This window comes from Carya illinoinensis, chromosome 13 (genome assembly GCF_018687715.1).
Source record: "Carya illinoinensis cultivar Pawnee chromosome 13, C.illinoinensisPawnee_v1, whole genome shotgun sequence".
NCBI lineage: Eukaryota > Viridiplantae > Streptophyta > Magnoliopsida > Fagales > Juglandaceae > Carya > Carya illinoinensis.
In genome coordinates this window covers 16701588-16773676 of record NC_056764.1, presented here as the reverse complement: position 1 = coordinate 16773676, position 72089 = coordinate 16701588, and the positions used below count along the sequence as shown (strand labels likewise).

At 37.8% G+C, this 72089-nt stretch overlaps 2 protein-coding genes across 12 annotated transcripts; both read right to left on the bottom strand.

The window, feature by feature from the left end:
• Positions 1-34272: 34272 nt before the first annotated feature.
• On the bottom strand, positions 34273-36509 carry LOC122292840 (high affinity nitrate transporter 2.4-like). The gene is made up of 3 exons (XM_043101384.1): positions 35423-36509; positions 35205-35320; positions 34273-35109 (listed from the first exon to the last, which is right to left on the bottom strand). Exons 1-3 carry the CDS (start codon positions 36230-36232, stop codon positions 34434-34436), a joined length of 1602 nt encoding a protein of 533 aa, XP_042957318.1. The 5' UTR covers positions 36233-36509; the 3' UTR covers positions 34273-34433.
• Positions 36510-38847: 2338 nt separating this feature from the next.
• LOC122291508 (SNF1-related protein kinase regulatory subunit beta-3) lies at positions 38848-49490 on the bottom strand. Of its 11 annotated transcripts, none has more exons than XM_043099246.1 (4): positions 49350-49490; positions 48936-48958; positions 39478-39579; positions 38848-39401 (listed from the first exon to the last, which is right to left on the bottom strand). In XM_043099246.1, exons 3-4 carry the CDS (start codon positions 39502-39504, stop codon positions 39063-39065), a joined length of 366 nt encoding a protein of 121 aa, XP_042955180.1. In that variant the 5' UTR covers positions 39505-39579; positions 48936-48958; positions 49350-49490; the 3' UTR covers positions 38848-39062. The 11 variants fall into 11 exon arrangements, with proteins under 11 accessions (XP_042955180.1, XP_042955177.1, XP_042955178.1 ...); XM_043099243.1 differs by having other exon boundaries at positions 48936-49085; positions 49350-49478; XM_043099244.1 differs by having other exon boundaries at positions 48936-49150; positions 49350-49448.
• Positions 49491-72089: the final 22599 nt, after the last annotated feature.

The following is a 72089-nucleotide window of genomic DNA, read 5'->3' as shown; positions in this document are numbered from 1 at the left end:
TTTTTTGATAGAGAACCTGCTTTCATTGATTAACTTGCAATAGCAATAGATACATCACTCAAAACAGAGTTCATAACCTCCAAGGGTCCACTCTCAGCCCACACTCTCTTGTTGGACTCCCTAATAGCTAACCTTGCAGCATTGTGAGCTGCACCATTTGCTGACCTGTGAACAAAAGACAGCTTCCAACCCGGATGAAGCCTCATCTCTTGCTGCAAATCATCTGTATCTTGGCCACCCCACGAAAAATCCTCATTTCTTGAATCTACAGCCTCTATGATTGCCTTTGCATCTCCTTCGAAGACAACATGGGTCAAGTCCATGTCTATACACATATCCAATGCCCTCTGCAATGCAGCTTTTTCTGCTTGGGCAGCCGAGAAAACCTTGTTCCTTGATGTAGTTAGGCATGCTTTTAACTTTCCTTCACTATCTCTAACTACTATGCCTATTCCACCTCTATTCAAAGACTTATCAAAAGCAGCATCGAAATTCACCTTTACAGCAGGCCACTCAGGAACTTGCCATTGCCTACTGACCACTGCAGTCGATTCCCCTCCCTCCAGCCTGCTACTAACCTTGGAATTAACCTCCCTCAGCACTGAAACTTCAGCCTGAGCCATTGTTGTAATGGACTAGGACTCATGAACTGATTCTTGAAGACAAAAGCATTTCTCCTGCTCCATAGGAGGTGACACAGCACTGCTGCCATTTGTAGCTCCTCACTGTCTAGTCTTGTTGACATTTCTTTCCATAGCTGTTGAAAGTCACAGAAGGAACTGTTCCACTTTTTGAGCTTGCTTCTGTCAACTCCCCACAGATCTCGAGTAGCTGGACAGGACCATAGGGTATGTATTACAGTTTCAGGCTCTCTGATACAGATAGGACAAAGGTTATTTTCCACAATGCTCTTCCTGCACAGCATATCTTTGGTTGGAAGTACATTGGATAGGCTCCTCCATACAAACATTCTGATTTTCCCTGGGGCTTCTAACTTCCATAGGTCCTTCCACATCCTTGCACAATCCCCTCCTGAAGAGGGTTCTCCCCTACTTCTTTTTGAAAAACAAGTATCCATGTAATAAGGGCTTTTGACTGTGAAAGTTCCTTTTGTAGACCCTGCCCATATCCTTTTGTCATTGGCCCCTCTCTTGCTAATGGGGATTGAAAGAATCAAATTTGCTTCCTCTTTACAGAAAATGGCCTTGACTAAATCCTCCTTCCATGACTTTGTGCTTACATTGATTAAAGCACTCACCTTACAGTTTGAATCCAAAGTGTTGGGGGGGGGGGGGGGGGGTCTGTACTTGGTATGTTACTGGACGAGGCAGCCACTTTTCCTTCCATATTGATATGTCTCTTCCATTACCCACTCTCCATACTAACCCTTCTCTCACCAGATTCCTACTAGACCAGATGCTTCTCCATATATACGATGGAGAACCCTTCAACTCAGCCTCCATCACCTCACAGTTCAAGAAATACTTCTCTTTGAAAACTCTTGAGACTAAAGATTGTGGCTCTTTAATCATTCTCCACAGTTGTTTTGCTAATAGAGCCCTATTGAAGCTATTAAAATCCCTAAAACCCAACCCACCTTGGTTTTTGACTGTTCCCATGCTGCTCCAAGATTTCCAGTGGATACCCCTTCCTGCCTCTGTTTGACACCACCAAAACTTGGCTATGATAGCTTCTATATCTTTTAAAAGCTTTCCAGGCACCTTGAAAACACTCATGGCATAGGTTGGGATAGCTTGCAACACACTTTTAATTAGAATTTCCTTTCCAGCAGTGGAAAGGAACCAATGCTTCCAGCTATTGACCCTCCTCCACACCTTTTCCTTAAGACTTTGGAAGGTGTTATATTTCGATCTGCCCACAATTGTTGGAAGTCCGAGATACTTGTTGTAGTTGTTACACCTTGAGCCATTTATCTGCTGCAAAATAAAATTCTTTGTTTCAACCCTTGTATTGGAGCTAAAAAACACACTTGTCTTCTCTTTATTCAGTGTTTGGCCCGATGCTTCCTCGTATACTGTCAGAAGGCCCTTGATCTGGTACCATTCCACCAGTTGAGCTCTGCAAAAAATAGCACAGTCATCTGCAAAAAGCAGGTGGTTAATCCTAGTTCCCTTCCTTGATACTGCTACCCCCTTGATGAGACCTCTCTGTTCAACACCATTCAAGAGAGAACTGAGAGCTTCAGCACATAAAAGAAATAGATAAGGTGACAAAGGGTCACCTTGTCTCAAGCCTCTTGTGGGTGTGATTACCTCTCCTGGTATGCCATTCAAAATTGTAGAATAAGTGACTGTTCTGACACAGTTCATTAGAAGGTTAGTCCACTTCAAGCCGAAACCCAACTTAATCAGGATAGCCTCTAAAAAATCCCACTCCACCCTATCATAGGCTTTTGACATGTCTAGCTTAATTGCCATAGAGCCCTCCCTTCCTTTCTTTTTTGAGTTCATGGTATGTAACATCTCAAAAGCCACCATTATATTGTCTGTGATGAGCCTATTGGGAAGAAATGCACTTTGGTTCCACGATATAACCTTATCCAAGACCCCTATCATTCTATTTGCTAACACTTTGGAAATTAGCTTGTAGGCAACATTACAAAGGGATATAGGTCTGAAGTCTTGGACTGAAATAGGCTGGTTTACCTTAGGAATAAGGACTAGATGGGTATGGTTCAATCTCCATGGCATTATTCCTGAACTTAGAAACTCCAAAACGGCACTGGACACATCCTTCCCCACAGTCTTCCAATGTTCTTGATAGAAGCCTGCACTATACCCATCGGGTCCAGGTGACTTGAAGGGAGACATATGCTATAGAGCCACTTCTATTTCTTTTGCAGTGAAATTCCTTTCCAGCTTAGATCTCATTTCATCAAAAACCTTAAGATCTATTCCCTACAAACACTTGTTGATGCATGTTGAATCCGGTTGAGTAGACTGATAAACTGAATTGAAAAAGGTCTTAAAACCTTCTACTATAGCTTCTTTCTCTACTAGTTCAATCCCATTCAAGTCCTTCACTCTCCTGATGGCATTTTTCTTTCTTCTCTGGTTCACGCAGGCATGATAGAATTTGGTGTTTCTGTCTCCTTCTACCAACCAGTGTCTTTTAGCCCTTTGTTTCCACTTTATGTCTTCTTGGTTTAAAAGGAGATTAAGGTCCACTTGAAGCTTTTTCTGTTCTCTTGAGTTCTCTGACCCTGCATTCCTTTGCAAGGCATCTAGTTGGTTAGTCTTTTCTTTAATAGCCTCCAGCCTTTCTCTACTCAAATTCATGCTCCACTGACTGAGCTTCCTTTGGGTTGTTTCTAGCTTCCCCATCAAAACTTCCATCCTGCTCCTCTCTCCCATCTGTTTATTCCATGCTTGTGCTACTACCTCACTACAACCCTCCCCATAGTTCCAGCTGGCCTCATACTTGAAGAAATGATGCCATCTTCGAAATGAGAACCTCTCAACACTGAAATCTAACAATATTGGGCTGTGATCAGAACAGATGGCTGGGAGAGTCTCAACTGTGTGCCCCGGATATAGAGATTTCCACTCAACATTAGCTATGGCTCTATCCAATCTCTCTTTCATAAAGGATTCATCTTCATGGCAATTGCTCCAGGTGAATTTGTTTCCAACCCACCCCAGGTCGCATAAACTGCCTTCCTCCATCACCTCTCTGAATTGTCTCATCAGATACTCACTCCTAGGATTTCCTCCTACCTTCTCATCTTTGTACAGAACCTCATTGAAATCACCTATGACGCCCCATCCCCCATCTGCAGGCTTAAAAGATGATAATAAACTCCAAGTCTTATTTCTTAAGCTTGTAACAGGGTGGCCATAGAAACAAGATAGCAGCCAACTGTTACTGCCTGATTCATCACTCATACGCACATTAATATGATGCTGAGAGTAATTGATGAGCTCTACCATACTCTCTTCCTTCCACATGAGCATAAGTCCCCCCCCCCCTCTTCCCACTGCCTCTACCACTACACAACCTTGAAACCTGAACCTCTTAGAGATCCTGCAGGCTTTTGTATACGATAACTTGGTCTCCATTAGAAAGACCAGCTCGGGCTTCTTTTCCTTGATCAACATACCAAGGTACTGAACTGTATGGGGGTTCCCAAGCCCCCTACAGTTCCAACTTAGGATTTTCATAACCCCTGGTGGGGCTGCCTTGCAGCCTCCACCATGTCCACTGAGAGTGTTTCCTTTCCCAGTATGCCATTAACAGCAAATGACTTATGTTTTTTCAAGGGGCTATAGTTTGCTAGACTCACCATAGATGTGCGTTTTTCCCCTTGGGATCGGGTAACCATGGTTGAGGAGGATGGTTGCTTCATATTTCTTGCTAGCCTCTTCCACCTTCGATCAGTTCTTTTACTCTGTGTCTCCTGTACAGTACAGGCAACTCTGTCTATCTCATTGGCCAGAGAGCTAGCCGTTGAGGGTGTAAGCCTCTGGTTAATGGGCTTTTGGGTCGATTGGACTAGGTCTCCTTCAGGCCCGACAATGAGACCCGGCCTGCTTTCTTGTTCTTCTGCAAGCTTTTCTTCCCGCCCTTTTCTTTCCTTCTGCTGACCTGCTGTCACTGTATCACCCATACCGGGTTGTTGCACATCGACCCAGGTTGCCATACCTTCCTCTAACACTGCTGAGGTTCGTACTAGCTCCTTTTCCACTGTTCTTCTTCTAGCTTCGACCGTCACTGGTCCCTGTGTGTTGGAGAAGGTTGAGCTAGAGTGCATGTTTCTTCCATTGGCTTGCCGGTCTCCTTCCTCATTTCCACCACCACCCTCCACCTCTGCCTACCCATTGGCCTCTCTTCCCTTGTTGTTTCGGTAAGAGAATAAGTTGCACTTTGAGAAACTCTCTGCCCTTAGCCAGGATCCAAATTGAGCCTCCGACCCTCCCTCCACTGTTTGGTCTGCCTGCTTAGCCAGGCAACCCTTTTCTCCATGAACAATCCATCCGCACTTAAGGCAGATTCGGGGAAGGTTTTCATAACGGAAGGAAACCCAGTGCTTTGTTTGCTCTACGATGATAAAGCGACCCCTCGGGATTGCCTTCATCAATGCTAGTTCTATTTTTAAACTTAAACACCTTCCCCATCCGGTACCATCTTCTTCCACATCAACCTCTAAAACCCTTCCCACTGAACTTCCGATTTGGTTACCCCATTCCATGGACATACACCCTAAAGGCAAGTTATGGATTTGTAACCAAAAGGTTTCTTTATCGAAAACCATCTCCCTGAGGCATAACTTCCCCTCGTATGGGATCAGGACAAGCAAAGATGAATCAAAAGACCACGGTTTCCCATCAAGAACTCTGTACATGTCTGCATGAGTTTCAAATGAGATTACAAAAGTGTTGCGTTCCACTTCTTGAAAGACTGCCCTTCTGCTAATACGCCATATTTTTGCCATGGTATTGCTGATCAATGTTTTGCTAACTGGGCGGTCTGAACAGACCCTTCCTATCAAACTCTTTTCTCCCTTACGATCAATCTCTTTATTTCCCGTTTGCATTAACTCCACTACTTCCTCTTCCTCCTCGGATAGTTTGAACTTTCTCCATTGAGCCATTAAGACTTCAGCTCCACCACGTTCTCCGCCAGCCATGAAAACCACGGGACTGTAAAAAAACACCACCTCCGGAGCTTTGAAAAAGCTCTAGAGAGGAGACTCGAGCATTGCTAGTTGGTTTCATGAAACAAAAGAATTGTTTTAGAAGTTTTCATTAAGTGTGCTACCTTAATTTATTGCAAGAAGGGTTCGGTTGAGAGCTTTTGTTTTTGATTTTTCTGAAATATCATACGTGGGGAGTAGATGAGTTGTTCTAGAGTTTTCATTAAAGGTTTGGAGATAATTTTCAAGAGTGATACATGAGAAGTTGTTTCTTTTTGCTTTAGATTTCAATTGAATGGTGAAGGGGAGTTTTTGTCTAGACTTTTCATTCTCTATTTTATTTAACTTCAGTTTAAAGTTTATGGAATACTTTTGAGATTTTTTTGGCTTAGAAGTTTGGGTAATTTATTTGCTGTTTACTTATTTCATGTTATTTATTTTTCTCACTTCTTTAAGCCTTCATTTAATAGTGATTACAATTGTTATGTGTTATTCTGAGAATTTGTGATTTAAATACAAAGATGAATTCTAGAATCTTGGTTTTGGGCATTTTCAATTTTCAGTTCATGTTTTGTCAATTACTTTCTAATTTAGTTTAATTCTTAATTTAATTTTATTAATTTTTGAGTTTAATCTATTAGTCATTTACATTCCAATCCGACAATCAAAATCTAAAAACATGAATCTAGTCCATAACTAGTACCCTTTTCCATCCATTGCACATACCATTATTTTATTTTCTCTTTGTGAAGTTTTTCACCTTTTTTCAATGAGTTTGATTTTTAAGTAACTTTTCCTGAGGAGGCGATCTAGGAATTTATTCATAATTATTACACGACATCCTCCTGTACTTGGGATAGCATTAGTGTTACTCATTTTTGAGTGAGTTAAGTTTTTGGAGCCGTTGCTGGGTAAAAGTTGTCTAACTTAAATTTAAACTTGTTATCTTATTATATTTTTCTCTACCATATTATCTCCAGTTACTCATCTCATTTGCATCAACCACTCATCTCTACCATATTAGATTGATGTTTCATGTCATGGGTGAGAGACACTTCAAATAGGTTGCTTAGAGTCACATCGAGTGTTGAGAGTAGTATACACAGCTTGGAGATAGATAGCTCGTCTGTCTTTTCTTTGAGTAAGCCAGGTGACGAAATTGAAATTGAACCAGAAAACATGGCTGCACCTGCACCACACACTCTTAAGGACTATTTACAACCCACTCGTACCACTACACCTTTATGCATTGTTTTACCAGAAAATGCACCTAATTTCTCTATTAAGTATAGCATGATGTCAGTGATATCTCAGTTCCACGGGATGGATTCTGAGAGTCCTTACCAGCACTTGACAGATTTTGAGTTGGCTTGTGCTACTTTTATCACTAGGGCTGTTACTGATGAATTCATTAGACTTCGTTTATTTCCTTTCTCTTTAAAGGATAAAGCGAAGATTTGGTTTAACTCTTTGAGACCTAATTCTATTTCTAGTTGGTCTGATATACAGCGTGAATTCTTACAAAAAATTTTTCCTTTTCAGAGAACTCAGTTTTTGCAAGAGCAAATCAGCCAGTTCAATCAGAGACCTGATGAGACCTTTCAGGCCAGTTGGAAAAAATTTAAGAATTTGATGAACATCTGTCCACATCATGGTTTTGAATCTTGGAGGTTGGTGAGCTACTTTTACACTGGTCTCACACCATAATGCAAGCAATTTATTCAGACAATGTGCAATGGGGAGTTCTTCAGTAAGGAACTTGATGAAACACTATCATTTTTTGACTACCTTGCTGAGAGCACACAACAGTGGAATACTCATACTAATCGAGTTCCATTAGCACCACAGCCACTGAGGGCTATTTCTGGAGGGGGCAGATATGAGCTTAAAAAGACACTGATGTTCAAGTCTGAATAGCTGCATTGACTTGAAGACTAGAGGTCATGGAAATAGAAAAAGTGAAGGCTGCAAAAGTAGTAGAGGCATGTTCTATATGTGCTGATTCAAACCATAAGACCCAAGACTGCCCGATTATGCCAGTATTTCAAGAAGGTGGGTCTAAGCCAATGCAATCAGCTAACTGGGTTAATAGAACACAGAATCAGCCTTTCTCCAATACATATAATCCAGGGTGGAGGAATCACCCAAATTTCTCATGGAGAAATGATCAGCCTGGTCGGTCCCCACCACCTCAGCAGCAGCCATTTAATCAGGGTGCTCCTCAGCACCGGTATCCGCCATATCAGAATCCTCAGAGCTATCCTTATGTAGCTCCTCCTGGATTTCAGCCTCATGTAGCTGCACAGAGTTCTCAACCTTCATCATCTGCAAAGAAGACTCTAGATGACAGTATGGCTCAGATGGCCAATACACTTCAGCAATTCATGCAGATTCAGGCCACCACAAATAATCAAAATACTCAGGCCATAAATGAGTTGCGTGGCACTGTTAATAAGATGAGCACAACCTTGAGCACCTTAGAGAAAGGGAAATTTCCAGCACAACCTCAACCTAATCCTCAAGTATACAGACAACAACAACATCAAGTGCATAATGTCTTAGGAGACGTTATTGAGACAGTGAAAGCTGTTCTTACTTTGAGAAGTGGGAAGGAAGTTCCCCGACCTGAGATGACCATAGACACAGAGGTAGTTTCTCCTACACCTAAAGATGCAGCAGAGTCGAATGAAGTTGAAAAAGAACCAGAGGTAGTGAGACCAGAACTGAAGAAGCCTGTGAGTGCAGATGTTGAGACTAGTAAGGGATACCAACCTGTGGTTCCCTATCCTCAGAGATTGGCAGCTGGCCAAAAGAACAAGTATCACACGGAGATTCAAGAGATTTTCAAGCAAGTGAAGATCAATATTCCACTCTTGGATGCCATACAACAAGTGCCTTCATATGCAAAATTTTTGAAGGACTTGTGCACAGTGAAGAGGAAGCTGAATGTAAAGAAGAAAGCTTTCCTAATGGAGCAAGTTAGTGCATTGATATTGAGTGAGACTCCTCAGAAGTTTGGAGATTCCGACTCTCCCAACATTTCCATTATGATTGGTAAATCACGCATTGGGAGAGCTTTACTTGATTTGGGGAGTAGTGTGAACTTGCTACCGTTCTCAGTATATGAGCAGTTGGGATTGGGTGAGCTGAAAAAGACCTCCATCATGCTACAGTTGGCTGACAGATCAGTTAAGGTACCGAGGGGTATTGTAGAGGACGTGTTGGTCCAGGTGGACAAATTCTACTACCTAGTGGATTTTGTGGTTCTTGACATGCAGCAACCGGTCTCCACTATTTACCAAGCTCTTGTCATCCTAGGAAGACCATTTCTAGCTACATCAAATGTTTTGATCAATTGCAGAAGTGGAGTTTTGAAGCTTACCTTTGGGAACATGGCACTTGAGTTGAACGTTTTCAACGCTTACAAGATGCCAGCACATTTTGATGACACAAGTGATTTGAATGCTGTAGAGAGTTTGACACCAACAGATTTTATTTGCTCAACTTCTCCCTTCTCTGATGATGATTATATTTTTCAGACACCTGAATTTTTACTTGATGAGAAAATTGATCATATCAATGAAGATGACTTTGATTTTTTTGATTGTTTTGCAGATTCTTCTTTACCACTTGAAGTACAATTTGCGGGAGCAAGATGGCAACCCCAGTTCGAAGCTCTACCACCACCAGACATACTTAGATCTTTAGAGGAAGAAGTTCCTCAATTGGAATTGAAACCGCTTCCTCAAGATTTGAAGTATGCGTTTCTTGGACCTGAAGAAGGTACTTTTCTGGTGGTGATTTCCTCAAAGCTAAATCAGAAGAATGAAGCACAGTTGATTGAAGTATTAAGGAAGCATCGAGGCGCAATTGGTTGGACAATAGCTGACATCAAAGGCATTGATACCGCTGTATGTACCCACATAATCCATCTTGAAGACGATGCTAGACCGGTTCGTGATGGTCAACGTAGGCTCAATCCTACAATGAAGGAAGTCGTGAAAGAGGAAGTGCTTAAGCTACTCGCAGTGGGAATCATTTACCCCATCTCAGACAGTAAGTGGGTAAGTCCAACTCAAGTGGTACCAAAAACATCTGGTTTGACTGTCATAAAAAATGATAAAAATGAGTTGATTCCAACTAGAATGGTTACTGGCTGGAGAATGTGCATTGATTATAGAAAACTTAATTCAGCCAGTAGGAAGGATCATTTTCCTTTACCATTCTTGGATCAAATTTTGGAAAGAGTAGTTGGTAATGCATATTATTGTTTCTTGGATGGCTACTCTGGTTATTATCAAATTGCTGTAGCACCTGAGGATCAGGAGAAAACCACTTTTACCTGTCCTTTTGGCACTTTTGCTTTTACTAGAATGCCTTTTGGTTTGTGTAATACTCCAGCTACTTTTCAGAGATGCATGATGAGTATTTTTTCTGACATGATTGATGATATTTGTGAAATATTCATGGATGATTTCTCTGTTTTTGGAAAATCCTTTTAGAGTTGTTTGCATAATTTGGCATATATTCTCCAGAGATGTGAGGAAAAAAATCTTTTACTTAATTGGGAGAAATGCCAATTTATGGTTACTCAGGGCATTGTATTAGGGCATATTGTTTCTTCTGAGGGTATAAAGGTTGACAAGGCAAAGATTGAATTAATATCTAAACTTCCTATCCCTAGGACAGTTAGGGATATTCGTTCTTTTCTTGGTCATGCTGGCTTTTATAGGCGGTTTATTCAAGGGTTTAGTTCTATTGCAAAACCTTTGTGCACTCTTTTGCAAAATGATATTGAATTTGTTTGGACTGATGAGTGCCAAAAAGCTTTTGATACCTTGAAAAGGTCGCTTACCACTGCCCCTATTGTGCAACCCCCGCAGTGGGACATTCCCTTTGAGATTATGACAGATGCTAGTGACTATGCCTTAGGAGCTATTTTGGGGCAACGGGTGGATAACAGACCTTTTGTGATTTATTATGCCAGTAGAACCTTGAATAATGCCCAGAAAAATTATACCACTACTGAAAAGATTGCTTGCAGTAGTTTTTACACTTGATAAATTTCGGACTTACATTCTTGGTTCTCCTGTTACTATTTTCACTGACCACTCTGCTTTAAAGTATTTGTTGGCTAAGAAAGATGCAAAACCACGCTTGATTTGCTGGATTCTATTACTTCAAGAGTTCAACATCAACATTAAGGATAAGAAATGAGTTGAAAATGTGGTAGTTGACCACCTCTCTAGATTGTCATCATCTCCTTCTTCAAATGTCAGCCTTCCTCTTGATGATAGTTTTCCGGATGAGCAGCTATTTATGGTTGATAGAGCTCCCTGGTATGCTGACATAGTCAATTATCTGGTGACTGAGCGAATACCTTCTGAATGGTCAACCCAAGATAAGCTTCGGTTTCTATCTGAGGTAAAACATTTCTACTTTGATGACCCTTATCTTTTCAAATATTGTTCGAACCAATTGATTCGGAGATGCATTCCTGATGATGAGTTTTCTTCAGTATTCAGATTTTGTCATATGGGTGCATGTGGTGGTCATTTTTCAGCAAATAAAACAGTGGCAAAAATTTTGCAAAGCGGTTTTTATTGGCCTTCCATGTTTAAGGACGCTTACAATTTTTGTAAAGCATGTGAGTCTTGTCAAAAGTTGGGAGCCATTAGCAAAAGAAACATGATGCCCCTTTCCCCCATTCTTACTTTAGAAATCTTTGATTGTTGGGGAATAGACTTCATGGGACCTTTTCCGGTTTCCTTTGGAAACACATATATTTTATTGGCTGTGGGCTATGTTTCAAAGTGGGTTGAGGCCATCGCTTGCAAAACCAATGACCATCATGTTGTACTAAAATTTTTACAATCTTTGTTTGCTCGATTTGGCATGCCCAAGGTTATCATTAGTGACGGGGGTTCTCATTTTTGCAACAAACCATTTTCTACACTTGTGAAGAAATATGGTATTACACACAGAGTTTCTACCCCTTATCACCCTCAAACAAATGGGCAAGCTGAATTGGCAAACAGAGAGATAAAAATCATTTTAGAGAAAACCATCAAGCCTAATAGGAAAGATTGGTCGATTAAACTTCTTGATGCTTTGTGGGCTTATAGAACAGCTTTTAAAACAAATCTAGGGATGTCTCCCTATCGATTAGTTTATGGTAAAGCTTGTCATTTACCTGTTGATATTTAGTATCGAGCTCTTTGGGCCATAAAACATGTTAACATGTCACGTGATGAAGCTTTAGGGTTGAGAAAATTGCAGATCAATGAATTGGATGAAGCTCGTCGGAATACTTATGACAACGCGCAACTGGCAAAGGAATGCATGAAAATTCTGCATGATCAGAAAATTCATCCAAAGCATTTCACACTTGGCCAGGAAGTTCTTCTTTACAACTCTCGCTTGCATATTTTTCCTGGAAAGTTGAAATCCCGATGGAGTGGGTCATACATTGTAAAGACCGTTCATTCTCATGGCGCTGTAGACATTGTCAATCCGAAGAATGGTAATAGCTTCACTATCAACGGACAACGTCTAAAGTCATTTATGAAGGTCTTTGATCCATATGAAGAGATCTTGCTTGTGCAAGACCCCAGGGAAGTGTTTTGATTTGTTTTTCCTTCTTTACAGTTTTCTTTACAATTATTTGTTCTTTTGTTTTGATTTTATAACTCTTGTTGATTGTTTATTTTGCTTGCTTAGTTCTGTGCACTTTGTTTCTTTCGTTCGATTCATTGAGGACTATGTCTCTCACTAGTTGGGGGTAGCATGTGTGCACAGTTTAAAAATATATATATATATAAATAAAAAATAAGATTTGTGAAATTTGAGCATCTTAGTGGAGTAGTTGAGCGGGATCATTTGTGAAGATTTATTTTCAAGCTTAAACATAGAACATGATTTTTGATGCATCATATTTTGTTGATATGTGGCTTGAAACACCTGGATGTTATGCTTATTGAGATGAAACTTGATAAAATTTTTGTAGAACGAAAGGCAAATTTTGAAGGACATTTTGCACATGCTTACGCTTGTAGTGTTCCTTATTTACTATTCATTGATTTAACACTGGAGAAGTAAACTGCAGGACTACCAAGCCATGCAAAAAAAAAGGGGGGGGGGGAAAGGATTTGAAAAGATTAAAAAAAAAAAAAGGAGAGAAAATGAATAAAGGTAATGTTGGAAAGCCACTGTGTTTTATAATGTTTTTAAATATTGTAATGTTGTATTTAGGTAAAAATAAATAGAAATAGGCCATTGGACTTGTGGTTCATAGCAAGTCTCTCCCTCTCCTCCTTTGGAGGAGGAGGGTTTTTCTCGCTCCTCCTTGGGAGGGTGAGGGTTGGTGTCCCCCTCCTATTTTGGAGGGGGGTTGGATGTATGTTTTTTTTTTTTTTTTTTTCAGATAAGTCAAGATAGACATCTCTGTTGATACAAAGTCTAGCATCTTAAAAGGTCTTGTCATTGGAGAGTTTACTAAAGTTAAGACAATGTTCGTCATAAAGAAATTTGTGGGTGGGAAGCTTACAACAGATGAGTAGTTTGCTTGTAACCAGGGTTTTGTTCCTACATTTATCAGTCACAGCTGTAACTTCTTTCATGAACGAATTGAAGTCTATTTCAAAAAAAAAGAACTTCCAATGTGATATACTATGTACTGTTAGATATCAATAGGTCCATTGTATCTTAACTGTCTTGTATGAGGGGTATGTAGCCTTGTGTTACATGTCCTAATACTTCAGTCACCATTCAATCCCAAGCAGGGGGTGGGAGCATCACATCCTCAATGCGAAATGGCTTTGTTTTGTCATAAACAAAACAACACTATTTCGTATGAAGGATTAAGAAACTCCCCCTTCTTCAAACTCTCATATCTCTCTCTCTCTCTCTCTCTCTCTCTCTCTCTCTCTCTCTCTCTCTCTCTCTCTCTCTCTCTCTCTCTCTCTCTCTCTCTCTCTCTCTCTCTCTCTCTCTCTCCATTGTCGTTTGTCTTCACTGTCACCATCCGTCTACTTTTTTGCATCAAAGGTAAGAATCAAACCTTACCGATTATTTTTCTCCCATTTGATCTTTGTTGAGTTTTGGATTGGAGATTGGAAGAAGGATGAAATTGAAATGGAGATGGAGGATGAGATTGTGAATTGTGTGTTGTGTTTGTAATTGTGCATGTATTTGAATCTTGATTGTTGAATCGTTGATTGTGTGTCAAACTCACTGTGTTTCCACCGATTCCTTGATGGAATTTTTTGTAGGGTTTTTGGATTGGGAACCCTAAATTAGTTTTAGAGTCCCAATCCGAAATAGGGGTGTAACCAGTTTGGTTTGGTTCGGTTTTAGATAAAATTTGGAACCGAACCGGTATGAATCGGTTTTGCATTTTCAAGAACCACTTCCACACTAGTTATCCCCCTAAACTGGTTCTTCGGATTTTATCGATTTTGGTCTGATTTTTCAGTTTTAATATACTATATTATATATAATATAATATATTATAGTATATAATACTATAATGATAATATATTGTAGTATATTATAATATATATTATAATTATATTATAGACTATAGTGATATATTATAGTATATTATAATATATAGTGATATAGTATTAGTATAATTATTAATATGCACTATATAATATTAATATAATAAACTACAGTGATATAAGATTTTAAAATTTAATATTATATTAATTAATAATTTATCATATAATACAAAACTATTTTATACATAAAAATTATATACAATATAAAAAAATAAAATATATATAAACTGGTCCAGTCCAGTTTTAGAAAAAGAAAAACCGAAATCGAACTGATTTTGACCAGTTTTAAGAATGATAAAACCAGTACTAGACCGGTTCGGTCTGGTTTACCAATTCTATAGTTTTTTTTATACAGTTTTAAGACAAAATGGTATGTCTGCCTACATGCCGATTGAGTGGTATATATTGTCAAAGAAAGAAATGGCTATATTTTGTGAGTGGCTAGTAAAGATTAAATTACCAAATGATTATGCCTCAAATCTAACAAGATGTGTGTAAACAAATGATTGGAAAATTACTGGATTAAAATGTCATGATTGTCATGTATTTTTACAATGTATCTTACCTGTTGGTATCCGTGGGTACTAGATGAGAGACGTGCGCATGACTTTAACTAAATTGTGTGCATTTTTTAAAGACTTATGTGCTAGACGTTAATTGTCAAAGCTTTCGATCATATGGAATAAGAAATTACTATAATATTGTGTAAGCTAGAAAGGATTTACTAATCGTCATTCTTCGACGTCATAGTTCACCTAGCAGTTCATTTTCCATGTGAGGCTCGACTTGTAGGACCAATCTAATATAGATGGATGTATCCCATTAAACGATTCCATGGGAAGTTGAAACGCATAGTGGGTAACAAGGTCCATCCAAAAGGATAAATTACAGAAACATACACTGACGATGATTGGCATACCTTTTGTTCCAAATACTTCCACGGATTTGACACTAAGTTTGATGGGTCAGAAATAAACTTTGATGTTGATCAAGCAAGAAAACAAAATGGGTTTACTATGTTTCCCAACAAGTATGTCCATTTGGTGTAGCGCGTGGTTATGAGTTGGGTGGAAGAGAGTTTAAGAAAGGTCAGTGGTATGTGCTAAACAATTGTACTAAGATAAAGAGCCGCTCAAAGTAAGTTGTAATTTTTTGTTAATTAATATTATGATTTACTTTAAAAATTTTCTAAGAATATAAATTTTTTTTAGTAATCATTAATTTCAGTGATCATATTAACGTGCTCAAGGAACTAGGAGTAAATTATATAAACCAAAAACATGAAAAGGAGTTCTCGAGATGGTTTGAACAACAGTTAATGACATTACAGATGCTTTACTCAATATGTAGGTTGTACAAATGCATGCGAATAGTCCAAACGATATATCAGATAAACTGTATGCATTGGCGCATGGCCCCTCAAGATGCGCTACTCGATATTCTGCATGCATTTATCAGGGAAGTAGGTACCACACAATGGATTGAGAACGCTATAGAAAGTTACAAAATAGTGGTGTCCTAGTCAAAGGAAGTCATGATGGAGAAAACATTGATTTCTATGGTGTTATTGTCGATATAATGGAATGAAATAGTTAAGGGAGCTTGTATTGTATCTATTTAAGTGTGATTCGTGGGATTTAAGCAATCCTCGAATTGATGTCCGCAATGATGAATATTTTTTTAGTATTAATAAATCAAAAAAATGGTACGAAGATAATCATTTTGTTTTGGCTTCTCAAGTATCTTAAGTATTCTACTTAGATGATTCAGAGTTAGGAAATCAATGGCGAGTTATCCAAGAAATATATATCATATTATCCCTAAGGTGGAAGGATAAGATGAAGAAGAAAATGATCCCTCTATTTAAGAAGCATACCAAGAGAGTTAAATCATTTTTAATTTGTTTGTTGATTTGAGCCAGTATAAAATGATTCCATTACATTGAGAAGATATTGAGACTGAAATTGTTAATGCAAAGTTGAGTAAAATGTTGAGTCATCTAAAATATCTACAGATGATGAGAGCAAATGGTCAAATGAAACTGATATGGAGCATGATTGACCAGTCATGTGTTCACATTACACTTGATGACAAATCTTTTACTTAATGAATGCATCAGTATTTCAAAATTATGCCACATTTGAAGAGGAAGGAAGTTCGCACCCCATCTCCATCTGTTCCTAGCTCTCAGTCTGACACACCACTAGAGATTGAATCTACAAAACAAGAAAAAAATCTAATAGTCATAAAATTTATCAATTAAGGTCATAAAATAGACATATTATATAGTTTCTACCCATTATTTACTTTGTTTCTACAACATTATATTTTATAGAGTTAACTGTACAAACTCGTTAAGGTCGAGGCACTACTAGAGGTGTGATGGTGGAAAAATATCGTAAAGTGGATGAGATCAAAGTTAATATTCCTGAAAAACATACCGGATGCTAAAGACAACTAGCAATTTGACTTGTATCGCATGTGGGTGCTCTTACACAAACTTGTACACCTTTGGCAATAACTTCATGCCAGAAAGTCTCCCAAGATATGAAAGATTTTATCAAAAAATGTTATTTGGCAATTTTTAAATAATTTATTTATATTAATAATATTTAATATGTATGCAAAATTTAGAATATTCTAAATGATAATATATTTGTGTATAATTTTTTCTCGAGGATGACTTCAAACTAAATTTTGGTCGCAGAGAAGAGTGTAAAAATGTGTATGAGCTTACATGTAATGCATTCCATAAATATAAGATGAGGTGTCATGAGTGTTATAATAAGTTTGAGAATAAGGAAGAAGCATGCAAGCATCCTTCTCATGATGTCCGACCTTTTGAGTGGAAAAAACTTTATGACATGTTTGAGAATCCATCATATAAGGTATAATTACATTAATTATTTTACCTGTCCTATTTGTCATTTCGCTTTCTAATATTTACAACTTCTATGCAGGAGTGAAGTTCTATAAACAAAGCATATAGATCAAAATTGAAGATTCATCATCATGCAAGTTCAAGATCTTTCCATTGCCTCTCTAAGAAATTGGTATTGCTATTTTTTTATTGTATATAGTTAATTATTTGTTGGAATTCTAATGATTTTATATCTTAACAAATATCTCTTATAGCAAGAGTTAGATGCCAATTATGATCTGACAAAATTATATGCTGCATCACATACTGATCGTAATGAAGAGTGTACTTATTCCAATACCCATAAAAATTATGTAAATATTATAATTTGTTTTAATTAAACATATGCCCTTGAAAATTTTGTAAGCATTATAATCTATTTTAATTAAACATATTAGAATATTTATGACGATATTAATTCTTTCTCTTATGTATAGGATAAAATGGTTGCCCTACGTGTTAAATCTGTGTCAGATAAAAATTCAACAACAAGTGATGTTGAAATTTTTACACAAGTTCTAAGTCAATGTCCAGAATATTTGAGAGGTTTGGATCGCTATATAAAGCCTTCTGCATCTTCATCTTCATCTTCATCCAAGTTTTTGCTTCTAGCTAAGACCTCTATAGCGTTAGAGAATGTGAATTTCAAGATCAAAGAATTGACTGCACGGTAGCATGAGTTAGAGGCTCAATTGACCAAAAAAGCAGGCATGGAGATGTGCATGAAACAACAAGAACAGTTCAAGCGAGAGATGCAACTTCAAATGCATATGCTTATGCAACAGTTCAGGCCTCCAAGTAACTGATTTATATTACATGCACAGATTTTGGGATCTATTTTTATACGAAGAATGCTAGTACGATTTTATTTATTTAGTTCACAATTATTATATTACTTTTGTGAGTATTAAATAAATTATAATGTATTCTTTCAAATATTATGAATGTCTATTTGATTTTTTATTATTAGATTGAAATAGAATATCCATCATTCGAATAGTATTATTAAAGGATTCAAAAACTAATATGGTATATAATCCAATTTATTTTCGTATTGTTCAGATATTACTTGAGACGGTTCGAATAGTTTTACATTACAAATCGTTCGATCTCTTCATGCATCAATCAAACAACTAACTCAGTACAATCAAACATATTTTATTGTTTGGTCATTACATTGTTTGTTTGAACGTTTCCTCACGCCTATTTGTTCGAACGCATTTTGGTATCGATCGACCACTCATGAATGCAGCTTTTGAACACATTAGATGCTTGAACAACAAACTTGAACCATTTCAAACACGATTCTGGGACGAAATTCAGTAGTGCCAAAAAAGAATATTTCGTTCGAACGTGTTCAAATGGTTTTCTTCAAATTCGTTTTGAAAAATATTTTTTTGGATGAAATTGTGATTTTTGCCCCAAAATATCTTTTGAAACATTGTCATTGGAATGACCTTTGGATGATTCTTTTTCATCCCAAGATATATATATAAATATATATATATTGTGATGACCCGTTTTTACGTGTATTTTCACTGAAGGCGCTTTTTAATTTATTTAATATAATAGTTATTTTATTTTAAATTAATGTATTTTAATTGGTTTTTATTTATTTGATGCGATGTTTAATTTATTTAGTCGTTTTACGGTTTTTAAAATCGTTTTTGGAGGATTAGTTTTGGTTTCCGGAGTGAGGACTGGACCTCATTTCTTTTCCCTCATCTTTTCTTTTTCTTTTCTTTTTTTTTCCTTTTTATTTTTCCTTTTTCCTTCTTTTTCTTTCTTTTCTTCTTCTTTCTTCTCCTTTCTCTCCCACGTACGCCGAACAACTTCTTTTTCTCCTTCCCGTCGCCGCCACTTTGACCGCCCAGTTCTCCGCCATCCGGCCACCGTTTAGTGCACCACCACCACCATTCTCTTCCCCTTCCACCACAGATCATTCCCACCAATTTTCAGAGCCATCGGACCAGCTGTTAGCCATCGCGAGCCGCCAAAAGTCACTGCACCTGCTCTATTTTTGCCCCTGTCGCCGGTTGCTTTCGCAGCCCAGAACCGCTGCTCGCCAGCGGTGTGGCCTACACCACCTACCCAATTTTCTTCCCCTCTCACCAGTGAACATGCCCACCAAGTTTCACCTCCATCCGAGCCACCGTTAGCCACCACGAGCTCCTCCAAGCCATACAGTTTTTCATCGATTCTGGCGCCGTCGCACCACCTCCGACCACCATCTCTTCACAGCTTCTTCCCCTACCTCTTGCCGACCTAAACCACCCATTTCCGGCCTCGATCCGTTTCCGGAGTACCTCCCACGAGCTCAACTCCGTTCAGCCCCTTTTTGGCCTTCGACCGCCATTTCCACCACCACCCACGGCCAAAACTCGTTTCCTTTAACTTCATAAATATCTTAAGACCATTCCCTATCAATTTCATACCTTGGTTTATCCCCGTTCGAAAGTGGATAATTTATTACCCACGGGCACAGTGTAAATTATACTGTTACGTTGCTTTTCCTCCGCCATTTGCAACGCCGCAAGCTTTCTAAAAATATCGTATAGTGCTGTAACTATTTTCTAAACTCTACTTTTAGATTTAAATATATTTTGCTCCTACAATAATTATTTGACTGCTGGTTGGTTGATTCCAGACTGAGTCCGAGGAGTTCGGGGGTCGGATGGATTGAGGACGGAGTTGTTTGGTTGATGTTGTTTTTTGTTTGAGATATTTGAGCCTTGATGTTTGCTTTGTATAGTGCACGCATGTTCATGTTTAAAAAGGGAAAACCGGGTTTTTCGTGTAGTTGCATGCATGTACATGTGTTTGAAAAATGAAAGCTGTGCTGGTAAGCGAGAAATGATTTATGGTATATGTGAAGGGTTGGACTGACTGGTTTGAGTCAGAGGCACACATAGGGATGGTGGTAAGCAAGGACGGTGGTAGAATCCTGCCTGTGATTCCCGCCTACGGTGCACACGTAGGGATGGTGGTAGAGTCCCGCCTGTGATTCCCGCCTACGGTGCATGCGTAGAGATGGTCGTGAGCAGGGATGGTGGTAGAGTCCCGCCTGCGATTCCCGCCTACTGTGCTCTGATGGTTTGGTTAATGGGCCATTTTTTAGGAAAATGGCAAGGTTTTGTATGAGGATATTGCGATCCATTTTCTGGGAAAACGGTGGTTTGGGCCATTATCTAGGATAATGGCGAGGCTTGGTTTTATACGATATGTTTTTGGGCCAAATGGGATTTTGGCGTGCGTGGAAAAAATGTGATTTTATGGGATGAGAGCATTTGCATTCTTTCATGCATATTGTGGAGTTTATTATGTTTTTATCTAGTGGTGTTTGGAGTTTACTTACCTGCGGCACCATTTTTGGTACCGTAGATTTTGAGGCAGAGATCGAGGATGAAGAGGAGGAGGCTGAGCCCGAAGATGCGGCTCCGCTGGGATGCTAATGTTATGTTTTGTATTTGATTTAAAATTATATTTGTGTTTGTAATATTCTATTCTATATGTTTTTGAACAGCTTTGTATTAAACAAGAAAAATTCTGGTACTTAGTTATGGACTTTTCCTTTCGCTGCATTTTTTTTGTGCACATTCGTCGCTTATACACACACTTGGCATACGTCGATAGAGTGATGACCCGTGATGTCATCATCCGGACGTCTCAATTTTCCTGTATTCGTGCGTGGGGATTTGGGGGCGTCACAGGTGGTATCAGAGCGGTTTGGCTCTGGGTAAAACCACATGTCTCGTAGGTAGTACCAGAATATTTTTTTAGGTTGTGTTTTAAAAATTATGTTAAGTAAAGTTGTTATTTGATTTGTTTTATTTGTTTGAGCTTGTTTGCGTGTTTTTATTTATTTAGTTATATTTTTGCAAGCTGGTTTCTTTTTGTTTCTTGTTATGTGGTGTTGGTCTTTGGGTTTTGTTTTTGTTTGTTGTTGGTTTTATTTGTTTTTGTTTTCTTAAAGGGAATCAAAGGTTGTGGTGGCAAGAAAAATGGGGAGACCAAGGAAATCTACTCAGGAGCTACGAGACAATACATCAAGAGATGACTCCATAGCCCAAGCAATACGGCAGATGACGGAGTTTATGCAGCAGAATTTTAGGCCACAGCAGACAGGGCCTTGGCCACAACCAGGAGGACCTTGGCCACAACAAGGGGGTCCCTGGCTGCCACAAGGAGGGCCTTGTCCGCAACAAGGAGGACTTTGGCCGCAACCAGGAGGTCCTTGCCCACATCAAGGAGGGCCTTGGCTATACCCGAAAGGATCTAGTAGCATGGTGCAAGCCGGATGCACCTATGAGAGCTTTCTGGCATATAGGACTCCACACTTCACTGGAGAAGAGGATCCACTTCAAGCTGGAAAGTGGATCAAGGACTTGGAAAGAACTTTTGAGGTGTGTGGTTGCACCGAGGCACAACAAGTACTCTACGCCAGCTATCTGTTGCAAGGCAATGCTTCTGATTGGTGGGATACCAAGAGGGTGATGCTGGAATCAGAATTGGGATCTTTCTCCGCTGTGACCTGGCAGCGCTTCAAGAAAGAATTTAACGACCGCTTCTTTCCCGCTTCTGTAAGGAAGCAAAAGGCAAGAGAGTTCTCAAATTTGGTTCAAGGGAGCATGACAGTGGAACATTACGCCCCAAGATTTATAGGACTTCGGCGACTTGCTCCCCACCTCATCGCCACAGAAGAAATGCGAGCCGAGCGTTTCTAGGAGGGTTTACGTCTTGACATACGCCGTATGGTGGTCAGCCACTTTTCAAGATTTAGTGGATGTGGCCACTCTTGTGGAGCGAGAGAATAATTTGAGAATGGGCTCCCCTCCAGGACATAAGAGGCGGAGTTTTTCTGGTGAATGAAGTAGTTCGGGTTCGCCTCAGAAGTTTGTTCAGCAGACTGGGATTCAACCATTAGCAGCCTCGGGAGTGCGTATGGGAGGACGAGTGCCAGTTTGTGGAAGATGTAATAGAGCTCACGGAGGCGAGTGTCTTATGAATTTATCTTGAAACGACTATTGTGTTTATCTTGAAAATTAATTGCGACTTGAAGTCATATGAATTTATATTGGTGAGGCTATATTTTTCTTTGGAGATCAAGTATTGTGATGACCCGCTTTTACGTGTATTTTTACTGAAGGGTTGTTTTTAATTTAATTAATATATTAGTTTATTTATTTTAAATTAATGTGTTTTAATTGGTTTTTTATTTATTTGATGATGTGTTTTATTTAATTAGTCATTTTATGGGTTTTTAATCTCGTTTTCGACGGATTTGTTTTGCTTTCCGGAGTGAGGATTGGACCTCATTTCTTTCCTACATCTTTTCTTTTCCCTTTTTTATTTTTCTCTTTTTCTCTTTTCTTTCCTTTTTCTTTTTTTCTTTTTCTTTTTCTTCTTCCTTTTTCCTCTCCTCTCTCCCAATGTAACCCCCCCATTCGTCTCTCTCTCTCTCTTCTCTCCCACGCCGGAACCATCATCAGCCCAGACCCACCGCCGCCGGCCATCGTGCGGCACACCACCCCTACCAAAATCTTCCCCTCCCTCCGGTGAACCACCCCACCAATTTTCACCGCCAACAGAGCCGCCGTTTGGCCGGAAAATGCCCAGCAAGCCTCACGGATTTTGCTCCAATCCACCGCTGTCGCTTCACCTCCAGCCACCATCTCTTTCCTTGCTTTCCTTCCATCGTTTGCAATGCCGCATGTTTTCTAAAAATACCATATAGCGCTGTAAGTATTTTCCATACCCTACTTTTAGATTTAAATATATTTTTCTCTTTCAATAATTAATTGTTGTTGGTTGGCTGATTCTGGACTGAGTCCGAGGAGTTCGGGGGTCGTATGGATTGAGGACGGAGTGCTTGGTTTTGCTTGTTTGTGTTTGCTTGATTATTTGAGCCATGAGGCATGAGTTGCATATTGTGTTTATGTGCATACTGTTTTAACCGAGAAAATCCCGTTTTATTGGCGTAAATGATTTTTGGGTGCGTGTGTCTTACGAGCCTAAGCCGGGATGGGTTATTATCTCGGTGGAGCTCCTCTGGTCACTCGGGAGTGGATAATACTGAGTGACATCCCCTGGGTTGTCGCAGGGCGACGACCGGATTGCACGATACGATAACGCTATCGTGACGACTCCGTGGTCCCTAGAGTGGCAGGGACTAGAGGATGGCCTGGCCAGGTACGCGCGAGGCGCGAGTCTGGGCATCGCTCGTTTAGGTGTCACATACGTAGTCGTTACCTGCGGTGTGGCACAGAGCCAGGGTGTACGGGTGATCCCTAGGGGAGATCATGGTGCATGCATAACCGGAATGTTTTTATGGTTTTCGGATGCGGACCATTTTCTAGGAAAATGGCGATGTTTAGTTTTCGAGGCTTTTGATCCATTTTCTGGGAAAATGGTGGTTTGGGCCATTATCTGGGATAATGGCGAGGCTTGATTTTAAGGATATGTTTTGTGGGCCAAATGGGTTTTTGGCGTGCGTGGAAAAAATTATGTTTTATGGCGCATGTGCATTGGTTTTTATTTCATGCATATTGTTTGAGTTTTATATGTTTTTATCTAGTGGTGTTTGGAGTTTACTTACCTGCGGCACCATTTTGGTACCGTAGATTTTGGTGCAGAGGTCGAGGATGAGGAGGAGGAGGCTGAGCCCGAGGATGCGGCTCTGCCGGGATGCTGAAGTTTATGCTTTGTATTTATTTTAATTTATGTTTGTGTCTTGTAATATTTATTTATGTATGTTTTGAATAGCTTTGTATTAAACAAAAAAAATTCTGGTACTTAGTTATTGACTTGCTTTTCGCTGCGTATTTCTCGTGCACATTCGTCGCTTAAACACACACTTGGCACACGTTGATAGGATGATGACCCGTGATGTCATCATCCGGACGTCTCGATTTCCCCGTGTTCATACGTAAGGATTTAGGGGCGTCACAGGTGGTATCAGAGCCGTTTGGCTCTGGGTAAAACCACATGTCCCGTAGGTAGTACCAGAATATTTTTAAGGTTATGTTTTAAAAATTATGTTAAGTAAAGTTATTATTTGATTGGTTTTATTTGTTTGAACTTGTTTGCTTATTTTTATTTATTTAGTTATGTTTTTGCAAGCTGGTTTCTTTTGTTTCTTGTGATGTGGTGTTGGTCTTTGGTTTTGTTTTTGTTTGTTATCAGTTTTATTTGTTTTTGTTTTCTTAAAGGAGGTCAAAGGTTGTGGTGGCAGGAAAATGGGGAGGCCAAAGAAATCTACTCAGGAGCCACGGGACAATACATCAAGAGATGACTCCATAGCCCAAGCCATACGGCAGATGACGGAGTTTATGCAGCAAAATTTTAGGCCACAGCAGACAGGGCCTTGGCCACAACCAGGGGGACCTTGGCCACAACAAGGGGGTCCCTGGCTGCCACAAGGAGGGCCTTGTCCGCAACAAGGACTTTGGCCGCAACCAGGAGGTCCTTAGCCATATCAGGGAGGGCCTTGGCTTTACCCGGGAGGATCTAGCAGCATGGTGCAAGCCGGATGCACCTATGAGCGCTTTCTGGCGCATAGGACCCCACACTTCACTGGAGAAGAGGATCCGCTTCAAGCTGGAAAGTGGATCAAAGACCTGGAAAGAACTTTTGAGGTGTATGGTTGCACCGAGGCGCAACAGGTACTCTACGCCAGCTATCTGTTGCAAGGCACCGCTTTTGATTGGTGGGATACCAAGAGGGTGATGCTAGAAGCAGAGTTGGGATCATTCGCCGCTGTAACCTGGTAGCGCTTCAAGAAAGAATTTAACGACCTCTTCTTTTCCGCATCGATAAGGAAGCAAAAGGCAAGAGAATTCTCAAATTTGGTTCAAGGGAGCACAACAGTGGAACAGTACGCCCGAAGATTTATAGAACTTGGGCAATTTGCTCCCCACCTTATCGCCACAGAGGAGATGCGAGCTGAGCGTTTTCAGGAGGGACTACGCCCTGATATACGTCGTATGGTGGTCAGCCACCGAATATCCACTTTTCAGGACTTAGTGGATGTGGCCACCCTTGTGGAGCGAGAGAACAATCTGAGTATGGGCTCCCCTCCGGGTCATAAGAGGCAGAGCTTTTCTGGTGAAGGAAACAGCTCGGGTTCACCTCAGAAATTTGTTCAGCGGACCGGAACTCGACCGCAAGTATCCTCAGGTGTTCACATGGGAGGACGTGTGCCTGTTTGCGGAGTTTGTAATAGAGCCCATGTGGGTGAGTGCCCTTCTGGTGGGGCTCGATGTTATAATTGTGGCCAACAGGGTCACCTTGCCCGAGAGTGTCCAAGACCAGTTCAAGGAAGCCGTGGAGGTAGACGCGGTGGAAGAACAAATCCAAGGCAAGTAGTGCAAGCCCGGGTTTATGCTGTCACACCCGGAGATGTGGATGATGAGGCACCAGCGACCCATGATGCTGGAGTAATTACAGGTATGGATTAATTTAATTTAATTTTATGTTGGACTTAATTTTTGATGTATTTGGTTTCTCCTTTGTTATTTTGGATTTCATGGGTTATGTGTTTGGTTCAAGGACAGTCCGTTTGTATGAGTTTTATGCTTGCACTTTGTTTGATTCCGGTGCTTCACAGTCATTTGTATCTTCCACGTTTGCGCGAATGTGTAATTTGGTCACGGAACCTTTGCCAAAGTCATTGGTAGTGGCTTTACCCGATTGTGAAATGGTGTGGTGCTCCAAAGTTGCATTGGGATGCCCGTTAAATTTTGATGGAAGGTTCTTGGATGCTGATTTGGTGGTGTTTAAGCTGTTGGGTTTTGATATCATCCTCGGGATGGATTGGCTATATCGATATTCTGCGAGTATTAACTGCAAAAGTCGGGTAATTACCTTTCAGCTTCCAGATGGTGATTGTCTGGAATTTGCGGGGAGTAAGTTAAAAGAAAAGCCGGTAATTATATCGGTAATTCAAGCTAGAAGAGAGATTGCATAGGGAGCGGATGCATTCTTAGTTCAGATGGTGTCTACGCCGTCTGAGAAGAAGTCTTTGGCAGACATTCCAGTTGTGGAAGAATTTCCCGATGTGTTTGTGGATGACTTGCCTGGACTACCTCCTGTTCGGGAAATGGAGTTTGTTATAGACTTGGAACCTGGAGCAGCTCCTGTACATAAAGCTCCTTATTGCATGGCACCGGCTGAATTAAAAGAGTTAAAGACTTAGTTGCAAGAGCTGGTAGATAAGGGATTTATTCAACCTAGTACGTCGCCGTGGGGTGCGCCAATTTTGTTTGTTAAAAAGAAAGATGGAACCCTCCGTATATGCATCGATTATCGGGAGTTAAATAAGGTGACCATCAAAAATAAATATCCTCTCCCGCGGATAGATGATTTATTTGATCAGCTTCAAGGAGCAGCCGTGTTCTCGAAGATTGATTTGAGGTCGGGATACTACCAGCTGAGGATCAGAGACAAGGATGTGCCTAAAACTGCTTTCAGGTCGAGGTATGGACATTATGAATTTAAGGTGATGTCGTTTGGGTTAGCTAATGCCCCTGCTGCTTTCATGGATTTAATGAATCGAGTATTTCGACCTTATCTGGATTCCTTTGTGGTAGTGTTCATTGATGATATTCTGATTTATTCCCGAGATGTTGAAGAGCATGTGTATCATCTTCGTCTAGTACTTGGGAAATTGAGAGAACACCAGTTATATGCCAAGCTCAGCAAGTGTGAATTCTGGTTGGAGGAAGTCAGATTTCTTGGGCATGTGATTTCCTGAGACAGAGTGGCTGTTGATCCTAGTAAGGTGGAAGCCATTTTGTCATGGCAGCGTCCGACTACAGTGCGCAAGATCTGGAGTTTCTTGGGGCTTGCCGAATATTACCGAAGATTTGTGGAGGGATTTGCTCGCCTATCCGGACCTCTCACAGCTTTGACTCGGAAGAATGCAGAATTTGTTTGGTCAGATAAGTGTGAGAGAAGCTTCCAAGAATTGAAGAACAGGTTGACGACGGCACCAGTGTTAGCGCTTCCAGAACCGCATAAGCCATTCGTAGTCTTCAGTGATGCGTCTAAGTTTGGTTTAGGTTGTGTCCTTATGCAGGAAGGACGGGTTGTTGCCTATGCATCTCGTCAGCTAAAAGACCATGAGAAGAATTATCCGACACACGATTTGGAATTGGCTGCGATTGTTTTTGCTCTCAAGATCAGGCGGCACTTTTTGTATGGGGAAGCATGTGAGGTATACATTGATCACAAGAGCTTGAAGCATTTGTTTTCCCAGAAAAATCTGAACATGAGGCAGAGGCGACGGCTAGAGCTAATCAATGACTACCAGTGTGAGATCAAGTACCATCCGGGGAAGGCCAATATAGTTGCTGATGCTTTGAGTCGAAAATCGCACTTGGAATATGAAGCCGAGCCGTCAGAATTGGATTCTTTGCTTTGTGGGATGAGAAGGCTCCTTATGGAAAGTTCACAGCAAGAAGAGATTCTATCTTCATTTCTTGATGTTCGAGTAACTAATTTTGAGGAATTGAAGACTCTTCAAAGGAAGGATCCGAAGCTGCTGAATATCAGAAAAAGGGTCAGAAAATCTCGAGGGCCGTTGCATTATAGCATGGATAAAGATGGAATACTTCGTTCCGAGATCGCAGAGTGGTCCCCAAAGATTCAGAATTCAAGGAGCGGATCATGGCAGAAACTCATGCGACCCCTTACTCAGTTCATCCCGGCAGTACGAAGATGTACCGGGACTTGAAGAAAAATTACTGATGGGATGGAATGAAGAGGGATATTGCCTTATATGTTGAGCAATGCCACACATGCCGTCAAGTGAAGGCCAAGCATCAAAGACCCACAGGTATGCTCCAACCCCTCCCTATTCCTGAGTGGAAATGGGATGACATCACGATGGACTTTGTAGTGGGCTTGCCGAGGACGCCTAGTGGGAAAAATTCTGTTTGGGTGATTGTTGACCGGTTAACAAAAAGTGCTCATTTCTTGCTTGTTAATAACACCGATTCCTTGGGTAGGTTAACACGCTTGTATGTGAAAGAAATAGTGCGGCTGCACGGCATACCAAAGAGTATAGTGTCGGATCGAGACCCAAGGTTCACGTCGCAGTTCTGGAAGAGTTTGCAGGCAGCTTTGGGTACTAAGTTGAAGTTCAGTACTGCATATCATCCACAGACAGACGGCCAATCGGAGTGCACCATTCAGACCCTTGAAGACAAGTTGCGAGCGTGTGTCATGGAATTTCAAGGGAGTTGGGAAAACCATTTGCCGCTCATAGAGTTTGCATATAATAACAGCTTCCATGCGACCATTCAGATGGCTCCCTATGAAGCTCTTTACGGGAGGAAGTGCAGATCGCCCTTGTGTTGGGATGAAATCAGGGAGAGTAGGATAATTGGACCTGAAATAATTCTAGAGATGCAAAGCCAAGTTTGGATCATCAGGGATAAAATGGCAGCAGCTTAGAGTCGCCAGAAAAGTTACGCCGATACCAGGAGGAGAGAGTTATCTTTTGAAGAAGGTGATTGGGTTTATCTCAAAGTCTCTCCCATGAGGGGTGTTAAGCGTTTTGGTAAGAAGAGGAAACTGGATCCGAGGTATGCCAGCCCTTTTCAGATTCTAGAGAAGGTAGGGCCCATCGCCTATAGAGTTGCTTTGCCAGAGTATTTTAGGGATATTCATGATGTCTTCCACGTATCATCCTTGAAGAAGAGCTTTGGACTACAAGAGCCACGCTTCGTCGACCCAGAGAGTATTCAGTTGCAACCGGATCTCACTTATGAGGTTGTTCCGTCACAGATCATGGATTGGAAGGAGCAACAGTTGAGGTCCAAGACGATACTTTTGGTTAAGGTGGCATGGGGAGATCCGTTAGCTCAAGACTTCTCTTGGGAGCGAGTAGTGGACATGAGAGAACAATACCCATACTTGTTTGAGTAAAGCTGGTACGTTTCTTAATCTTGGTCACAGATGGTTTATGTGATTTTATGTGGCTTGTTTTAAGTTGGTAGTTGATCTTGCAAATTTCAAGGACGAAATTTGTTTTTAAGGAGGGAGGATGTGATGACCCGCTTTTACGTGTATTTTCACTGAAGGGTTGTTTTTAATTTAATTAATATATTAGTTTATTTATTTTAAATTAATGTGTTTTAATTGGTTTTTTATTTATTTGATGATGTGTTTTATTTAATTAGTCGTTTTACGAGTTTTTAATCTTGTTTTCGGCAGATTTGTTTTGCTTTCTGGAGTGAAGATTGGATCTCATTTCTTTCCTACATCTTTTCTTTTCCCTTTTTCCTTTTTCTCTTTTTCTCTTTTCTTTCCTTTTTCTTTTTTTCTTTTTCTTTTTCTTCTTCCTTTTTCCTTCCCTCTCTCCCGCGCGTAACCCCCCATTTCGTCTCTCTCTCTCTCTTCTCTCCAACACCGGAACCATCATCAGCCCAGACCCACTACCGCCGGCCATCGTGCGGCACACCACCCCTACCAAAATCTTCCCCTCCCTCCGGTGAACCACCCCACCAATTTTCACCGCCAACGGAGCCGCCGTTTGGCCTGAAAACGCCCAGCAAGCCTCACGGATTTTGCTCCGATCCGCCGGATGATGACATCACGGGTCCGGATGTCATCATCCCCAATGACCCGTGTTCGTGCGTGGAGATTTGGGAGCGTCACAAGTATCCAGTTGGGAGAATTGGGGATATGGTTATTTAACTTGAAAAGAGATCGTTAGGTCACCATATGTGGTGTATGAAGTAATAAATCTTGGAAGTTGAAATTTATGCATCAAAGGTGGGTAGCATGATCATATGTATGAAGTAATAAAGCAGTTGGATCCTTGAATGTTGTTTAATTGTTTTTGATGGATTGAAGATTTAAACAGTATGACCTATCTTGAGATGTTTTTTTTGTGAAGTGCTATTGAAGGAATTAGTTGTGCTAAAACTAAAGTTTTTGAGAGTACAAGTAGGTGGGTGAGTTACCAAGAGTGTTTCGATTATGTCTAGGTGAAGTCAGTGGTAGTTTATAGTGTGTGAGTTATTGCAAGATTAGATGTTATTCATAATATAGGTAATGAGTTTGAAGTATGGGATATCGGATAGAAGTTATAAGCGCTCTCGTTGGTTGGCCGGAAAGGACTTGGGCCTTTTGGAAATGTTCCTTATCTTCAGGAGAGACGTGTATTTTAGGATGATGCTACGTGTTTTCAAATTAGGGCCTAAAGGTTGATTAGTACTGGTTTCCGTCATCAATCAATGGATGTATTTTTGCGAAATGTTGATTTTCGTTTAGGACAGCGATGGCCAATTGAGGAACGAGTAGAGATTTATGGTTTTTTTTTTAGGTATATGATTTTCTATGGAAAGGTGGTAAAGCTTTTCTTGTGATTAGGTGTGGATTGAGCTTATACTTCATGATATTAATTTTTGAGGACATAGCCTTTATGTATTTTGGTGAGTTATCAGAGTGCGCACAAAAGCATGATTTTTTGGAGATTCTTAGAAGTTCAAATTTTGTGTTGATTTTGAAAGATTAGTAGTGATTCGAAGTTTTAATGGGAGATTAATCTTTTGGTCATGCAATTTGGTTTATGGATGGTTAACTTTGGAAGTGGCTATTAAGTTACCAAAGTTGGAATGGGATGAAAGTTTGGAAGGTAAAGCAGAGATGTCGTGGATATTAGCAATTTATGGTGTGAAGTTAATAACCATTGGTTTTGTTGGGAGTTGTCGATGTTATGTATCTCTCATATATATTCGTAGTTGTATCTTGTATCTGTTTGGCACTGATGGTTGATCTTGCAAATTTCGAGGATGAAATTTGTTTTTAAGGGGGGAGGATGTGATGACCCGTTTTTACGTGTATTTTCACTGAAGGCACTTTTTAATTTATTTAATGTAATAGTTATTTTATTTTAAATTAATTTATTTTAATTGGTTTTTATTTATTTGATGCGGTGTTTAATTTATTTAGTCGTTTTACGGTTTCTAAAATCGTTTTCGGCGGATCAGTTTTGATTTCCGGAGTGAGGCCTGGACCTCATTTCTTTTCCCTCTTCTTTTCTTTTTCTTTTCCTTTTTTTTTCCTTTTTCTTTTTCCTTTTTCCTTCTTTTTCTTTCTTTTTCTTTCTTTTCTTTTTCTTTCTTCTCCTTTCTCTCCAGCGTACGCCGAACAACTTCTTTTTCTCCTTCCCGTCGCCACCCCTTTGATCACCCAGTTCTCCGCCGTCCGGCCACCGTTTAGTGCACCACCACCACCATTCTCTTCCCCTTCCACCAGAGATCATCCCCACCAATTTTTAGAGCCATCGGACCAGTCGTTAGCCACCGCGAGCCGCCGGAAGTCACTGCACCTGCTCTGTTTTTGCCCCTGTCACCGGTTGCTTTCGCAGCCCAGAACCGCCGCTCGCCGATGGCGTGGCCTACACCACCCACCCAGTTTTCTTCCCCTCTCACCGGTGAACATCCCCACCAAGTTTCACCTCCATCCGAGCCACCGTTAGCCACCACGAGCTCCTCCAAGCCATACGGTTTTTCACCGATTCCGGCACCATCACACCACCTCCGGCCACCATCTCTTCACAGCTTCTTCCCCTACCTCTTGCTGACCTAAACCACCCATTTCTGGCCTCGATCCGTTGTCGGAACAGCTCCCACGAGCTCAACTCGTTTGGCCTTCGACCGCCATTTCCACCACCACCCACAGCCAAAATCGTTTCCTTTAACTTCATAAATATCTCAAGACCATTCTCTATCAATTTCGTGCCTTGTTTTATCCCCATTCGAAAGTGGGTAATTTATTACCCACGGCCACAGTGTAAATTACACTGTTACGTTGCTTTTCCTCCGCCGTTTGCAACGCCGCAAGCTTTCTAAAAATACCGTATAGCGCTGTAAGTATTTTCCAAACTCTACTTTTAGATTTAAATATATTTTGCTCCTACAATAATTATTTGACTGCTGGTTGGTTGATTCCGGACTGAGTCCGAGGAGTTCGGGGGTCGGATGGATTGAGGACGGAGTTGTTTGGTTGATGTTGTTTTTTGTTTGAGATATTTAAGCCTTGATGTTTGCTTTGTATAGTGCACGCATGTTCATGTTTAAAAAGGGAAAACCGGATTTTTCGTGTAGTTGCATGCATGTACATGTGTTTGAAAAATGAAAGCTGTGCTAGTAAGCGAGAAATGATTTATGGTATATGTGAACGGTTGGACTGACTGGTTTGAGTCAGAGGCACGCATAGGGATGGTGGTAAGCAGGGACGGTGGTAGAATCCCGCCTGTGATTCCCGCCTGTGATTCCCGCCTACAGTGCACGCGTAGGGATAGTGGTGAGCAGGGATGGTGGTAGAGTCCCGCCTGTGATTCCCGCCTACGGTGCAAACATAGGGATGGTGGTGAGCAGGGATGATGGTAGAGTCCCGCTTGCGATTCCCGCCTACAGTGCTCTGATGGTTTGGTTAATGGGCCATTTTCTAGGAAAATGGCGAGGTTTTGTATGAAGATATTGCGATCTATTTTCTGGAAAAATGGTGGTTTGGGCCATTATCTAGGATAATGGCGAGGCTTGGTTTTATACAATATGTTTTTGGGCCAAATGGGATTTTGGCGTGCATGGAAAAAATGTGATTTTATGAGATGAGAGCATTTGCATTCTTTCATGCATATTGTGAAGTTTATTATGTTTTTATCTAGTGGTGTTTGGAGTTTACTTACCTGCGGCACCATTTTTGGTACCGTAGATTTTGGTGCAGAGATCGAGGATGAGGAGGAGGAGGCTGAGCCTGAGGATGCGGCTCCGCCGGGATGCTGATGTTATGTTTTGTATTTAATTTAAAATTATATTTGTGTTTGTAATATTCTATTCTATATGTTTTTGAACAGCTTTGTATTAAACAAGAAAAATTTCGATACTTAGTTATTGACTTTTCCTTTCGCTGCGTTTTTATTGTGTACATTCGTCGCTTATACACACACTTGGCACACGTCGATAGGGTGATGACCCGTGATGTCATCATCCGGACGTCTCGATTTTTCCGTGTTCGTGCGTGGGGATTTGGGGGCGTCACATATATATATATTGGGACAAAATCACTATGTTTTGGGACAAAAAAATTCATCCCACAAGACTACTTTTGTTGTAGCTAGAGACTGGTCCCTAAACACCGGTACCTAGTCTTAAGAGATGAATTTCTTTTTTTATTTTGTTATGAAAACTTTTTTTCTCTGTAAATTTAGCAACAAAAACTTATTTATGTCATGAAAGAGATTTTTTTTTCTCTGAAAATTTAATTCTTTGTAAGACTGACATTGTTATTTTGTTTTTTGTTATTCTAGTTTTAAATTTTATCATTTATTTTCTTGCTTACTAAAATTTCTTGGAGTTCTTAATTGAAACAAAAAATTAAAAACCCCTAGGGGTTAGCTCAAGTGATAAAAGCCTTAGACTTGGAATATGCTTCCCCAGGTCTAAGGTTCAAATTCTCTACGATGCAGCAAACAATCTCTAGCTAGGCGCTATTAGACTGAGAGATTTTCTCTCTAAATTACTAGAGGAACACTTACGAGAAACTCTTTACCGAAAGTCGCGCATGTACATCCTGGGATTAATCGGGACATTGTTCTTGGATACCTGGTGCCAATAAAAAAAAATTAAAAATTTAAAGATTAAAATGATAAAATTACAAATATGTTGAGCAAAAATATACACTGTAAAATCAAAAGACCCTCCTAATTTGAAATATGAATGACTTGGTATTCGTTTTGATTGTTATTAAAATTGATCAGGTAATTACTAATTTTCAATTAAACAATATTGTGTGAAAGGAAAGAGAGTGATATTTATTTAGAAACTGGAAAATACGGACTCCAAACAGTGACAGGTCAAACTCTGAGACTAAGGTACTTCTTAACATACTTTACTACTATTCATTACTTTATTATTATTTTTCACTTACTTTTCACTACTATTCAATATTCTATTATTACTTTTGACCTACTTTTTCACTACTATTAATCACAATATACCTCAACACTTTCCAATCATCGAAAGCCATTTGCAGAAAATTCAACACCAGATAGATGCATGCCATGCATTAACAAAGGACAGATAAGTGCATATTACATTTGTATACAAATTCCAATAAACGATTCCACATGAATCTCTTCAGATATCTATCTATAAAGATAAGCCCCTGCTTCATCTGAATGACTATGAATCTTTTCAGAGACACACTCAGACCTGTAAGACAGCCGTTGTTCTTATTACTGGTCGCTCATAACTTTCACTATCATCATCACTTTGATCTTCTTCCCTTATGGGTACTGAACATGGGTCGGTGTTGAATCTGGTGGAGTTGGAGCTGAGCCAACACGCTTTCCCCGCTCTGACCGGCTGTTCTCTGCGAATTTGAGACTTTGCTGGTGCAAACCCTTCTGCTTCTCTACCTCATTCCACTCTGATCCGTAATAGAATTCTTCGGTAGACTTCATCTTGTCTTTTGAAGGTGGAACGAACATGCTGCCCCACTGCGGGAAGTGAACCAATGTCACAGGAAGAGTGCAACACACAATCATGGCCCCCATCAAAGAAAGACCTGTTGCAGTCGAGAATGTTGAGCTTGTGAAGAAAACTAGTTGTGTCAACCCGGAGCCAAAGTTCCCACCAGCCCCAGTCAGGCCTGATATGATACCCAGAGATCGCCTAGAAATGAAGGGTATGATCCCAAAAGTTGCTCCACATGCAGCTTGAGCTCCAATAGAGAAGAGAATCATAGCCAAGATGGCAACTGGGAGAGAACTGGCACGGCCAAGCCAGATGCAGAAGACACCTCCTAGAGTTTGGAGGATCCAGAGAGTCCAAAGCCTGCCCCTCATGCCAAAATATCTAGCTGTAAAGTCAGAGGCGTAACCACCAAAGGGACGAGCTAGGAGGTTGGCCATTCCAAAGGTGGCTGCAATGATTCCGGCAGTGTGAAGCTTAAGATCAAACCTGTCATATAGCCAACGAAGGGTTAGGATCTATAATATATTGTGAGGAGTAATGCAGAGGAGGAATTAAGTAGCTATATATAGTAGCTAGCTAACCTATCATAGAAATATTCAGCGATGACATTATCTGTGCTCAATTCAACTCCCATGGAGTAGCCATAGAGGAGAACAAAAATCCATGTCCTATAGTTCGTGATCGCATACCACAACACCTGATTCATAAAAGAAAATCAGTTGAAATATTCCTTGACTCTTCGAAAGACCAACAAAAAAAAAATGTAGAAAGAGATATAAAAGAGTTCAAGAAAACTGACCTTGGAGAATTTATCTTTGGCAACATCACCCTTCTTCTGTAAGGTACTGAGGTTTCCATCAGGCAAGTCTTGGCCCAAGGTCAAGACCAAGATTCCCATAATCACATGAAGCCAACCGGGAATGAAGAAGGCTATCCTCCATGCAGTGAAGGGAGTGGAACCAGTACGACGAATTACCTCGTAAAGTAGCGGCATTATCAGTTGAGTTGCACCTCCACCCATGTTGCCCCACCCGGCAGCAGTGCCATTGACGAGCCCAATAATCTTGCTGTTGAACATGGTGCTCATCCAGTATTGGCACGACACGAACGTTGCGAGAGAAAATCCAATCATGAACCGGACAGCTATGTAGCCTCCAGCATTCGACACAAACGACATGCAGAAAACAGTTGGAGCTGAAAGCATAATGAGAAATGCGCACCCGTATCGTGGCCCTAAGAGGTCACAAATTGCACCCATTACAAGCCTAGAGAAGATGCTTCCCGAGACAGAGGCAACTCCAGCATTACCAATGTCTCGTTTGGTTAGGTTGAGGTTATCGCGAATGATGGGAACAAGGGGAGCGGCCGCAAAGGTGGAGACAAAACAAGTAAAGAAAGAAATCCAAGAAAGGTGAAAGGTTCTCATATGAGGATTGGCAAAGGAGAAGAGCTTGAAAACCTTGGCCTTGTGCTCAGAATCAACAGGTAAAGCAAATTTTGCAGTTGGGTCGGTTGGGACAATGGGTGAAGCAACTGAAAAGGCAAAGCTTTGTTCTCTACCTGTCACTCCATGCATGGAGCTTCCTGGGGATTGTTCATGTTCAGCCATTGGATCACACTCCGAAAGAGCTTGGGAGAGAAGGGATTATGGAACTATAACAACTGGTGTTGATATTGCATGGGTGTCATTTGCACGGTACTTATACTGTGATAACCGTTGACATTGTGCAAGTTGAAAGAGCCAATGGGACTCCCAATGGTTAAGCAATATTAATTAAAGACATTAATCAGAGAATCAGACCATTTGCCGCATTTTAGGATGTTATAAACAGGAAAAGGCCTCATCGTATATCCCAAGGATCAGATAACCCTTTTAATTAATTAGATGCATGGTCCCTAAGGTGTTGCTTGATTACCTCACCATTCTCACATGATTATGAAATTTAGCTCAAATCATAAAGAATATATAATCATGCTAACAGGAAATTCCACTGAGGATGTGAATTTGCAATATATATGGTATTATCCGCGCTTATAAAAACATATATACATATATATATATATATATATGATCGGGAAGAGAACGATCGAGTGTACTGATTATTATAATTACTACAAAATTAGGGTTCTGATCATACATTGTAATTTAATTATAAGACTCCACTAATGATTTTTTTTCTTCGTATATGTTCGTAGCTGATGGCCCTGTTCAATTAAAGAGCCATGACTTTATTGTGTTTACTTCTTTTTTTCTTTTCTTTTTCCTTCTCACTGCAAGTGTGTACATAATTTTTCTAGTTTCAAATTGATTTGATTCTGTTCCGACGTTAAAGATCACATAGGATCAAGAAGGGTCAGTTAATAACTAAACACCATGAATAGCTGTAAATAGCTGGCATGCAGTGCGTGTTGCTTCCTTTGATGAATACACTAACTTGAGCAGTTTCACATACTAAGGTAATGAAATTAGTCTCCTCGCTCGACCGTGTTGCTCATGTGCTGCTACGTCGTCTTACGTACCATATTTATTCTCATTTTTTAGCGTGGTTTGTCTTCTTGATGCATCGAGAAGACAAACGCTAACTTTCAAATAAGAAATATATATATATATATATATATATTTATTATTATTATTATTATTATTTTGCAACTTAAGTGGAAGTCAAGCATCGGCCAATCAGTTTGATGTGTTGACCCTGGCCTTTGTTTCCTTCCAAGTGTAATTGAACTCTTCAAACAAAATCACAAAATTTAATTGTATTAAAAAAAATGCCGCTGTACTTTCATCTGAATGGACCACAAAGTAGTCCGAATTATCAGATTAAACAACACCTACTCTTACATTGTAGATAGATTAATTATAGTTATAGTTGATGATGGAGACACAAACTATATAATTATAGTGCGTCTTACCCTTTCACGAGCCCATAGAGTTCTTTTGCGTTTTATTTTTGAGGGATTTACATGATGGCTTCTGGTGGAGAAGATCAAGAGGAGCTGTACGTGAGCTTGATATATATTTTGAAAAATAGGATGTTTCTTCGTCGTCATTTATATATAGCTTATCATCCAAGATATTTTTTTATTTTTTTATTTTTATATATATATAAATTTTATATATAGTGACTTTTACATATTTTTATTTGTTATATAATACGTACTTAACAAAATTTATATATATATATATAAAAGAATTCAATATAAGACCTTGTCATGTTGATCAGATTGCCGAAAAACATTATTAATATTTAAGAAGTACCATTATTGGCAGGTTTGCGTGTGTTTGAGGAATGACAAGCGCTGCAGATTAATTCTGTCACAGTACCGCAATTGTCGGTACTTTTTCTTGTCATCTCAGTTGATGAGAAGGCTCACGTAAAAATGCTTGTGAGATGCTCATTTTGTGGGTTCATGTGTCGTCCATCCCTTTGAGAATGGTGTATGGGTTTTCTCTTAAGTTTCTCGAGTTTCATACTTTTTCTTCTTTCTTTGTTTTAATTTTCGATTTTTTTTTGGAACAAAATTTCTTACAACCTGTAAGTATTGGCAAAGACTTGAGAACACAAATTTCTCACTGGTGCCACTCCTTTAACACCGCTTATGTTTTAGGAAGTGTAGTCTGAAATTTGAAGCACTCCTTCAAATTGTTACACTTAGAGTAAATTTGGATAATGAGATAAAAATTTTTAATTTTAGATGAAAGTTTAAAATATTATTTTTTTAATATTATTTTTATTTTGAAATTTGAAAAAAATGGATTGAAATTTAAAAAAAAATTAAATTTTTTATTATATATTGTGAAAATTTAAAAAAATTATAACAATGAGATGAGATAAAATGAAAATAAAATTGTGTCTCATCCCATCATCATTCCTACACGAGTTAATCTAGTTTGAAACGAGTCATGAGAAACTCATAGTCAGCATGATATCAACTAATGCCTCAGCTAGATGATCAAATCATCTTCTGCATAAATAAGCTTGTCTGACACTCCTATCCTATTCCCTAAGTTATGATGCAACCGCGAGATTGCACGCTTAGATGCAAAGATAACCCAAAGCGGCCATGAATTTTGTCATCTGCAAAGGCATGCCCATCTAATTAGACCACCTTACTCAACCACAGAAGCATACATAAAAAAGTCTCAGATGTCATGGTGGACATTAACTAAATCCATGGCTATAAAGTAAAACTTCAATGAATATGGACCCAGAACTCTGCATATAGCAAGTCCAGCCTCTGACCATCAATAAATCAATTCTCCAGAAATCTTCAGCAAAACAAATTTAGTGCATCATCTGTGTAATAATGATTTCCTCCAAACTGAGTCGAAGAACATAAATATACTTCCTGACTACGTTTGTATTCGGGTCTATCATGATTAATCCCATCATAACAGGGTCAAATAAACCAGCCTAATGATTTCTCCTATATGCACGTCAAGTGCTGGTATTGCCCCTTCTATGCACTGGCTTGTAAACCACAACTGTAACATATTTTTGACGGAACCGATGAGTGAACCCAAGCGCCACTACAGATCGTGGGGCATTCCTGTTTACATTCCTGTTCTCAATGTAAAGATGGTTGAGAATCACATTTTGTGGCAATGGAAGAGTTCCAGTGGTGTCTCTGCTTGCTGGGTAACTAAGCAAGGTGTTCTGCAGATGTGAAGGGACAAGAGGGGGGTCCCGCGCCTCATCTTCACTACCAGGGTACACATTGTTGTAACTTGAATCAGGTGATCTTGGAACTTCAAAGCCCACAACAGTTGCTTCATCCTGCATAAGGATTATTTGTCTAAGATCTATATTCAATTCTAGTGAATGAAAAAATCACCCAGGATAAATGGCTTACATGCTCTTCACCATACTGGTGGTTCATCTTGATGAGTGTATGTAACTATCGGGACAAAGTCATCAACAAAGGAAGATTTTGGAGACTATGTTATCAATGAGCCTGAGAAAACGGCATTTTTAATTAAGCATTAGTGAGATATATCAGAAGCGCATCAAACAGTGTTCACATAAATAAAACAATTGTGTAATAAAAAAGTAAGGCATGCTAGTCCATTTTATTCAGGAAAAGTTAAACATACTGCTCAAAATCAGCTAAATATATGTATGCTCCTACCCCCTTCTTCTTTAGGGCTCCTACTGCTGCCTGGCTCTTTTCTCATGTTAATTTGGAACAGGTACAACCCAGTTCATCGGATCAATTTAGTAAGATCAGCTAATCAGGGGGTTAATCCCGTCCGATGTTGTCAGAACAAATCCTTTGCTTACTGGTAGTGCATCAAACAATGGTTACATAAAATAACTATTGCGTACTAAATGGCATGGTAGTCCATTTGATTCAGGATGCTTCCTCCTAACCGTTCAAAACCAGCTAAACATATCTATTCTTGTTAGCATTCATGCTCACAAGAGTTAACAAGAGAGTTAGTTTAATGTAAGCTGTTGGCCAAACCCTAGTTTATTTAGGTTTGAAATTTTGATAAAAATAAAGTGTCGCACAAGATGTAGATGGAATTGATTTAAATCTGATAACATAATGCCTACTACCACACCCCTTCCCCCATGGTCTTACCTGGTGGGTTGGGTCACAACCGCTTTATGGCCATGAGAATGGTAGCTCATTAAACTTTTGCTTGAACAGAGTTTGGATGAGTTATTTTTATTTAGGGTTCTAATTCAGTAATACAGAATATCTATCTTTCTTAGTTGGGTCACATGATTGTTATTTGGGATTTTTAAGTATCCAATCCCAAGTTCAAATTTTACGAGGAAGCTGTTACTGTACTAATTCATCCTACAGTACCATTCTTATAATCAACCAATACTCTTTAACATCATTACCATTATTTCCACCTTCATTATTGCTGCCAACATCACTGACACTACCAGCGTCACTGTTGTCAGCAACATCACCAACTACCCACAATCACTGTTGCCAACACCAATGCCGTCATTGCTACGATCGGCACAATACCACCATTACCATCATCATTGTAAGTAATATTATAATGTAATTTCTTATTCCTGAATTTTTTTTTTTTGCAAGTAAAAGTCATTTCATTAAAAAGTGCTAAAGGAACATTCCAAGCACAATGAGATGTGAAAAGAGAGAAGATAATTGTGTAGAGTAAGGATATTTTTTTTATGGGTTGGAGAGTAAGACTATTTAAATTAATGGATGCTGAATGGAGGAGAGAGTATTGAAAAAGAAAGTCCTGAGCTCCTTTATCATCTCATCCCATTCCTTTTCCAAATAGACCATATGAGACACAAAGGTACCATTATCCATATTGCTGAAATTTGTGCACCACCGCCAAATCCTCTCCCTACGTAAAAAATGTCTATTATTGTAATGCCCCAATGCCACATGGTCTATACTCCTATATGATAAGTCAATGATATAATTGGAACCCCACTGAAACCATTATAAAGAGCAAGAACTTCTCATTCCCAAGTAATGTGAGATCCCATACACTACTTATCCTTATCACTTATCATCCAGGATATCACAATCCCCCCGCCCCCCTTCCAAAAAAACCTTCTTTAAATTCCCGATGTTCTCGTCATACCAGTCCATCATAGGTGGCACAGATAAAATCCTACATTTCTAGTTGGGATAACTCCGATGCCATTTGTAATGCCCCAGTGGAAAGCCCAAGCCACATGACCTATACTCCTAAAGGACTAGTCAATAATACAATTGGAGCCATTATAAAGAGCAAGAACTCTCATTCCCAAGCAATGTGGAATCCCATACACCATGTATCCTTACCACTTATCATATAGGACATCACAATTATGCTTCTAGGCATGACCCAAATCAAACCAACCCAGCTAAAGAAATCATTTCATAAAGCATTGGCCACCTCACAATGTAGTAAAGATGGGCTAGAGATTCCCCACTCCTATTGCACATGCACCACCACTCAATCACATCAATGTGCCTTTCCCTCATATTGTCTATGCTAAGAATCTTCTCGAGAGACACTAACCAATAAAAAAAGGCAGCTCATGGAGGTGCCTTAGTCTTCGATATTCTCTTCCAAGGAAAGAGGATATTACCATGAGGGATAAGGACATTATAGAAACAACAGATATTGAACCTCCCTTTCTTGGAGGGGCCTAAAGCAGCTTTTCTTCACCTTTTGTTCTCAAGCAACTGGAATACAACGTATTTTTGATTGGTAAAATAAATAAATAAAACATATTAAAAGCTGCAGTAAAGACCACACCTCCCAATCATGAGGTGCTGTGATGAAGCTAACATTCCACTGATATAGTTCACTAGCTGTCTCAAAAGGTCCACCACTGAAGCATCCTTAGCATAATCCACCCTATTCCTTTGGGCAAGCTTCTTTAATAGCTCTAATACTGCACCACAGATCACCAGAATCTGATCCTAGCACCACTCCCACATCAAATGCAGTATGCTTAGAGATATTTTTTCACCCTTCTCTTCTCATATTCTTCCATAATCCCACCTCATAAGGTCCTTGGACCTCATTAGAACACCTCCTACACATGAAAATCTGTACATTAGTGTCTACAGTCATTCTCTACAAGACCTCCCTCTCATTTTGGTAGCACTAAAGTCACTTCCCTAAGATAAACAATCAAAGTGAATCAAGTTCTGAACTCCTAATCCACTTGTTGGAAAATAGATAATTGATTCCCTCAATCTTTGGTATATTAGGAAACCTATATATTTGTATCTTTGACTTCCCTAGGATTAGGGGATAACCATTAAGGAATCCCACTGATATAGAAAATTGTTTTAGGAAGGAAAGTTTCCTATTTTATTTCCCAAGTAATGAGATAAGTTCAGTTCCATTTGCTTTGATTCATAGTGATATATGGGGACCCTCCATAGTTCCAAATGTTTCAGGTTCATGATGGTTTGCCTCTTTTATCGATGATTGCACTAGTCTCTTGGATTTCTCCTCAAAACCAAATCTGATGTAAGCAGTGCACTCCAAAATTTTCGTAACATGGTTCAAAACAGTTTGGTGTTAATATCAAAAAATTTAGATTGGATAATGCAAGGGATTATTTCAATCGTATCTGGTCTCCTTCCTTCCAAAGAGAAGGTATTATCCATGAATCCTCCTACTTTAATACCCCACAGCAAAATGGCATTGCTGAGAGGAAGAACGGTCATTTGCTACCCACAACCTGAGCCTTCCTTTTCCATCAAAATGTCCCAAAAACTGATTGGGGGGAGGCTGTACTCACAGCTACATACATCATCAACCGACTGCCATCAAGGGTGCTAGGCTTTAAAACACCAATGGAGACACTTTCTCAGTTTTATGCTGATCTAAGAATAACAAATCATCTCATTCCATGAATTTTTGGTTGCACGGCCTTTGTTCATATTCATAGCCATCGAAGAGGAAAACTGGATCCAAGAGCAGTAAGTGTATTTTTGAGGGGTATTCATCAACCCAAAAGGTGTACAAGTGTTATCATCCACCTACCAGGAAGTTCTTTGTTTCTATTGATGTCAATTTTGAGAAGCAACAATCATACTTTACTCAGCCTTATCTTCAAGAGGAGCTCTTGTCATTCATTGAAGATAAGGACAGAGATTGGTTTTTACTTGACTTACCATCGAATCCTGAGGCAGTCTTGTGACCTGGAGGAGTAAGAAGCTGAATGTGATAGCTAGATCAAGTGCTAAGATAGAATTTAGGGTGATGGCTCAAGGAGTGTGTGAATTACTATGGCTCAAGATAATTCTGGAAGACCTTAGAATCAGATGGGAAGGACCAATGAAATTATTTTGTGACAAGAAGTCAACCATCAACATTGCTCACAATCATGTTCAACATGATAGAACAAAGCACATTAAAGTGGATAGACACTTTATAAAAGAGAAGTCGGATAGTGGATTAATTTGTACCCCATATGTGTCGATTAATGGCCAACTCACGGATGTACTCACAAAGGGGCTTAGCAGTGCAGCATACCAAGGACTTATCTTCAAGCTGGGAATGAAGGATGTATGTTCACCAGCTTGAGGGGGAATGCTGGAAAATAAATAATTGATTCCCCCAATCTTTGGTATATTAGGAAACCTATATATTTGTATCTTTGACTTCCCTAGGATTAGGGGATAACCATTAAGGAATCCCACTGATATAGAAACCTGCTTTAGGAAGGAAAGTTTCCTATCTTATTTCCTTGTAATTAGCTCTGTGAATCAGCCATGTAATCGTATATAGTCTGTGTATAGTCTGTGTAAAGGCTACAATCAGATCAATACAATTGATTTATTTTTCCCACACCACTCACAAGGATCGGACAAGATACTTTGGTCCAACGTACCAAGTGAAATTTGAATTCTTCTTCTAAACCACCCCAAAAGAAGTCTCTTTGCAGCTTTATTAAGCAATTAGTTACGCTAGCTAGAAACAGAAATAAGGAGATGAAATACATAGGCAGATCATAAATCAAAATAACTACCACCTTTAGACATAGAAATCCTCTTCCAGAAAGACAGTATTTGTTCAGTCTTTCTGTATAGCCACAACCCAAAATGCCTTACCCTTGAAGGTATCCCCAAAGGAAGGCCCATATATTTCCTAGGCACAGATGAAAACTTACACCCAAGAATGCCTGCCAAATTAACCTTTAATCCTGAGACTTCTTCAAAGCATAAAAGCAGTGCACCCACACAGCGATGGTGATTTGAATTTGTCCCAAAGGACAATAGGGTAATGTCAACATAAAAAAGATATGATTCGTCAATGTTACCAACATTCCTTCTCCATAAAGAAAACCCTGAGAGAAACCCTCTATCAGAGAAAATCCAAATAACACTGTTGAGAGCTTACATGACTACAGCAAAAAGCAAAGAAGACACTGGCTCTCCCTGCTGCAGGCTGTGTGGGCTATTAAAGAAACTACAGAGAGTTTCATTCGCTAAGACAAAAGCACATACTAGATAAGGAGCCTGAGTGGCCTACATAAGCAGGGGAGGTAAGTTGGAGGCAAAACAAAAGTCCAGGGCTTTTTGACTGAAAGCGGGTGATCAGCGCAGAAAGTTTTTCCATTGATTATTAGCCAACTCAAACAGGAGAAACAATTCTATTGAGATGTTCATGGTTGATGGTTTAATCTCTAAGCTTCAAAATGAGATTAGGATTCATATTTTACAATTATAAGAAAGAATGGTTTTAAGCAGGTTGGTTTAAGCAGGTTGACTGGAGGCCTAATCTGGATGGCTTACCTTTCTGACATCATTAGTGCTGAAGCCATAAATAGTGACAAGGCACTACTTTAGGGATGGGGCAAATAGGTTGCATAACATGGGCAAATGGCGGAATGCATTCTAACTCTAGGCCGATTCCTTGTGTCTATGGTTCTTTGGAATCTGCCCTTTTGGGATTCCTTAATATATGGGTTATCATCTTTTAGAAATTTGTAAGAATTCTTAAAATTCTTCATCCAAACACAACCAAACATAAATACCAATTAAATTGGCCACAAAGCTATTGAGCCAATTCACATCATGCAATAGAATATGTAGCAAATGGAACCCGGGACAGAGTGTTCAATTCCAAACACATGCCAAACCATATGATTCTTCCCATTTGTGATAAAATAGCAACCAATCATGTCAAAAGTTACAAAATTTTCTAGATCTATAATTTTTAGATATTGTTTTTACAAGTTCACAGGGCATAGATCTATAATTACATAGCTGAAAATAAACAATCTCACATATAGATTTGTTCATATCTTTATCTTGTGTTAAATGACCTCAATTCGTCCTTTTTACATTATTTTCTTTGAAGAACTAATTAAGGATGTTTTGGTCTCAGATAACCAACTTCATGCACAATGGATGGTAGCCTTATTACTCTTTCCATTCATACACTCCATATGACAGTGTCTTTGTTTTCAAGTGAGGATAAATATTCTGATGTCCAACATGATTACTCTTTAGTACAAAGAGATTACCACATATATCCCATCTTATGTACTACATGTATTACGGCAAGCTTAACTACAGTTAAGTTTCAATATGGATAAGAAACAGAAGGCACTGCAGGTGCAACAGGAGAGCAAGTGGAAAAAAGGAGAAAGACAATTCATCTGAAAGCACTAACACACCCATGAAAATCTGTAAGTACAGATTTTCAATTTTCATAGAAACAGGAAAAGACGTTGAAAAATAAATCACTTAGAAGAACAAGAAATAACATTACAATAGCCTGATCTACATACAAGGATTATAAGTTATTTGACAGAGATGCATCATAATTTTGTTAAACCTTACGCAAGTTCACTGTATTTTTTCCTAAATAATGCATAAATCATAGGATTGATAGAATTTTATTCGATTTGTAGGTATACGATGCCACTGTAGTTATCAGATAGTTTAGATCAAAAGATCCATATTATAGGCCTTCTCATGGCATAGCTATTCATGTCATCTATGCATGAAAAGGATATTCAATAAAGAAACTGAAAAAAGAGTCTCTCAAGGCCCAAGTTAGTTGGAAGGAAGAAAGCTCCAGTCATAAACTAATTGCAGACCTTTTTATTTATTATTTTCTTATTTTTTGGGTGAAGAAAAAAGTGAAAAAATAATTTGGGATTGAATAAGTTTCGCCGTTTTGCAAGTTGACAGAATTCTCAAAATTGCAAAGGAAAAAAGGGGAAGAGGGGAGAGAGAGAGTGTGTGTGTGTACCACCTTAGTGTGCTATTTACAGTCAACCATTGTGCGTTGGCACAGTTAACATTAAAAACTTTTGCACTGTCATGTTACCAAAAACACATAAAAGTATAAAAGCATATATCTATCTGTTGCCATTTCACCCAGGGTCACGCATTATTATGTATTCTCTATATAATAAAACACCTTCATCCCCAGTTTGAATGTCCTAGCTTGTGCATCAGTGATTGCCAACCATCATGTAGTAATGTAAAAATCAAGTCAAGAAGGTTTTAGAAAGTGGAAGCCAGTCTAAATATTCATTTTATAACATTTTCACAAGTTACACTGGATGAGTTTTGGTGTCAAATGGTAGAACCAAACAAAGATCTGAAAACTATAGATGTAATGGTAAACATTGAAAATACCTTGTAACTGGATGTGAGGTGGCCAAGGCCACAAGGGATGAAGTTTTTAGAAGGACCGGACTTGCATGGTTAGTGCCCAGGCATATGGTGGATCTTCTTGCTTGTTGGAGAGGCATTCAGGGTAACCACCAAACTACCACAGCATGGAGTATGATTCCTATATGTGTCATGTGGTGTATTTGGCTGGAAAAGAAGGGTCAAGAGGTTTGAATATTGGGAACGCTCTTTGGATGACGCTAGATGTCTCTTTCTCCACAATTTATTCTAGTGGGATTCTATTATTGTCCTCAATTGGACTAGCTTCCATGCTTTTTTTGTATCCATTTCTAGCTTCTAAGTTGAAATTACCTAGGTGTTCTAGCTTCTAAGTTGAAATTACCTAGGTGTTCTCTTTGAATACTTCCTATGTACTATGGCTTAGCCTATTTACTTAATTCAATAAAACTTTAATTTACCTATGAAAAAACATTGAAAATCCCTTCTGTCTGATATGCAAAGTCGTATTGTTATCTTGCAGGGTTAGCTAGCAGTTTTTGGATTGGTAAAAGGAAACGAAAAAGGAAAGAAGCAAAGCATTAAAACATAAAAGAAATCATACGAGCATTCAGTGGTTAATACATTTTTGGGACCAAGAGAAGGAATAAGATAGAGGTCTCCTTTTCAAATTTCATAGCAACATTTTTTCTCTTTTGTAGGGATAGAACTAAAATAAAAAACAAAACCAAACCAAACCAAAAATAAAAGGAACAAAATTCAATTCAAGAAATAGCAAGGTAAGAACCAAAGAAAGGAAGTAAATCAGATGTATTGAACAAAGCTAAGGTAATTAACCATTTCACTTTAATTTTTATGATTACAGGGGAGAGTCAAATAGGGCTTGAACAATGGTAATATATATTTATTAGAATGAGTATGGAGCAAAAATTAGTGACTTCTTTCTGAATTCTAAATCCTAATTTTTAGTAGAAAACGAGGTGGGTGTAATATTGTCCCTGTTTCTCAAAAGGCTTGGATGAGCAAGATATTGAGTGTAGATGAAAAGATGAGTTCAGAGAATTTTTGTTAAAAAGGAGTTCAACAATCTGAATAAGAACCCAACTAGCTCTACCCTCAGAACATACTTCCTCACAAACATAGCATGTCCATTACAAACAAAATAGATCAGAAAGAACAAGAATGCAAAACTCGAAGCTAGCTATAGTTTAATGAAAATTGTAGTTGTTTGATATCACCACACATTTATTTGATCTTTTGAAGGAAGCTAATCGCCAGTAGAACCCCATTCATGGGATGGTCACAAAACATTCTCTTGAAATCAAGGGAGCCAAATGTAACTTAAAAAGTAGATAAAATGCATGCTGTGTGGCACAGTTGGCACGTCCTCAAATTCTTGGAGGAAAATACATTGAGACACAATCTTAATATCCACATAAAATTCATGCAACCAAATCTTCTTAGTTGGCACATCACATTTTTCTTCTCTTTCAAAGCATCAAAACATCATCCTCTTCCCAAATTTAGAAAAATAGCCTCCATCTGGTTTTAGAAAATACTGTCAATCCATCATAAAAATGTGGCATCCACGATAATATATCAAAAGGGAAATGTTGAGTTGCAATCCAAATAAATTCATGGGATTTCCAGTTAAACTAGTTTTAGTTGACTATGGAAGTAAACAGAGAAACTCAATTTCTTCAAAAATAAATCGCAGGTAACAAAACAGAGCGACTCAAACTTCAACTAATCATTCTTTCGAACCAAGTAATTTGACAAAACTATTTTCTCTCAGAGACTTGCCCCTAATTTAGGTTAACCCAAAACACCGCAAGCTAGCACTCAAAATGCAACCCCCCAAGCGCCGGCGAACGAGAATAAAAACACAAAGTGCACATGCAGAGCTAGCTCAAAAGGCCCGCATTAAAATGTATTTCTTTTAACCTAAACGATCACAAAATCACCCCCCCCCCCCCCCCCCCCCCCCCAAAAAAAAAAAAAAACAAGAAAGAAAGAATTCGTTCTTAAGCTAAGCATAAAATATACCAATAAAGCGCATGTAATTTCTGAATGAAATATCCAAATTTGTAAGCGGAACACTAAATCCGTAAAGAATCCTAAGTATCAGAAATGAAAATTCACAAACCCCGCAAAATGGAAAAATTACAATATGCAACGTATAATATTTATAACGAGAAGAAAAACACACTAACCAGATAGGATTGAGGCCTGAAACCTGCAATAACCAAATACAGGTCCTCAGCGCCACAGTCCTTTACAAACTAATATTCACAAAGCCAAGATGATAAATATATAATTTTTCAAGGAGCCAAAGCTTATCTGCGAAAGCCAGTGACCCCCAGCTGAGATCAAAAGCACCCCATGAAATAAATCAGCAAAAAACTATATTACCCAGCGATCTTAAACCCTACCAATTATTGCAAACAAAACCGTCAAATTTGTAAAAATAGTAAAGGAAAAACCATACCCACTGTGGGAGAAAAGCTTAGGGAATACAAACCAGTTGAAAAGACCCACCAAAGAATTTTGATATTCTGCTTTCAAAAGTAGAAGGTAAAAAAAAAAAAAACCGATAACCGAAAATCAGGAGGAAAAAAAAATCTTACCTCATAAATAGGCAACGCTTTAAAAAGAGACGTAGAATACGAAAAAGGAAAATAAAATAGTAGAAGAACCAATAGAATAGAAGTGACTGTCTCAGAATATCAGGAAATGAATCTGGCGTGGAGATCTTTCTTACAGAAGCATTAAAGTAGTGGATGATACCGGCAACAAATATATTTAAACAGAAATGAGGTTTTGCTTAGCTATCGAGGTTTTTTAAATCAAAATTTTGAGTTTTAAAATTAAATATTAAAATATTATTTTAATATTATTAAATTATTTATTATATTTTATTTAAAAGTTTAAAAAAGTTATAATGATGAAATAAAAATTTTATATTTAAGATAAAAATTTTGTGTGGTCAAATAGTACCAGCTACCGAACATGTGTCCCAAAATTGTTTTTTTAATTATTTAGTAATTAAAAAAATATTTTTAAATAATATTGTCATTTTTTAATTTTTTAAAAAATATTTATGATGATTAGAAAAATGCATAAAAAAAAAAGGAAAAAATTGAAATGCACTATTCATGATACATTTTCGGGAAATTCCTTCTGAGGCGGTAGACTTAGGTTCTACTTGACCACTGAGATTTTTCAGATAAGAATTTTGAGTTTTAAGATTAAATATTAAAATATTATATTTTAATATTATTATATTGAGATTTGAAAAAGTTAAGAAAAAGTTGAATTATTTATTATATTTTATATGAAGATTTGAAAAATTTATAATGATGAAATGAGAATTTTATATGTGAGATGAGAATTTCTTGTAGCCAAATAGTACCTACTCATATTTAAATGATTTTAAAATAGCTAAAAGTGTATGCATGAAAGGTATTAAAAACAATGATATAATAGTTTGTTTTTTCATTTTGACCGTTATTATATTTGTTTTTTTATTTTTTATTTTTTATTTAATGATTATAAATAACTATTAATATATTGATATATTTTTTTAATTTTTTTAAAAGGATTTTAAAATGTTTAAAAAAATATAGAAAGAAAAAATGAAAAAATAAAAATTTACACTAGTATTGGACTTATCAAATTCATCTTCAAAATTTGATGAAAAGTATATATTTTTCATAAATCCAAAACTTTCATATTTATAATTCCACATTAGATTAGCCATTAGATTCATCAAAATAATAATATAATATTATTTTTTTAATAATAATATTTTTAATTTTTTTCGTCATATTTTGTAATTATACTAACCATATGGATATTAATAATTTAATTTAGTACTTAAATAATTGATTCCCAACTAATTTAGAATAAAATAAAATAAAATCATTGCCTATTAAAATTAGAATAAAATATGAATTTGAATGTGGAATAGTAGATCTTTAAATTTGAAGGAAAAGCAGTAATTACTGTAACTCAAAGCTTCTCAAATACCTTTTTGATGAATCTAATGTAGGTTCATTTTAAGTAAATTAATCAAAATTTGAAGATGCAATGACTTTTGATGAAACCAATATTAGTGCTCTGAGGCACAGGTCAAACCTGAGCAGAATGGTAACATCACCCAAAAATAGTAATGCTATAAACAGTCTTTGAGGTGCTGATATTTTTTCGAATAAAGTAAAGGCTATTATTAAAAAAATAATTTTTTATATATATTTCAAATCTTTTCACCTTTTATAAAAAAGAATATGCAAAAACTAAAATTGCAAATATCGTTTGAGGCGAAACTATATAGGCGATCTTGTGCAAAAGGAATGAAAAGTATGAGCTTAGAAAAAAGAGTGAAATGTATAGGATACATAATTAGAGCATTGTTAATAGACTATATATATGTAAATGACATTTTTGATGAATGAAAGATGAATTTAAATTTTAGCTATTTCATTTATATAAGTCTCCACATTGGACTATTTATTTTTTATTATATTACAATAAAATAATATAAGATGAATTTGATTTTTTCTACTCACATAAAATCTCTATATTAGATTATCTATTTATTTATTATATAATAATGAGTAATTAATAATTTAAAAATAATAATTTTTTAATTATTAATTTATTTTATTTTATCATATTTTACTATTCTACATATTATATGTTAATTAGTAATTATATTATAATTAAATAGTATAGATGTTTGTGAATGTAGATGAAGAGAAGAGAGAGTGTCATAAAAATAATAAGCATTTGATATATATACAATATCTATCAAATATGCTTTTAGTTTTAGATTTACTATAACCAAAAACTATGGTAGCAAAGCTTTGAATAATCCAATGTGATGGTTTTTTACGTCTTATTATATATTTGAAGATTTTTTTTATATTTAGCTATTCCATTAACAATACTCTTAGCTGTTACCTTTCTCTATTCAAGAAGAAAAGAAGAAGAATAAGAAGAAGGAAAAAAGTTAAATTAAAAAAAGAAAAAAAAAGAAAAAAAAAGCTAGATAGTCTCTAAGAACTTGTTTGTTTTCATAAATCAATTAATCTCATCTTATTTAATCATTACAACTTTTTCAAACTCTCAAATAAAATATATAAAATAATTCAATTTTTTTAAATTTCAAAACAAAAATAATATTATAATAATATTTTATTTTATTTTTATTTCATCTCATCTATTTAACCGAATTGTGACGCCCCCCAAATCCCCATGCACGGATACGGGAAAATCGAGATGTCCGGATGATGACATCACGGGTCATCACCCTATCGACGTGTGCCAAGTGTGTGTATAAGCGACGAATGTGCACGAGAAATACGCAGCGAAAAGCAAGTCAATAACTAAGTACCAGAATTTTCTTGTTTAATACAAAGTTGTTCAACACATACATAAATAAATATTACAAGACACAAATATAATTTTAAACCAAGTACAAAACATAACATCAGCATCCCGGCGGAGCCGCATCTTCGGGCTCAGCCTCCTCCTCCTCATCCTCGATCTCTGCACCAAAATTTACGGTACCAAAAATGGTGCCGCAGGTAAGTAAAACACAAACACCACAAGATAAAAACATATAGAACTCAAACAATATGCATGACGTGATGCCAATGCACAAAACCCATAAAATCATATTTTTCCACACACGCCAAAAATCTCATTTAGCCCAAAAACAAATCCTTTCTAAATATCACGCCAAAAGTCACATTTGGCCCATATCAAACTCAAATCGTTTACCAATTAAACCGTATGCACCATGACTTCCCCTAGGGGTCATCCGCACACTCTGATTCCAGTGTCACACCGCAGGTAAGGACCACGCATGTAACACTTAAACGAGCGATGTCCAGTTCCGCGCCCCGCGCGTTCGTAGCCAAGCATCCTCTAGCCCTCGCCAACGAAGGGCCACGGAGTCGGTACGTAGAGCGATACCCGGTTCCGCTCCCGACGCGTTCGTAGCCAAGCATCCTCTAGCCCCCACTCCCGTCGTCGTCCAGCGACAACTCAGGGGACGTCACTCAATTTATTACGCTCCCGAGTGACCAGAGGAGCTCCACCGGAATAATTAAATTAAAAACAACACTTCAGTGAAAATACACGTAAAAGCGGGTCATCATACGAACGATGTCTTCTTATGCATTATTCTTTAAAAAAATGTAGGTCCATAATTTTTTTTTTTTAAAAATGATTTTTACGTGAGACTCACATTTATCTTTTTTTTTTTTTTTTTTAATATGAGTGCATAAGATTTGCATACCATATGACTGCAAATATTATTTCTCCTTAAAAAAACACAAAACGGAGCAAATTGATTTGATCAAATTGAACCAAACCGATTGATCCAATTTTAAACTTAGTCTCATCGATTTCAGTTCATTTAATTTTTCTCTTCGATTTTGGGGCATGTATTTTCTACACGTGCACTCCCTTTTAAAAAAATGAGATACACTATTACAATAATTTTTTCATATGGGTATTATATTTAACCACTTTTTTTAAAGCAAATGTGCTGAGCTTATACATTCTAGGATTGCAAATATCATTATTAGAAAATAAATTATGTGTTTAATTTTATATGATATGCATATTATAAAGATAATAATTTTAACTAGGGGTATACGAATTTTGATCCGGATTGAAAATGCCAACTGGACAGATTGATTTCAGTTGGTCTAGACTAGACCAATTAAGGAATCAATCAATCTCAATCCAAGGAAGTAGGGAAATTTGGTTTTCACTCAAGTCTTGGGGTGAGGTTTTTTCACAGCAAACTGGATTGGATCAACCAAATTTATTATTTAAGTTTTTAAATATTCTTATATGATATTTTATAAATTTTAAAAATATTTATATAAATTGAAAACAATTAATTATGTAATTTTCTTCTAACTTAATTATTTATGCTTAGATTATATTAAATACTAAATGTTAAGACTTTTATGATAGGATATTAACTATTAATGATTGGTAATACACATAATATTAATATTATTAATTTATTTTACTTAATTAAAACACTTAATTAGTTAAGTATATACTTAGTTAGCCAACTTAGATTAAATCATTCACTTAATTATTTTTTTATCTTATATAAATTTTTTGTCAAAAACTTGAAATAAAAAAAGACCCGAATTGAAACACTTTGATAAGACTGATCAAACTGAACCAGAGCAATCTAGTCCAATCCAAAGGCCTTATTGGTCCAATCTAGACTAGACCAAAAGTTTGGTCAGGTCCAAAATCTTCCTCCCAGACTGATCGGATCGAACCAATTACACCTTCAGTAATTCCAGCAAATTCAAAACTGAAGGAAGGAATATTGAAGGAAGTGTAGATCCCCATTTTACAAGGATGACATTGGAGAAAAGAAAATACTTGGCACCAAATTCTTGTAGGAAGTTAGGGAACAGGTTTTGTTAATAAAAGAACAAATTCATGTACTCAGGATAAGCAAAAGAGTTATGCTGACAGGAGGAGAAATCTATAATTCTCAGTAGGCTATTTAGGTATATTTCAAGGTATCACAAATGAAAAGAGTAGCTATGTTTGGCAAAAGAGGAAAATTGAGTCCACAATATGTAGGACCTTGTGAGATTGTGGAAAGAGTTGGGCTAGTAGCTTATCAATTAAGCTTACCTGAAGGATTGCAATGGATGCATGATGTGTTTCATATATCTTCCCTAAAGAAAAACTTTGGAGATCAGCGAGTGGTTGTGGTTGACGCAAGTCATATTTAGCTTTGACATAACCTATCCTATAAAGAATGGCCAGTGTAAATTGTTGACTGGAAAGATCAAGAGTTAAGGAATCAAAAGATACCTTTGGTCAATGTACTTTGAAATAATCCCCGATTTCCACGAAGCTACCTAGGAGAGAGAAGATTCGATGAGAGCGAGGGGTGTAACTAGTCTAGTTCGGTCCAGTTTTGGACATATTTTATAATTGAACTAGTATACACCTGTAATGCACATCCTTGTGGTGAGTCCTTTACAAAATAATTTTAATAAAAATCGACGGGAATTACGATTTCTTCTAAAATTTCTTTTCCTTTTATGTCAAGATATTAAAGACTCCATGTTATAAATGAAATTCATTTTTTCTTAATTAAAATGTTACAACGAAAAACACTAAATTTTATAATTTAAGTTTCTCGTACAAAATATCTTCCCTAGGCCTTCATGCTCTTCCCATTGGGCTGTGCCCGTCCTGACTTGTCATGCTCATCTTGTCCCTGGGAGGACACATAAAAATTAAAATGAGTCAATGACTCATAAACATTACTTCATACAATTAAAATATAATAACATAGATTTTCAGTCATACAATTATCATTACATATTTACATATCGTACTTATCATGCAAAGACATTCTATTCATTTAAAAACGTTGCGAGGTACGGTTTTTCTCTAAAAACGTTTTCTTCATTTCTTAAAGAGTCTTTTCATGCATTCATCTTTTTACCTACATTCATGCATACAGACATTCATGCATTCATCTTTTCTTACGTACATTTATGCATTCATCCATTCATACATACAAGCATTCTTTCTTAACATGCATACGTTCATTCTTTTCACTTTCATTGGCTGTTGCATACTGTTGCACCCCTTGTGTTGGGATTAACGATCTTTTGAACCTGATTCCGCTTGTGGCCACGGGTTAGGAATCCATTCCGTCAGGGTGCAGCACTGGATGCACTACCAGTACTACTTAGCCGACATTGCAATCTGCCAAATCCAGTCCATTCGATACCTTTTCTTTTTCCATTCATATGATCGTTACGTATTTTCATACACCATCCATTCATTTCAGTCCTTTCATTCCTTTATAGTTATTTCCTTTCCTTTTCAGTCCATTCAGTCATTTACAGTTCTTTACAATCCTTTCTCATAGTTCTTACGATTGTTACGGTTCTTTACAGTTCTTCAGTTCATAAAGTCATTTAAAAGAAATAATTTTCTTTCTTTTTGTAAAAGTCGTTTTAAAAGAAGTTTCTCTTTTTGTAAAAGTCATTTTAGAAAAAGCAGTTTTCTTTCTTTTCGTTTTAAACATTTCTGTTCTTGCATCTTTTAAAGTTTCGTTTCATTTTCTTTCATGAACATACATACAATACATACCGCACATAGCATCCATTCACATGCATACACGTACATACTTTGGGTGCGTGAAAAGGAGCTGCCAAGGAGAACCGCTACATACTTATACTTGAAAACTTAAGTTTCCTTTTCTTTTTCGTAAAAAATGTTTTTGTGGAGAAAACGTTTCATTTTCCTTTTAGAGAAAAGCTTTCATTTTCTTCTTCGTTTGTATAATAAAAACTCTAAAAGAGTATGAACGCAATACTTATCTAGATTTCATGCCATACTCATTACATGCAGTCCATTCGAGTACGTGTCAGATGGCAACCTACATGCATACACATAATCTTGCGTCATCATCTATCTAATGCATAAGTAACTATACTAAACTAGAACTATGCCTCACTTGAAACACTCTCCATCCAATCTTGGGCTCTTACGTGCCATTTACTATACTAAAACTTTCAGGGTCTTATTACTTAAAATAAACCTCTGTGATTCACCTTAGAGTTAAGATATTAAAACCTCTGTCTCATTCTTCTATTTCTACATTCCTATGGATGATTCCGATCGACAGAGTCATGCATTCCAACCTTAGACAACTTACCCATTACTACATTCACGTATCTTAACCCATACTAAATCCTCATTCCCAACCAGTCAGGTTACATGAATTCAAGCCAACTTTGGGGCTAAAACACCATGTAACCATGCTAAGGACAGATTACTAATTATATATGGTAAACCTGTTCGGCACAAGTGTCTCGCCAAAGACACTTGTACCCTATCCCTTTAATCACCTAAGAGTAACTTATAATTCCAATAGACGCCTGCTTATATAAACAAGTTCCATATTCCGATACCAACTTGCTCAGACCGGATCAATAGGACTCTTCCTACTTCCCGGCCCTGTACAGGTTCATCCCAACACTTGATAGGAGAGGACTGCGTCCACAAATGCACCTCTGTTACGTCACGTAGCTCAAGACTAATCTCGAGTCACGTCTTGAAGCCCATCATGCTTCCGTTGCACTCTATAATACTTTTTCCACCACTTCCATATACTCTTAGCCATAGTCAACCATAAGGTGACACCCATCACCTCGGGCTACAGGCCATATCACAGCTATTTTGGGACACTGTTATACAGTTTTAGCCACTTAACAAGAGGATTGCATCCATAAATATGCCTCTGTCACATCACGTACCTTGAGGCCAATCCCGAGTCACGTTAGGAAGCCCATCATGCTTCCACTGCACTCTCTGATACTTTTCCACCACTTCCATATACTCTTAGCCATAAGTCAATCATAAGGTGACACCCGTCACCTTGGACTATAGGCCATATCACCACTGCTTCAGGATACTGCTCTACAGTTCCCGACGCTACACCATACACTCCACGCTTCTCCGCTACGCCATCCAACTATTCTTGACATGTCGTCCGGTGTATCACAACATAGCACATAGTACACTCAAGTGAACTCTCTTCCATCCACACTACAACATACATCGCTACGACGCACGCCTCATGGTGCATCACTACACAACATGGAGTACGCACCATGTGTACTCCCTTTGCTACATCACTTATTATCACAACGCACATCACACCGTGTATTGCCATACAACATAGAGCACATGCCACATGTACTCTATTCATTCTATGCCACATGTTACTACAGCACACGTCACATGGTGCGTCGCTGCACTACGACATCCATCTAATGCCCATACTCACAGCACAGTCCACAATACTACACAATCAAGCCCAACACTTCACAACTACACTTCACTTCACAACTACGCAGCGAACTCCAAAATTACTAACTACACAGTCTACAGTCCAACCAACCAACTAATATAAACATAAATAACTAGAGATAGAGGGTTATACCATCGATAAGATAACCTATGCGTCGCTCACTGCCCCTCACGATCAAGGCATTGGAGGAGTCATACGTGGAGGTTAACACCGCGTATGGTGGCTGTCTACTATGTAAAATGGCGGTTTGGGCTTGAGAATAACTATGAGTGGTCTTAGAAAAGCCCAAGGTGGCTTCATGATGGTCAAAGGTGGCGGAGCAACATGACATCACGCCGTGAACAATGCATCCAAAAAGGAGGGAGGGTGCTTAAGGTGGAGTAAGGTTATGGAACTTCATGGGAAGCTAGGGAGAGGTAGAGTAAGATGTGGTGGAACTATGGTGGCGAGGTGGTGGTTGGGCGGTGGCTCACAGCGATGGATTGGGCACAAGAAGTGCAATCCGTGCCTTGGAGAGTAAGGGTCGTGTATATCTCGGTTGGACATGAAAATTGTTAGGGAAGGTTGTGGTAATGAGAGGAATAAGATGGTGGTAGTGAGACGCCATGGGTAGCCGTGCATGGCGGTGCACGGTGGTGCAACTAAACATATGGTTGTGGAGACGCATCGGAGAAAGAGAGAGAGGTAGGAAAAAACGAGGACATGGGGAGGAAACCCATGATGTGGTGGTGCTGGTGGAAGTGCTCGGTGGCCGTTTTGGCCGTGTATGGTAGCGATAGGTGGAGAAAATGGGTTTGAAACCCATTTTGAAGATGATGTCGTAAAGGGAGGAAGAGGGCATGTGGGGGCTCGCTAGTGGGAGGGAATGTTGGCCGGAGGGTGATGGTCAGTTGGTGACCGGTGGTGAGGCCATAAACTGTCATGTATGGCGGCGTGGAGGTGGAGGATGGGTTTTTACCCATTTTAGTTAAAGAGGCGGTGGGAGGAGAGAGGAAGTGCATGTGAGCTTGCCGACGGGAATGAGTGTTGGCCGACATGAGAGGAGTGATCGGCGACCAACGGTGAAGCAAACGGTGGCCAGTGGTGGCTGGGTTATGGAGATGAAGTGCAACATGGTGGGAGAGAAGCAGAGCGCAACATGCATGGGAGAGAGAGAGAGGAGAGAGAAGAAGAAAAGGAAAAGTGAGGAGGAAAACAGAGGGGCTTGGGTATTTAATCCAAGTCCTTTGTTTCAGGATCCTCAAAATGATTTAATGATGAGTTTAAATAGTGATTTAAAAACGCGTAAGTGTTTTATTTAAATTAAAGTTTAAAATAAAACACTGAGAGAAATTACTTAAAATGATGAAGTATCGTTAATTACTCAAAGAGAATAAAACCATTTAAATTAATTTAGAGCTTTCAACGTAAAGTTAAATCTCTTGATATTTTAAAATGACTTATAATATTTAATTTAAATAATTATCCACAATTATAATATTTTTAGAGCTCATTAAAATATTATAATTGTATTATTTTAATAACAAGCTTATCTAATGATACTAGAAATATTTCTTATAAATATTTCCAGAATATTTAAAATATCCGTAAATTTTAAAATATATATCTTACTTTGAAATCCGCTGGATAAGTTTTAGAACACGCAATCGGGGCTCGACACGTAAAATGAGGCTTAGCACGTAGATCAAAGCTCAGCATGTAGAATATATTATATATTCTAAACCAGTACTTCCAGTTTTACCGATTCCAACCCGGTTCACTCCGATTTTTCCAATATATTATATATATAGAATATATAATATACTATATGTATATTATAGTATATAATAATATAGTAATAATGTATTAGTATAACTAAGACTATAGTGATAATATATAATTATTTATATAGGATTTTAAAATTTAATTTAATTTTAATTAGTAATTTAGCATATAATACAAGATTATTTTATAAATAATTATATATATTATATATAAAAATATATATAATATAATAAATAAAATATATTTTATATAATATAAAAAATTAAAATATATTTATATTTATATTTATATGAACCGGTCCAATTTAGTCTGGTTTTAGAAAAAAGAAAACCGAAACTGGATCCATTTTGACTGATTTTGGAAAAAATGGAACAGGAACCGAATCGAACCGATTTAGAACCGAACTATATTCACCAATTCAATCCAGTTCAGTTCGGTTTACTAGTCCACCGTTTCTTTTTTCACCCATAATGAGAGCTAGATACCCTCACTTGTCTGTAACATAGTTAGAAGAATAGGGGATTGGTTGATATTGATTCAAACTTTGTGAGTTATTCTTGATTGTATTCTTGGATAGCAAAGCAATAAAGATGTTTGCTTGATTGTAACTTTTGGTTGATGTTTTTAGTGTATTATGTGTATACCCTTGATAACAGGACATAGCATAGATAGAACAACTGTGCATCTGTCTATGTTATCAATAGCCATAATTAGAAGTATGCGATAGCGCAGGCAAAGGATCAGACAAGAGAGACGAGATCAAATGTTCGCAGCTCATTGGCAACAAATGGAGAAGTTTGAGTACTATCGTACTCATGTGATAGATGCAAATTTTAGAGGAAATCTTTTATTACGATGAGCGTTGCCACAAGAGGTACGACAACCTCCACATGACCCACTAGTTTGGAGTGATGCCACAAGATTATGAGTATTAGGCATTAATCAGGAGGCAGAATTGAGCCATGTTGCGAAAATCCAAGCTAGAAGGGATATGACACTCAAAGCATCTGACTCTTCATTTGATCGTCTCCGTGTTCGTGAAGAAGGTCAACCAGTGGAAGATGATAAGGCTACTATAGAGCATAAGTTGAACAAATTAAGGGCAAACATGTACTATAATCCCAATGTTGACGCAATTTTCTACCTCTCACAAGATTCAATAACCGAAAAGGAAGAAGTGCCATCACCTTCATTGGAGGATTCAACTCCATCTAGTAGACATAGTCCTTCAAGTGAATTAGTACACCTCTAATCTTAATTGTCTCTTTTATCAACTTAGTGTCGATTCCGAAGACGAAATCTTTTTCTCTTAAGCAGGGGGGATGTGACACCCCAGCCTAAGCTAGGTTCTTGAGGTTGATATTTAGTTTTTATTAGGGCCTAAGTGAGTAAAGACCCAAGGACCATAGAACTAGAACTTGATCACGAAATGCTATGGTTCTTAAATGTGATTTATTAATTTATTCAAAAGTAATTCACATGATTATGCACTTTTGCAATTATTACGGAAAAAAGAAGAAATGCAATTGGTTGGATCCAACCTATTCTTGAAATAAACAACTCGCACACACTCCCTTTCCAAAAAAAAAAAATTCAATACACCGAACACTACACTTAAATTTATTGGATTTGTTGCTAAAATATCAGTATTGAATCTAGGCTCATTATATTAAAAAAATAATTGAGAATTCCTCATAAATAATTAAAGTAATTGGGAACGAGAGCCAAATGAATCGAAAATAGAAGATCTTGAAGACTATTAAAAATTCAGAAGAACTATACCAAGACCCGAACACTACACTTAAATTTATTGGATTTGTTGCTTAAATGTCAGTATTGAACCTAGCTCATTATATTAAAAAAAAAAAATTGAGAATTTCTCATAAATAATTAAAGTAATTGGGCGCGAGAGCCAAATGAATCGAAAATAGAGGATCTTGAAGACTATTAGAAATTTAGAAGAACTATATCGGGACCCGGGGGGGCTATTGAATAGCTAGAAAAAGCCTGGGCACATTTAAGGAAAGCGGAAATGGAAGCAGATCAGTTTCGAGTGAATGGATACTCTGATATAGAACAAGAAAAATTGAATTTGATTAATTTAACTTATAAAACTTTGGAACAATTAGAAATTTACAAAAATGAAACCATTCATTTTGAACAACAAAGAGTGAGGAATCAAGTCTAACAATGGGTCTTCCAACAAGCCTTAACAAGGAGCTGTAGGAACTCTGGAGTTGAATACCTCATTCAAGAATTGTTTTTTATCCAATCTGTAAAAATCAAGATAAAAGGTAAATCCCTTATGATACACCAGATCCGGCTCGATTATTGATAGAGTGAATATATCCGCCATTTCTTGAAATTTCTCTTCTGATTCAAAATCATGGTGTAACGTATATCTCCCCTGTTCTGGTCACTAACTAGGTGAAATAAATTAAAAAATGAATTTTTCTTTAAGAATGAAATCTTATTGGAACTGTCCACATCCAGTTCATCCTTCAAAACCATATCACATCCCGGATCTGATGAAATAGGATGAATTGAGACCATATTTTTTGAATAAGTAATTATCTTGAATATATTAACTATTTATTTCTTTTCTGATCGCCTGGAAGGAACAAAAGAAAAATTGTAATAAGTAATAAGAATTGATTTTTTTTTTTTTTATGTAGTTTCATAAATCTTACTTGGGATTAATTCTTGTCTTTTGATGACTAGTGAGTATGCACCCAAGGGTTAAGGAAACGCCCTAGGTGGTGGGCACCATGGTGGACCGAGTCTTAAAGATCGCTTACAAGTTTCAGATAGGCCAATCACAAGGTCAAGAGTTAAGAAGATCAAGGAAACAATGCAACGATTGGTGCAATCTACTTGGGCCGAGTTGCAAATTTATTGAGTAAGACCCCAATATTCAAGATGGGCTTAAAAGAAGAAAAACCAACTTTAATCCATGTGATACAAGCTACAAGGGGCATAGCCTAGTTGCTTAGTGTAAACTCTTTATTTCATTAACTATAGGCGTGTGGGCCTATTTTATGTTTCTATGGTTGTAGGTGTTTGAGCCTATTTAATTCATTACGTGGAATTCTTTTGTTAGTTATAGGCGTGTAGTTTATAATATTTTAGGCTTGAAGATGTCCAACCCATGTCTTTAATTGATGTAGGCCTTAGACGGCCCTAGGGTTTCATGGAGGGGTTTAAAAATAGACTTGTAACCGCATTTTCCATAAGTTGAATGTGAATGAAGTTTTCTTCATAGAGAATTTTCAATTTTCTCTACTTGTTCTTGATTGAACTAAGAACTTATAAAAAATAAAAATAAAACCTTTATGGCATTCTCACCGAACCTAGGTTCTTGAAACAAGATTTCAACAGGTCTAGATTATTTTGACTTGATTCTGGGCTTTCTTGGATAAATTTCAACTTGATTGTGGGATCAATGAATTTCAATCCTACGGGTTCATATCACTAGGCCCCAAGAATTTTCAGCCACCAAGAGGAAAAGGGCTTGAAAAGGCACGTTAGGGTTTCTAGTACATGGTGGTGGTGCCACATGGCTCCCGTGCACCTTAGAGACTCTTAGACTTCAAGAGATCATTGATGAAGGGAGCTAGGGTTTCAGTTATGTGAAGCACACACCAACCTCACTTTAAGTCGTCTTCCATTTTTTACACTTGTCACACTTGCACAAGGATTTTAGAGCTTTTAGAAAGACAATCATGAGAGAAATTGAAGAGGGGATTTCAGTTTAAGAGAAGCCACACCACTTGTCCCTCATGCAAGCTAGAATCAAGGTTCTAGAAGAATCTAATTATAAGGAAGAAGGGTAGGAGTTTCAGTTTTGGCAAGAGACATGCCACTTCGTGCCTATGCACTCTAATTAGGGCTGTTCATCTGGGCTAGATTTTGCCTAGCCCGGCCTGAAATCCGAATAACCGAGTTTTTAGTTTTGGCCAGGAATATATTCAGGCTGGTACTCACATGACTAAAACTGGTTTTATCCGATTCGGGTACTGGATTTTTAATCTGAAACCTAGATTTAACATCCAGTACCAGGGTTTTGTTTTTTTAAAACCCCTATATCAAAACGACATGCCCAACGCCCAAAGGGCAAAGGGTTGAAACCCTTCAAATTCTCAAATTCACCATAGCCACTCCTTCATATCTCTCTCTCTCTCTCTCTCTCTCTCTCTCTGCAACTTGCGTCAATGTCCTCTCTTACTTTCACTCTCACACCAAAACCATAGCCTCCTTTGCCTTCATCACCTCCATTGCTTCATCGTTTCCATATCTCTCTCACATTGTCAGGGTCCCATTCCATGACCAGTTGAGGGAAATTTTAGTATTTTCTATCATGGGTTTGAGTTTTGGACTGTTAAGTGCCGTAACCTTAGCCTTCCTTTGCCGAGTGTCAAAACCCTAATACTTTTAGATCTACTCTTAGATCTGATCCCATAACTTGCATTATATTTTCTATTTATTTGTAGATCTTGGAATCCTTGATATGCTTTGATATCTGGGTTGTTTTGTTTTTGTTTTTTTTTTTTTTGTTGTTTTTTGACTTGTGGAGATCTAGTATATAACTTTGATGTTCTTAGAAAATTAGTTTCTTGCATTATTTCGTGGAGAACTGCTTTTCAAACAAAAAAACATAGTTTAAGAACATAAGAATATGGGTTTTTTTTAGGGTTTTCGGTGCTAACATTTTTTTGGTTGAATAAAGTATCTCCTTCACATGGGTGCTTGTTTTGTTTTTTGAATTTAGAAGTGTTGGAATTGATATTTGGATCTTATGCTGGGTTTGCCTACACTTCTGGTTGGGGATTGCCATTAGAAACATCATATGTTTGATAAAATGGTAGTCTTTATGTAAATAAAACAAATCATTTGAGATTAAGTAGAAAGCTATGCCTTTAAATAGATATATAAGGATATTAGTACACAATGTATATCTAATGTGTTCCCTTGGCCGCACAAAAAAAAAAAGTGTTCCCTTTGCCAAATAAGCATAGCTAGAAAGAAGGGTGAGGAGTGGCATGTATTGGGGCTTTCAGTTAGGTTTTATCTCCTAACTTCATGCGTTTTATTCTACCTCTTGCTTTTCTTCTCTGCTTGTAGTTACAAAGTTGGAAGTGGTACTGTTTAAAGATCTAGGCAAGGACAAGTTTCCAAAAGACTGGAAACTAGGTTACCAACTTGCTTTTATTTTTCATGCTTAATTTTTAGTTGATGCTCTTAGAATGTAGTAAATTTGTAGTTCATGATCTGTTGGATAACCTTACTTTTTTTTGTTTCTATTTATATGAAATTGGTGAAAGGAGCATCAGCTATTTATTGTCAAAGAGTAAGTGGTGCTTTCCATGATTGGTAAATTATTTTTTTACATGATAGAAACAAATTATTGGTTTATCATGGTTTTTTTGTAAACATGGCTTGTGTGTCTATTTTTTAAAAAAGTGTGTGGGTTTTTTGTGGTAGCATTTTTCTTCCCAAAAGTTTTGGATCTGACATCAATTCTAAAAAGGTGTATATTTGGATTTAGAGACCCTAATGAGCTGTCTTGTGCCTTCACTTTTATAACATTGCTACTAGTATCCACAAGTTTTTTTTCAAGCTTCTAATATTGTGAACTAAAATGAAAATGCAAGCTAGCAATCCTTTCCTTGACCAAAACTTCATTGCCAATTCATGTGAACCATCACCTACCCTATTCTAATGTCGTGTGCAGTAGAATACCAACATCATCCCCATTTCTTCAAACTACTAGCATCAAGTCCATATGATCACTGATATTAAATCATTGATGGAAGTCCATGCTAATGATTTTGTAATTCATATCTTGTAATTTTGTAATGTAATGTATAAATAACAAAATAATGAAATTTGTAGTGGATTGCATGTATTTTAGTTTTTCATTTTTATATATTTTTATTATTCTAAACAATGTTAGTATTATGCTTTTTAACATGACTTATAAAAAGTTTTCATAAAATATAGGCTTTTATATCATTTTTATATATTTTTATTATTCTAAACAATGTTAGTATTATGCTTTTTAACATGACTTATAAAAAGTTTTCATAAAATATAGGCTTTTATAAAATAATTATGATTTTCAACATTTTTTTTAATAAATATAGGCTTTTACATAAAGGGAAGTATGCTCTTCAACTTGGATTTTTCTTGAAAAGTCTTCTAATATAATATAGGCAATTTTTTTGAAAAAAAAAAAAATAGGCTTTGAAATACGGACTAACAGGTATAGGCTGGAACCCGGATTAATCTGGGTTTCAACCTGAGTCATAACCCGGGATTTGAAATCTGGGTTTCGGTCTGAGTATACCCGGGTACCCAATCCGGTACCCGGTTAAACACTCTTAACTCTAGCCACCTTTAGGTTCGCAAGAGAAAAATGATGAAGAGAGAAAGAGGAGGTGATCCTAGGCCATGCCATTTGGCAAGCATGCATGTGGATTTCTAGAAAATATCTAGAAAGGCAATAATAAGGATTCGGAAATGCAAGAGGCACACACCACATGGCACCCATGCTAAGGTTCTTAGGATTTTGGAAATAGGGACAAAGGGGATTTTCAATAGAAGGGCTTGAGGAATTCCGAAAAATACCAAGAAGGAATGAGGCATGACACATGTCAAGCATGCACTTGTGGTTAGTGACTCTTAGTGCTCCCAAGGCGAGTGGATGAGAGAGTATTTAAAGGGGTGTGTTTATGGTGTTCAGACATACCCCCTAGAAGAGAAATTGAAAGGCCATTGTTCCTCCTTCAAAATTTTCTTCATCCTTTCTACTTCTCCCACTCACATTCCCATCATCAAGAGAGAAGAGAAAGACTTAGTTCATACTTTTGCCAATCCGACCATCATAATCATTAACGCCCATTTCACTTGAAGGTTTAAAGATTCTAGAAGTCAAACACCACTTTCTTCCTTTCCAAACATCACTTTTGTGTGGCCAAATAAGAATGATCCAAGAAAATACTTGGTGGAACCTAGCACGCTTGTTTGATCGTTGGAAATCTTTTTGGGGCTTTGTAAGTTAGCCTCTAACTTACCCTTGGATAATATACTAATGTCTTTGTGTAAACTTTGCATCATGTTATTTGTATTGAATAATGAAAGATTATGCTCAAATGTCGCATACTATGATTGGTTTTCATCTTTGTCTATTCATGCTATGTTCAAATGATACTTCTTGGAAATTCTTATTTAAATGCCATGTTTAGAGTTTTGGAAAATGATATATTCCATGTTGGGTCTTCACATGTTATATTCATATATTTGTATCTAAATGTTCTAATTATTCCAAGTCGTTCATGCGTGGCATATTGATAAGTATATGACATGGTTACATGAAAAGTTGCATCGTTTGATCACAAGTACATGTCATATGTTTTTGGGTTGTACATTGAGTGAAAAATCTTTTTGTCATGATCTTAATGCTAAGATAGGGGAATATCTTAGTAGAACTCTCATGTCCACTTTAGAGTGCCTAAATTGGAGGTGTAGCCTCTGAGTTGACGAAATATACAATCAACAGACTTTGAATAGGTTTTTTTAAAGGACTCTGGAGTAAAGAAGCCGCACCTAACGTTAGTGGGTGCAACACATTGAAAATATAATAAATGCGAACTGCAAACTGTCGTATCATATTAAATTAGACATACTCACACTCATTCAAAGGGCTGGCAATGTGATGCGGTAACTAGCTGAAAGCCCACTGTTCCTAGGGGTAGCTGTGAGGTGTCTACCTACATTGTTATATTGTTACTTGTTATAAGGTTACAAGATCAGTATTTTTTGAAAAAGGAACTCAGATGGGACAAAAATTTGTTTTTTCAAAGTACATGTTCATGCTCATGCATTCATACTCATGGTTTACCTTGGACATGGTTATGTTATTTTTATGTTTGTTTTTTATTTAACTTGCTGAGATTTCTTGAAATCTCACTATGGTAATTTTCACTACCATTTTCCTTGAAATGATAGAAGTTGTAATAGGATTAGAAGATAGCCAACAAGATGATGATTGGCCTAACATGATCAAGGATTGGTATACTACAAAAACTTTAGTATAGTTGACACCCACATGGAAGATGCATTGGACCACCGAATGGGAGGAAGCCCTCACCTTCGATAACCGATTTAAGAATATTGACCATTATGTGGAGATCATCTCAAAGTGCCTAACAGGAGTTCATGATCTTATGAAAGCTCATTGGGGGCTCAATTAGTTTCGATGAATATTGGGATGAAACAAAAACTGGAGTGTCAAGACATGTAACACAAACTTATATACCCCTGTACATGATACTTAACATGCAATACATCATATAATTGCATCTAGTAGAATGTAATATTCGAAGCAGAATAAGGGTGACTAAATAAAACATATGCCAGAATAAAACAACCCAATGTCATTCATAACTATCATACGTTCAAATCATATGGTAGCATAATCTTAGTACAATTATTCCTGATAAAAAGTCTCCATAGCTAAATCAACTACTTCATGCGTTCTAATGCATGAAGTCTCAAATTCAAGTTCTAACTTGATCTAAGCATTAAATCTAGGATGTCATAGCAAATAATCCATCAAAATAAACATCAAATCTAAGAGCCTCTAATTCATGCTTAAAATCATACTCTTGCATGTTCTTCAACAATCCAATTAAAGACCGAAATTATAAATCTTCATAATCCATTGTTAATCCATAGATCAAGGCTTTAAAAAAAATATTTACAAAAATAATAACCATTGAGTCAAGATCTTAGAGCTAAAATCACAACTTAAACCAAACAAACTCACTTTGAATCAATTGGTTTCTACCACTTCGAAGATCATGCAAAACCATTTTATAAAATCCTAACATGCTTTGAATCAAATCATAACTTGTGTAAAAATCATTTAAGCACTTCATCAAACCAAGATCTATAGAAATTCTCGTCTTAACAAGAAAAACTTCCAAGCTTATTGCCCTACATTCAAAACCAAACCATCATCATACTAACACTAACAATCAACCTCCAAACTTCCAATAAAAATAACCAATACTCCCCCCACACATTCAGGACCCATAACTTAAACAAAATTTAAGATTTGGAGCTAAGGAAAATAACTTACAAAGGCTGGAAACCCAAGAAGCAAAGCTACCAAAAAATTCCCTCTAGCTCTCTCTCGGTTTCTCTATAGAAAATGGTTGAAAAAGTGCAAGTGTGAGGAAACAAATGAAGGTAGTGTGGGCTATATATGGAGGGATGACTTGGTGGTTGGAGGAGTGACAAGTAAGGTAAGGTGGGCTTGTGAAAAGAGAAAAGAAAAGCTTATGGCAGTGGGGCTAATTTTATGATGCTACTACTGAGTGGGTGAGGGGCCTGATGTGTCTTGTTTGATTTGCCATCGAAGGCACTATTTAAGGTCGATTGTGAGGTGACATGGCAGCCAAGGCATGTCCATGTAAGTGGGTTGAAGCTTGTTGCAGAATCTTGGTTGGATTGGCTAGTTTCGGTGGACTAAAATGAGGTTAACAAAATGGACTTCATTTGGGGTTTGGGTTAGGGTTTGGTTCCAATCTAATCTTTATTGGTCAAATGTAAATTATCAGGGTGTAAGAGAGTGGATGAGGATTTAAAAGTGTGTACGTTGTTGGTTTCTTGTAGAAATGACTTAAACAAGTGGGAAAACACTTAGTCAAAACTGAGTACAAGCATTTAGGGTTTGGAGGTTTTAGGGTTTGGTACCCTAACCATTTGGGTTTCTGGTTGGATTATTTGGTTTAGGGTTTCATTAGAGTTGAAACCCTTTTTTAGTTCGCCAAATAGTGTTTGAGTAGATGAAATAGTGAATGGTGCAAAAGGGCATGATGATAAAGCTTGATTCACCCTCCATCACTTACACACTTATATTCCTCTTGACAAGTATCCGTAGGATTTTCAAGTGAATGATAAGAATTGTGCCATGTGTTCAAGAAAATTTTTTCTAGTGATCCTAAGTAGATTTGGACATCCTATATGACGATTTGATAGCTATTTGAAGCAGATGCCAAGTTGCGCTCTCCCGAAGGGTTAGTATTCACTTAAAAAACATGAAACTTTTTATTGCACCATAAAATCTTAAATATTTATATGAGTCTAATGGTACAATTCACTTCATAAAATTATATTCCTAAGTACCTTAGTTAAATAAAAAGGCAATTCTATCACTATAGTGAATCACGATCCGATTATGCTAATGGACTAAAACCTAATTAATCGCTCGATTCGTGAAATCCTTTAAGGGTTTCGCGAAATTTCTAAAGTTTAAAGAAATTTGTCTATCGAGTTTTTTTCAAGATGTTACACCTGCCTTACATGATCCCTACAAAAGCTCAACTTTAAATGTTAAGTTTGATCCTCTATAAATCTATTTAATTCAATACAAGGCCATGTCTAAAAGCTAGGCTGTTCTCTTTAAATATAAAAACCATTCGATGAATGATCTTTAGAGTTGCTCTAGTGGAAGAAATACCTCTACCCAGGAGTTGTTATGGTGGTATTTGTTACATTGCCCACGAGTTGCTCTGGTGGAAGAAATACCTCTACCCAGGAGTTGTTATGGTGCTATCTGTTACATTGCCCACGAGTTTCTCTAGTGGAAGAAATACCTCTACCCAGGAGTTGCTATGGTGGTATTTGATTCGTTGCCCACAATTTGGTCCGGTGGAAGACATGCCTTTACCCACGAAAAAGTATGATGGGAACAGAGCTGTTAGCCACGGGATGCTATGGTGGCGTTCTCTCATTTTCCATGAGATTGTCAGAAATCCAATGAACTTTTGCCATGAAAAATAAAGTCTTTTCACACAGAATATGCCGTGGCTAAAAACATTTAGTCCCCACCAATTACAGTCACCATGGGAAATATTAGTATTTGCGGCCAATTATACGCCACGAGAGTCCCACGGGCCAAACTTGTGGGAAAATCATTTTACCCACAAAAAAGGCATTTTTAGCAACTAATACCCCCCTTGGGGAAAACCGATATATCTTGTAGTGAGCTAGTATAGAATTAATAAGAGATACCATAGTCTTTTTTTTTTTTTAGAAGTAATAAGAAGATTTTATTCATACGAATGAAATAGGCATAGTCTGTGTACACAGGAGTATACAAAAGAACACCTAATTACATTCTAGCTAAGGAAAGAAAGTTATGGACATTATTTCCATAAAGTACAATGGCTGAAAACCACAGCATTAAAGTGTGCATAAAAAAATTCTGAAGCACCGCCATTGTGCATTCCCTATCTTCAAAGCATCTCTCATTCCTCTCCAACTATGTGCACCACATGATACACAACGGGATCATCTTCGACATTGCTGCCACTTGGGGACAACCTTGAAGCTCCTTCTAACAAGCCAATAAATCCACCACCAGCAAAGGCAATACCCAAACAATATCCATTCTTCTAAAAATCTCATTCCATAACAATAATCTTAAAATTACTCTATCACATAGGACAACAATAAATGAGCAATTCATGAGCCAAAATAAGACAAGCAGACCATCCAAAAACAGCAAAATATATAGAAGCAGTAAAAAAATGTTAAGGGACTTGGATCTAGCTAGCTAGTAAATAAGAGATCCACATGAAAAAAATTAGGTTTTTAATAATGAATCCCACATTTGCACAACCCATGACTATATCTAGTATTTCTCTAATTCAGGATTGAGTAAGAGAATCTTCTTAATTTTCTTTTGTGTTTTGAAGTTTCTGGGAAAGCAAACAGAGAAAATGTCATGGATCAAGAATGCATGGGAATCCAACAAAAAGCCAAGGAGCTGCGTAGGAAATAAGGAAAACAAAGAAAGAAATAAAAGGATGGGCAAGGCACCTCTTAACCTGGCCGCAAGATAGCTTCAAATAAGCACATTTAAATTATTATCTTCTCAGGGATGGAACCATATTAACTCATTATTGGACGGGCAAAGTATATATGAAAATTCTTTATTAAATAATGAAGTTACAAACAAATATATGCAATTGGTAACTGACAGAAATGTAAATGGAAGCAATGCTTGACAAAAATGAAAAGGAAAGAGTTGCATGAAAAATGAAGCAGTGCTTGACAGAAAAGAACAGAGAAACAATGTGGAGAGAAAATTTTCTGTATTCTATTGAATTCAAAATTGTCAATATAATTTGTACAAAAGGAACCTAATATATATACAAGCTCATCTTCTGCTGTTTGTAGACAGCACCTATTCCACAACTAACTAGAAAATGACAGAATACAATAGTATATGTACAACACAACAAATAAGACAAAAAAGGAGTGGGGAAATCAGTCTGCTGCACCTTTATGCAGGTCCTTTGGAGTATTAGCAGTAGTGGGAGTGGAAAGCTACAATACTCCCCCACAAGATGGAGAATACAGATTTGCTATTCCCATCTTGAGTAAGTGAGAGTGGAGAAGGGTAGAAGGAAGGGCCTTGGTGAGGAGGTCTGCAAGTTGGAGATGAGTAGGAACATGGGAGGTGGAGAGAGTGCCATCAATGATTTTATCTCAAATTAGATGACAATCCAATTCAATATACTTGGTACGTTCATGAAAAACTGGATTTGCAGCAATGTGGATGGCTGCTTGATTATCACAGAAGAGGTGAACAGCTTGTGGATGAGGAACTTGAAGATCAGTTAGGATATACTTGAGCCAA

Coding starts and splice junctions, on each gene's coding strand:
- LOC122291508 (XM_043099246.1), bottom strand. CDS start 39,504: ATGAACCACCAGTATGGTGAAGAGCAT. Junction 39,402..39,477: donor ACCAGTATGGTGAAGAGCAT/GTAAGCCATTTA, acceptor ATCCTTATGCAG/GATGAAGCAACTGTTGTGGG.
- LOC122292840 (XM_043101384.1), bottom strand. CDS start 36,232: ATGGCTGAACATGAACAATCCCCAGGAAGCTCCATGCATGGAGTGACA. Junction 35,321..35,422: donor CCAAAGATAAATTCTCCAAG/GTCAGTTTTCTT, acceptor TTTATGAATCAG/GTGTTGTGGTATGCGATCAC. Junction 35,110..35,204: donor GCTGAATATTTCTATGATAG/GTTAGCTAGCTA, acceptor GCTATATGACAG/GTTTGATCTTAAGCTTCACA.